This window comes from Cetorhinus maximus, chromosome 6 (genome assembly GCF_964194155.1).
Source record: "Cetorhinus maximus chromosome 6, sCetMax3.hap1.1, whole genome shotgun sequence".
NCBI lineage: Eukaryota > Metazoa > Chordata > Chondrichthyes > Lamniformes > Cetorhinidae > Cetorhinus > Cetorhinus maximus.
In genome coordinates, this window is record NC_135884.1 from 129,420,514 (window position 1) to 129,492,602 (window position 72,089).

Consider the following 72,089-nt stretch of genomic DNA (forward strand, 5'->3'; position numbering starts at 1 on the left):
CAGCTTCTGCCTTCTCCATTAAGCTGGACTCTTATCTATTCTTCCAGCTTTCCTGTGGGTTTACAAATGGAGATCTATTACCCCTAGCTGCCTATGTGATATATCATAGCCATCTGCAAGAACAACTGCTTCCTGTCCATTGATACCCTACGGTCTTCTAGGTGTGACCTAATATCTATTGGGATACTGTTTCAAAATTCTTCCAGTATCATTAGCTCCCTCGCATTTTCAAAATTTTGTTCTAACTTCAGTGATCAAAACCACCAGTCCCACAACATTTCTTTCTCCCGAGCAAATTGCACAAACGGTTCATTCAGTCTTTCCTTTAAAGTCCAAAATTTCAAAGATATGCTTCAGGGTCAAGCTCGTAAGCATTAAGTACCACAGTTTTAACTACCTCAATCTGAGGATTGTTCTTCCAAAAGGCTAGAATACACATTCATAGCCTTCCCAACAAAAACACTTTGCAAAATGAGAGTCTGTGTATCCTTTGGCCACTTTAGCTTTGTAGCCACCTTTTCAAGGGAGATAAAATATCTCTCAACTCTGTCTTCAGTGAATTTAGGCAATAGGCAAAGACTCTTTGTTATATCAAAGCTCAGAATGGGACTCGATTCCTCATCCACACTACTAGCCGCTCTTTCACCCCATAACCAAAGTTGGTCTGTAGCCAGGTGTCTGATTTCTTTCTGTCTTTGAAACTCGAGCTCAAGCTTTCGCATTTCCATTTCTTTTGCTCTTTTTCTCTCTACTCCCTTGCTAACTTCTCTCTCTGGAGTTCAAGTTCAAGCTTTATCATCTCTTTTTCTTTTTCAAGTTCAAGTTTCTACTTTTCCCTATCTCTTTCTACCTCAAGCTGCCTCATCTGCACCTGAATTCTAGCTAACTCAAGTTGTGTTATACCTGTATCAGGCTTTTCTTCTTCTAATCCCAAATGCTGTGCTATTACCTCAACTATTTCTGCTTTCTTAGCCCCTGCTTTTAACTCTAACGCTAACAGTTCTGCTAGTTCAATTAACCTAGCCTTGGTTAATTGTTGCAAATCGCTCAGGCATAAACCTTCCCTCTGCAGAAAAGACATAGCAATTGACAAAGCCATTCTGCTTTTCAATTAATATTTAAAAATTCGCCATGGAAATCTTATCAACCTTAACCTCAGCAAGTACCAGCACTCTTATTTGTCTGTGGATTTGAAATACACAAGAGCTCCCAAATTTATGTAATGATCCTAGACCAAACCCTCAAGCTTTTGGTAAGATTTGGTTAGGGATCAATAACATTTTTGAAGTAGACAAAGTTTGAGATTCAGCGCACTTGCTCAGAAGATAAAGCCACAAGATTTAGCAGGTTTTAAACAACAAAAATAAATTTTACTATACAAGGTCAGAAAGATAAAACAATTTACAATATCTATCTTATACTCTAACATTCAGGGTTAATATGAGGTACATGTGAATTAACAGACAAACTGTGATTGAACACCCACCGTGCACCCTAAATAGCAAATGCAATCAAGATAGAGTCCACAGATTTCTCAAAACCCCAGCCAGGCATCAGTAAACACTGTGAGCCAACCGATCAAACTGAAACTCTGTCTGTCTCAAGGAGGATTCCATATTCACCTTTGAAGATCTAACCTGGGAATTCTCTCCAAATGTCACTCCAACTCGGACGGCATCAACAATAGCACACCTCAGTGGGTTTCAATCTCGTCTCTTGAGATTCCCTTCCCTTGAATTCCCAAGTCTGCAACCAAGCACCACCTCACAAGCACAACTTCAGCTCCTCAGCCACGCCGAGCAGAATACTACTGCTCCAAAGGGGTACCTTCGCCCCAACAGTCCAGAGCATGGAGTCACCAACCTTTTGCTGCTTTCTTGGATCTTCTGGGCTTCTCCTGAGCCCTTGTCACTTAAAGTCTGCTAGAAGCAGCCCCTTTCCGACTTGGAGCCTTTTTCTTTGCATCTCTCATTTTAACTTATTTGTCCCTGTCTCCTGTCTGGGGCTCTTCTTTTGGGTCCTCTCCCTGTCCCCTCTCCCTTTGAGACCTCTCCCTGTCTCTGCCTGAGAGACTTGTCTTCAATGGCATTTCACTTCAGGCCACATGAGCTGGGTTTTCATTTTCCCTTTCAATGCAGGCGTGCCGGGCCCACCCTTGGCCCAAAAGAACTTAATGCTGAATTGTGTATGTGCAGCCCGCTCCTGGTCTGCGCATGCATGAAAACTCCGAGATCTGTCGGGACTTGGACTTCCCGACCTCTGCTCTCGACAAGAAGGTAAGTCTGACATTCATAACATTCTTTACGCACTTTGTCTTGGTACGCAGTCTTGCCAAGTTAAACAGCTTGCTGCTGGCTCTGGCATGCAGGTAGACACCCTCATCTGAGTCGCCAAAAGCGTACAATAGCGGTATGGAGAAAAATATGGCAAAGGGCATTGGCTCCAGGACGTGGCCCTGCTTTAACCAACTGCTGACCTTGAGCCTCCGATGATGTCCCGTTATAACTGACGAAACTGTGCATGTTATTGTGGAAAGAAGAAACGATGCTCAGGAGTCCAGGTGGGCAGCCTATCTGCTGCAGCCATTTAAAGAATCTGCCTCAGCTAACAAGGTCGAAGGCCTTGGTGAGGGCTATGAAGGCAATGTGGAACGGCCTGCGCTGTTCGCAGCACTTCTCCTGTAACTGCCAAAGTGAGGAAATCATGTCAACTGTTGATCTACCAGCTCTTTAGCCGCACTGAGACTCAGGGGAGATGTGTGATGCCAGGGTCTGCAATCTGGTCAGAGCAATGCAAGCAAAGATCATCCCCAGAATATTTAAACAGGAGCTATCTTGGTAATTCAAGAGCTGAACTCAAGAAGTAAGGTGAGAGTGACTGCTCTTGACATCCAGGCAATATTTGACCGAGTGTGGCATCAAGAAGTCCTAGTAAAATTGGAGTCAATGGGAATCAAGGGGGTAAACCCTTCACTGGTTGGAGTCATGCCTTAGCACAAAAGAAGATGGTTGTGGTTGTTGGAGGTCAATCATCTCAGTTCCAGTGTGGAAAAGTTTAAGTTAGTTAATTATTTACAATTCGTAGTTTAATTACGTGCAGTAAGTAAGTAATCTTAGTATATTAACCCAATTAGATATAATACTGAATTCTGGGACACTAGTACATCACATGACTTGGTCTTTGTTTTCAGCCTCACTCACACTTGACAAATGAGAATAACCACATGGCCCCAAAGCAGTGATGCAAGGATGTCAAGGTTGAACAGTTCTGGTCTGAGATCATCTAGCAATTAAAATTTATCAGTTCGCATTCCCTAAATTCAAAGGCCTATTGTGCAAAGAAAAACAGGTGTTACAACATGCAGCCTTGAGCCTTAGATTAATTTACAATGTTTAAAAAAAAGCAATCACTTTCCTTCACAGTATTTAACCATTTGATTCTGTAAGTTTAGAATTAAGTTCTGTAGATTGCCTTTGTCGCCATCTAGTTCTCTTGACTTATATTACTTAGGAATGTGGGATGTTATATTTTTAAATGAATCTTGTTGCCTTAACTTTAGCACACCAATCACTTTTAAGCACTGATTTTATATGTATTTTGGATAGATTTTGTGTAATTTCTGTAACTTTGTAATTTTTGTAAGGCTATTTTAAGGCTATGTACCACTCTGTATTTTTAATTGACTTGTACCAAGCACTGGAAGATACAACAAAAACATGCAATGGCAAAGCAGTTCTCTCAATCAAAACACCCTGGCCAGAATGTTGCCGTCAGCGTGCGGGGACGGGCCCGACACACCGACACGCAAAATGATGTAAGATGACGTCGGGCGGGCGTCCCGATGTCATCGCGCGTCATTCCGATATTGCGTTCGGCGGGTGCACACCAGAGGTGGCTGCGCGCCCGCCGAACTGTCGAAGGCCTATTAAGGCCATTAGGAAGGTAAGTAAGCTTATTAACAGCGCTGCTCGTCCAACCTTAAGATTGGCGGGCAGGTGAGGAGCCCAAGTGGCCTTTGCGTTTTTCAGGAAACCTCATCGACAGGTGGGATGAGGTTTCCTGAAGGTTTAATAAAATAATTAAATAAAATTTGCTAAATGTACAAATATGTCCCAGCTCATGTGACACTGTTGTTTTAATAATTTTTCCATTCATTCATTCAGAAGTTTTATTATGACCTCAATCTCCCTGAGGCAACTCCGTGCCCCAGAGCGCAGGCTCCGACTCTCCCTCCTCCCCCTCCTCGCCTCACCCGCACAGGTAGCGCTGAGGGCTACTAGCCGTACATTACGCTGGGCGGGCCTTAATTGGCCCGCCCACGTAAAATGGCGATTGGGTCCGTGCCTGCCCCTGCCCGCTCCTGCCAGGCTGCCCAACATAGATAAGATACTGCCCCCTGATAAGCACATGTCTTAATGAGAGTTCAACAGGCAAATGATACTGATACCTACAGATCAATTAGACATCTGGAATGATTAGCCAAGCGAACTAGACATCACATGCACACCTCAAATAAGCAGACACCACAACTATATTAAGGCCCCCGTTATCTGGGTAGAAAGTCCTAAAATTTAATGAAATGACAAGAAAAGCTAGAATGAGGGATGGTCCCATGAATAAGTGACACCTTAGAGGGCCAGTCAGGAGACAACAGGAAATGATATCAGTAGATGACCATCACCATTAAGAAACCATTCAGAAACTGATCATGCACCCCTAAAACCAATCAGGGCCTGATCATACACCACAGAGCTAATCAGGAATCAGTAACATCACTGATCATGCACAAGGGTTGTGGTTTGGAAGGAGTTAAAAAGCACCAGCTTTGAACTACCAGGCGCACGCTGAATTTGAAACTGAAGACAGCTTGTCGGCTGAAAGCGGAAGACCAGAGAGAGAGAAGACCCCGTGTTGCCACGCCCTAAGCTGAATCGGGAAGAAAGAACCGTATTGAGCCAGTCGTCGCTACCTAGCTTTGTTAAGTATAATTTTTTGTTGCTTAATAAACGTTTCCTGAGTCACAGCACTAAATTGTCTCATATTGCCTGAATGGTTAAAGTCTCAAAAGCACAAATTAATATTGAGTAAGTGGATTTGGAGGTTAAATACCCCCCAAAAAATATACACCAGGACATCACTGCAGGAGTTCCTCAGGGTAGTGTCCTAGGCCCAACCATCTTCAGCTACTTCACCAATGACCTTCCTTCTATCATAAGGTCAGAAGTGGGGGCGTTCACTGATGATTGCACAATGTTCAGCATTGTTCGCGACTCCTCAAATTCTGAAGCAGACCTTGCCCATATGCAGCAAGACCTGGACAAAATGTAAGCCTGGCCTGATAAGTGGCAAGCAACATTCACACCAAACCATTGCCAGGCAATGACCATCTCCAACAAGAAAGAATTCAACTATCCCTTTGATATTCAATAGCATTACCATTACTGTACTCCCCACAATGAACATCCTGGGGGTTACCATTGAGCAGAAACTTAACTCCACCAGGTAAATAAATACTGTGGCTACCAGACCAGGTCAAAGCCTGGGAATTCTGCATTGATAGCTCACCTCCCGATTCCCCAAAGCTTGTTCAACAGCTATACAGCACAAGTCAGGACTATGATGGAATACATTTGCCTGGATGAGGGCAGCTCCAACAACACCCAAGAATCTTGACACCATCTAGGGCAAAGCAGCCGACTTGATTGGGATCCCATCCACCACCTTCAACATTCACTTGCTCCATCACTGACGTACACTTAAAGCACTGTGTACCATATACAAGATGCACTGCAGCAACTCACCAAGGCTCCTTCAAAAGTGCATTCCAAATCCGTGACCTCTCCACCTCAGGACAAGAGCAGCAGATGCATGGGAACATTAGTACTTGCAAGTTCTCCTTCAAGCCACACACCATCTTGACTTGGAACTATGTTGCCATTCCTTCACTGTCGCTGGGTCAAAATCCGGGAACTCCCTTCCTAACAATACTGTGGGTGTACCTACACCACATGGACTGCAGCGGTTCAAGAAGGCAGCTCACCACCACCTTCTCAAGGGCAACTAGGGATGTGCAATAAATACCATGTAAAAATCCTATGGAAAAAAATTTGTTGCATTCACTGCAATTCCCTTTGTTTTTCTACAAACTGACTATTTTTGCATTACACATGTCTTGAGGCATAAACCTTTCCTGCCAGCAGAGACACAAAATATAAATAAGCATCTAGAAATGAACATTGAAGAATTGGTGTTTTGTTAAAAAGTACAAACTGAAACTGCATTTTAAATACATGGAAAAATCAAAGTATAGATTCTTTTTACCAAGCAGGATTATCATGTATTTTGTACAATGTCAGCTATAGGTTTACTAAGCAAGATGCATTGCCAGAATATTTTGGGATGCAAAAAACAAAATTAAGCGTCTTTTGTCTAATATAAAGCACCTCCATAGACTGAACAAAGATGAGAGAAAACAAATATTCCATTGTGCTGTTGGCTGGATTCCTGGAAGAAGTCTTATAAACAATGTCTTCAGAAATATGATCACTCCACAATTTATTGGAGCAAACAATATGCTATTTATATTTCAAATTTTAAAAAAATCTATAAGGCATAAACTGGCAAATTATTACACTTTCCATATCGTAGCATTTTAATATTGTAATTTTCATAAGTGCTATACTTTGTCACTTTGACATACTTGCATACATACATACAGCAAATCTAGCAGTAAGAATATTATTTACATGGACCTCACTGAGCTGTTGGCAATTTTGTATCACCAACTAGTAGGAAGTGGATTGAAGTTCATCAGACTCATTTTACTTAGGACATTTTTAGAGACACTTTTGCCCAATATTCTGTTGTATTCTAATTCCAGAGGTGAAGTTAGAATATGTCAAGTGATTGTATCATCCTATTTCCTATCCTGTTTCCAACCTTTATTCTTATTTTTAAACAATTTTTAATTCTATTTTCACCTTGAATGCAAATCTTCATTTTTATATCAATTACAGTTTCCCTATCCATGCAGGTTGTGGCTTGACATGCCAGCTGAATTCACAATGGAATACTGAGCCGAGAAGATAAATCTCACATGTGCATGAAAGCACAGTCCAAAAAGGACAGGCTAAACTGAGCATAACATATGGGAACTTCTCTGCTTACAGGAAATAACATGACTGCAGCAAAAGGATTCTCTGAGCTGAAAAGAAACCCATCTCCTTAGATATCGATAAATAACTGCAGATTTGGTCTTATATCATTTGTTACAATCTCTGTAGAAACTCTTCAAGAGAAATTCAAACTTCTAGTTATGAGCTGAAAGAATGACACGACAAGAATGACATGACATGATTTCACATTTTCAAAACTCTTACTGTATCAAATGACTAAGCAAACACTACTGACTATGCAAGTTTTCTTTAGAAGACAACGATGCTTTACACTATAGAAATAAATGTCTTTTTGTCACTTATCCCTCTGTCCATGGAGATAGAATTCTTAAGGCAAACAATTTACAGGTGTTCCAAGCTTCCAATAGGTTGCTTCCTTTTTACTTTCCTAGCCGGGTAACTCCTGATCCCAGAACTGCCTTTCACTGTGAGGGTTATGCTGTAAATCCCTTCCTCTAGCTCTAAGCTAGGTGAATCTTCCAGCCTCCTTTAACTCCTCAAGTCTTCAACCTGTGCACGAGCTCTGATCCATGTTCTGTGTGGTGAACGATAGCATCAGCATTTTCCCTTCTTAAGGTGTAGGCCTGGCTCATTCTATTTCTTGCTCTCTACATCTCAGCTGGTTGCAAATCACACAAGACAAAACTGCAAAGCTGTCAGTCTGTGATATACCTGGGTTTATAGGGAAACCTATAACCTGATCTCAAAATGGTTTCCTCTACCCTCTTCCTCATGACAATGGGAAACACATTACCTTTTTATATAAGTTGAAATGCTCATCTGTTATCTTTGATCCCAACTCTCTTTCACCTTAGAAGTAAAGGGATAGTTTACAGCACAAGTGTTTACAACTTAATGGCTATAACACCTTTCCAGGACTTTGAGAGACTAATTCATGGTATACTCAGTACCTACTGGCATTGTATACAGGTGTAAATACCTTGCACCTCCCTCTCAATAAAACAATTTGAGCCTTCCTCAGATCTCTAACAATAAAGCCACCTGGGTGTACTGTCAGGCAGATTCCAGCAACATCAGTTGACCCCTTTCATCTACCCTACATTTATAGCTGTAGTTCCAAGCTATAATAATCGTATAAACCAAAAGATACAACCTTAAACCATAATAATCTTATCAACCTCACAATTGTGACACATTGAGTTCAGTTCTATAGTTTATTAAGTTAGATAGAAATATATTACACTGAAGAGTGTGCACGTTCTAGTTACCTCACATCTAAACTGTTGATTCCAGTTGCAAAGACAAGACTCCTAGGGGGAGTTGCTCTGGCTATCTGCCTTTCTTCCATGGCAAGGTCCGTGCCCAGATGGCCCTGAAGAAGGAGTATGCAGTCTCACTTAATTCCTTCTACAAACAGTGGGCACCACAGGGTATAGATTACATCCTGGATGCTCACAATAGCATTACAATTCAATTATGATATTGTTTGCTTATTGTATTTATGGTGCTCTAGGGAAATGGCCTTAATGTATTTTCTTTACATTTGGTGACATCAGGGCAATCCAATGTCATCCTCACAGATGTACTAAAAAAGGCCCAATTCGAAAGCTTGGGAAGCTACTGAGGGAAACAATACACCTTTCTTTGGGGGTTGGGTGCACAATCAGAGGGAAAAAGTTGATGTAGAAGATCGGCCATGATCTTGATTGAATGGTAGAGCAGGCTTGAGGAACTATTTGTGTACTCCTGCTCCTATTTATTATGTTCCCCTATTGCTTTACTAGGTTGGTGCTGCTCCTGGTTTATACTTCTATACTGCCCATTGAACTAGCACTGTTTTTTGACCTGATGGAACTCAAAGGAGTGAAGGATGTGCTGGGCACAATATTACAGATTGTAGTTGTTTACACTTCTGAGAGTGATGGTACTCAGCATTTGGGCTGCTAGACCTGTCCTTATTCTGTCTCACTGTACAAATTGGTAGTATCACACTACATAATTGAAGATGTCCTCATTGTGGAGAAAGTGCCACACACATTCCAGCTCTACCCACTGGCTTTTACAGAAATAATAATCCACACTGTCCTGTTCCCCTAACTCAATGTTATGTTTAACACACAAGAATTTCCAATCTCTGCCTCTCTGCTCCTCCCCTGCCTTCATCCAGCCACTTCCATTGATCTCTACTATCTAGCCCCTAAACACAAGCTTTCAAAACATCATCTCATTTACAAATAGGACTTTCAATACTCACAGTCTTAGCTTGGTTATGTCCATCAATATTCTAAGCCTTTCCCCCTTAGTAAAGTCACCTTGCTTTAGTTCAAATGAAGATCTTGTAAAGTAGAGGATTCCCAGTAAGCTACGAGGCTTCTTGCAGTCAAATTTCAAGGAGGTTTGTTCTCAGGTGAACTCGAAATTGGAATAGGTTGGAGGAAATTGGACCCACTTTCAAGGTATTGCTGTTTATTACCTTGGCTGCTTGGATGACTTGCATGTGGTTTGATGGCTTTCTAATGGAACTCTGCCTGCAGAACAGCTTCTTGCAGTTTTAAAAACCAAACAGAAAGTATGGCCTCTCATCATGTGACCTTTTTGCAAGTCCAAAGTCCTTTTCCAAATAAGCTGGGTGGTTAGGTCGATTATACCTCCTGTGTTGTGGTTTTCACATCTTGAGAGTTTGAGACAGCCAGAAACTTTGTATCTGAATGACCCATTCAATTTGAAACTACCCTTTTGAATTAGTTGCTGGAAATCGCACTGAATCAACATCAGTCTGGAAGGATTCATTTGTCACCTCTCAAGGCTCTCAATCCGCATGAGAAGTCAGGTGATCCTCAGGCGGCCATATTTTTACACCTGTTTTTAGTCAGTTTAAAACATTAAAATTAGTTTGAAGTTCAGAATATTCTGGAACATGACACTTACTTGTCCTTGTCACTTGACAGATCTTGCTACATTTGAGATTTCTATCCTTGATAACCCCATTTTTGATTCCTTGATTTCCATAAAATTCATAATGTCTCAACTGTTTCAAACTCCTGTAACAACTATCCCCATCCCTAAAGAAAACTACCACCCTGATCTCTTTACAAAACCCTGTAAAACTTATAACCTCCACTCCTCCAGCCTTCCATCTGGCTCAACAAGTTCCCTATACTCAAATTGTTTAACAGATCTTGGCTTTTGGCTTTGGTGTTATTGTCCCCTCTTAAGCCCCTCACTTTCTTGCATCCCCATTGTTCCCTTGGCTAATTGTTGTGTTCTTTCCCTTAAAGAAATGGGCCACAAACTAGAGCACATATCTGCCCTAATGGTCCACCACCAGATGTGACGTGAACATTTAAAATAACATCATCTCTTTTTAATCAAAATTCTCCTTCCTCCTCTTCCAGGATTATCTAGAAGGATAAAAATATATATTGGCTTTTCTTCTCAATGAAAGAAAATCCTTCTCCAACCCATTGGTAGACGTGGAGTCAATTTTCTGGCAATGCTGTTTTAACATCTCTGCCACTACTTTTGCCTCCTTTGCAATGACCACCTCCTAAATTCATAACCATCTTTCCCAGAACACTATGTTTGAATCCCACCAATCAGGATTTCCTTCCTGCCACAGTACCAAAGCGGCTCTTATCAAAGTCACCAATGACATCCTATGTGACTGTGACAAAGGTAAACTATCCACCCCCTTCCTCCTCAACTTGTCTCCAGCCTTTGACATGACTGAATTGCACCATCCTCCTCCAAGTCTTTCCACCGTCAAACAGCTGAGTGGGATTGTACTCACCTGGTTCCATTTTTACCTATCTACCTATCTATGGGAGGCGATGGCGTAGTGGTATTGTCACTGGACTAGTAATCCAGAGACCCAGGGTAATGCCCTGGGGACCCAGATTTGAATCCTGCCATGGCAGATGGTAGGATTTGAATTCAATAAAAATCTGGAATTAAAATTCTAATGATGGCAATGGTTTCATGGTGAAACCATTGTCGATTGTTGTAAAAATCCATCTGGTTCACTAATGTCCTTTAGGGAAGGTAATCTGTCGTCCTTACCTGGTCTGGCCTACATGTGACTCCAGACACCCACATCAATGTGGTTGACTCTTAAGTGCCCTCTGAAATGGCCTAGCAAGCCACTCAGTTGTAACAAACCGCTACAAAGTCACAAAAAAGGAATGAAACTGGATGGGACACCCAGCACCGACCTAGGCACCGGAAACGACAACAGCAATCTCAGCCCTGTCGACCCTGCAAAGTCCTCCTTACTAATATCTGGGGGCTAGTGCCAAAATTGGGAGAGCTGTTTCACAGACTAGCTAAGCAACAGCCTGACATAGTCATCCTCATGGAATCATACCTTACAGATAATGTCCCAGACTCCACCATCATCATCCTGTCCCACCGGCAGGACAGACCCAGCAGAGGTGGCGGCACAGTGGTATACAGTCAGGAGGGAGTCCTCAACATCGAGTCCAGACCCCATGAAGTCTCATGGCATCAGGTCAAACATGGGCAAGGGAACTTCCTGCTGATTACCAAGTACCACCCCCACTCAGCTGATGAATCAGTGCTCCTCCATGTTGAACACCACTTGGAGGAAGCACTGAGGGTGGCAAGGGCGCAGAATGTACTCTGAACAGGGGACTTCAATGTCCATCACCAAGAGTGGCTCGGTAGCACCACAGACCAAGCTGGCCGAGTCCTAAATGACATAGCTGCTAGACCGGGTCTGTGGCAGGTCGTGAGGGAACCAACAAGAGGGAAAAACATACTTGACCTCATCCTTACAAAAGTGTCTGCCGCAGATATATCTGTCCATGACAGTATCGGTAGGAGTGACCACCGCACAGTCATTGCGGAGGTGAAGTCCCACCTTCACATTGAGGATACTCTCCATCGTGTTGTGTGGCACTACCACCATGCTAAATGGGATAGATTTTGAACAGATCTAGCAACTCAAGACTGGGCATCTCTGAGGCGCTGTGGGCCATCAGCAGCAGCAGGATTGTACTCAAACACAATCTGTAACCTCATGGCTTGGCATATCCCCCACTCTACCATTACCATCAAGTCAAGGGATCAACGCTGGTTCAATGAAGGGTGCAGGAGGACATGCCAGGAGCAGCACCTGGCATACCTAAAAATGAGACGTCAGCCTGGTGAAGCTATAACACAGGATTACTCGGGTGCCAGACAGCATAAGCAGCAAGCGATCCCACAAACAATGGATCAGATCTAAGCTCTGCAGTCCTGCCACATCCAGTCATGAATGGTGGTGGACAATTAAATAACTCACTGGAGGAGGAGGCTCCACAAATATCCCCATCCTCAATAATGGAGGAGCCCAGCACATCAGTGCAAAAGATAAGGCTGGAGCATTCGCAACAATCTTCAGCCAGAAGGGCAGAGTGGATGATCCATCTCGGCCTCCTCTGGAGATACCCAGCATCACAGATGCCAGTCTTCAGCCAATTTGATTCACTCCACATGATATAAAGAAATGGCTGAAGGCCCTGGATACTGCAAAGGCTATGAGCCCTGACAATATTCCGGCAATAGTACTGAAGACTTGTGCGACAGAACTTGCCACCATTCACGATTCCTCAGATACTGAAGCAGTCCATGTCCAAATGCAACAAGACCTGAACAATGTCCAGGCTTGGATGACAAGTGGCAAATAACATTCATGCCACACAAGTGTCAGGCAATCACTATCTCCAACAAGAGAAAACCTTACCACCACCCTTGATGTTCAATGGCATTAGATCACTGGCCCCATCCTGGGCGTTACCATTGACCAGAAACTGAACTGGACTAGCCATATAAATACTGTGGCTATAAGAGCAAGTCAGAGGCTAGGAACCGTGCAATGAGTAACTCACCTCCTGACTCCCCAAAGCCTGTCCACCATCTACAAGGCACAAGTCAGGAGTGTGATGGAATACTCTCCATTTGCCTGGATGAGTGCAGCTCCCACAACACTCAAGAAGCTGGACACCATCCGGGACAAAGCAGTCCGCTTGATTGGCACCACATCCACAAACAATCAGTCCCTCCACCACCGATGCACAGTAGCAGCAGTGTGTACCATCTACAAGATGCGCTGCAGGTATTGACCAAGGCTCCTTTGGCAGCACCTTCCAAACACGACCACTACCACCTAGAAGGACAAGGGCAGCAGATAGATGGGAACACCACCACATGGAAGTTCCTCTTCAAGTCACTCACCATCCTGACTTGGAAATATATTACCGTTCCTTCACTGTCACTGAGTCAAAATCCTGGAACTCCCTTCCTAACAGGTGTGCCTACACTACATGGACTGCAGCGGTTCAAGAAGGCAGCTCACCACCACCTTCTCAAGGGCAACTAGTGATGGGCAATAAATGGTGGCTCAGCCAGCGAAGCTCACATCCCATAAATGAATTAAAAAAATCCATGGCCAAATAAACACCGTCAATGGTTTCTCTTCCCCTTCTCCCACAGTTACCTTGGTGGCCCAAAAGCATCTATCTTTGGTCCCCTCCAATTTGTCATCAACATGCTTCCACTTTGCAACATTGTCCAAAATACATCAATTTCCACACCTAGCTCTGCTTCAACATCATCTCTTGAGACCATACTAGTGTCTCTAAATTATCAGACTGCTTAACTGACATCCATACAGGATGACCAAAACCTTCCTCCATTTATATATTGGGAAGATCAAAGCCAGTGTCTTCGGTCCCTACCACAAACTCCATTCTCTAGACACAGATTCCACCACTCTCCTTGTTAACTGTCTGAGGTTAGGGCTAGTCGCAATCTTGGCATTATACTTGACCTAGAGATGAGCTTTCAACGATATATCAAGGCATCACTAAGACCATTTATTTCCATCTCCTTAACCACACCACCAGCTGTGGTGCTTGCACTTTCACTTAGTCTGGAACCTATGTTGGAAAAGGAAAAAATAGATGTGTCAAAATATTTCCTCTTTAAAGTTATAAGTGATGTAATTTGATGGCTGAACTAATCTTTCGAAACAAACCACAGCATTGTGAGGGATACATCAAAACTCTGTAATTATTTGTATAAACCAAAAATCGATCACTTGGAACAGTTATTCAGTAATACAAACCAGAGGCTATGGTGGAAAATACTCTCGTAGATTAAAGTATTTTCTCAACTCTCCTGCTTCTGAAACCTTCATCTATGTCTTTGTTACCTCCAGACTTGACTATTCTCACGCACTCTTGGCTGGCCTCCATGTGCTACCCTCTGTAAACTTGAGGTCATCCAAACTCTGCCTTCCGTGATCTAGCTCACAGTAAATGCAGTTCACCCATCACCCCTGTGCTCACTGACCTACACTGACTTCTGGTTAAATGATGCCTCAATTTTAAAATGCTCATCATTGTTTTCAAATCCCTTTGCAGCCTGGCCCTTTCCGGTCCTCCAGCCCTACAACCCTCTGAGATATCTGCGCACCTCTAATTCCAGCCTCTTCAACATTCCAAATCTTAATCGCTTCATCATTAGTGACTATATCTGCGGCTGCCTGGGGCTTAAACTCTGGAATTCCCTCCCTAAACTTTCTCAGCCTCTCTCCCTTGCTTTCATCCTTTAAGCGAAGAGAAGTGCAAGAGGAGTCGGGAGTTGAAGAGGAGCCAAGGAGGAGTGGGGAGTTGAAAAGGAGCGCGAGAGGAGCCGTGAGCTGAAGAGGAGCGCGAGAGGAGCTGGGAGCTGAAGAGGAGCGCAAGAGGAGCTGGGAGTTGAAGAGGAGTACCAGAGGAGTCAGGAGTTGAAAAAGAGCTGGGAGAGCAGGGGTGACTGAGGGAGTTCGGTGAGGAGGGGACAAGGTGACCCTTTGCGTACTGTGAGTACGGTCGGGTAAGTATTTACAACTTTTATCGCTTATCGTTTTTAAGGTCTTATTTTGTGGTTCATCGTTTGTAAGGGCTATATTCTGTAACAACGAGGAGCAGGGAAGAAGGACCCTAGAGTAATTGATATTATTTAATATTAAGTATCTTCCAAAAGGTTTAATTTAATTTAAAGGGGTAAGTCATGGCAGGAGAGCTCAAAGCTGTGGTGTGCTCATCCTGCTCTATGTGGGAAGCCCAGAACATATCCAGTGCCCAGGGCCAACATGTGTGCAGGAAGTGTCTTCAGCTGCAGCTCCTGGAAGCCCGGGTTATGGAGCTGAATCAGCGGCAGAGGACACTGTGGAGCAACCGTGAGGTGGAGAGTATCGTGGATAGCACGTATTGAGAGGTGGTCACACCGCAGGCTAAGAGTCCACAGGCAGGAAGGGAATGGGTGGCCACCAGGTAGAGCAAGAGGACTAGGGAGGCAGTGCAGGAACCTCCTGTGGCTATTCCCCTGAAAAACAGATATACTGCTTTGCATACTGTTGGGGGGAAATGACCTCTCAGGGGGAAGCAGCAACAGCCAAATTTGTTGCACCACGGTTGGCTCTGCTGCACAGGGGAGGAGTTAAAAGTGTGGGAATGCAATAGTTATAGAGGATTTAATTGTAAAAGGACTAGATAGGTGTTTCTGTGGCCGCAAATGAGACTCCAGGATGGTATGTTGCCTCCCTGGTGCTTGGGTCAAGGATGTCTCAGAGCGGCTACAGGACATTCTGAAGGGGGAGGGTGAACAGCCAGTGGTCGTGGTATACATTGGTACAAACGATATAGGTAAAAAAAAGGGGATGAGGTCCTAAAAGCAGAATATAGGGAGTCAGGAAGTAAGTTAAAACGTAGGGCCTCAAAGGTAATGATCTCAGGGTTCCTACCAGTGCTACGTGCTTGTCAGAGCAGAAATAGCAGGATATATCGATGAATACATGGCTGAAGAGATGGTGTGAGAGGGAGGGTTTCAGATTCCTGGGATATTGGGACTGGTTCTGGGGGAGGTGGGACTAGTACAAATTGGACGGGTTACACCTGGGCAGGACAGGGACTGATGTCCTAGGGGGAATATTTGTTAGAGTGGTTGGGGAGGGTTTAAACTAAAATGTCAGGGGGATGGGAACCTATGCAAGGAGTCAGAGGAGGGGGAATCAAGGACAAGAACAAAAGACAGAAAGGGGAATAAGAAAAGTGATAGACAGAGAAATCAAGGGCAAGAATCAAACAGGGCCTCAGTGAAAAATAGTGGGACCGGGAGAAGTAATGTTAAAAAGACAAGCCTTAAGGCTTTGTGCCTTAACACGAGGAGCATTCGCAATAATGTCCGTCCTTGGCCTGCTGCATTGTTCCAGTGAAGCTCAACGCAAACTGGAGGAACAGCACCTCATCTTCAGACTAGGCACTCTACAGCCTTCAGGACTGAATATTGAGTTCAACAACTTTAGATCATGAACTCTCTCCTCCATCCTCACCCCCTTTCCGATCCCCTTTTTTTTCCAATAATTTATATATATTTTTCTTTTCCCACCTATTTCCATTATTTTTAAATGTATTTCCATCCATTGTTTTATCTCTACCTTTTAGCCTATTTTGATCCCTTCCCCCCATCCCCACTAGGGCTATCTGTACCTTGCTCGTCCTGCTTTCTACCCTTAATGTCCCCATAAGCACATTTCTTAGCTAATATCAGCACCGTCAACACCTCTTTGTCCTTTTGTCTATGACATCTTTTGGCAATCTCCACCTATCACTGGCCCTCTATCCAGCTCTACCTGTCCCACCCCCCCCCGCTTAAACCAGCTTATATTTCATCTCTTTTCTATGTTTCCTTAGTTCTGATGAAGAGTCATTTGGACTCAAAACGTTAACTGTATTCCTCTCTGTAGATGCTGTCAGACCTGCTGAGTTTTTCCAGGTATTTTTGTTTTTGTTTTGGAATTCCAGCATCAGCAGTTTTTTGCTTTTAGCATTTGCAATAAAGTGGATGAATTAACCACGCAAATAGATGTAAACAGGTATGATATAGTCGGGATTATGGAGACATGGCTGAAGAATGACCAGGGATGGGAACTGAACATCCAGGGATATTCAGTATTTAGGAAGGACAGACAAAAAGGAAAAGGCGATGAAGTTGCATTGCTGGTTAAAGAGGAAATTAACGCAATAATGAGGAAAGATATTAGCTCTGACGATGTGGAATCTGTATGGGTAGGGCTAAGAAACACCAAGTGGCAAAAAACGTTAGTGGGGGTTGTCTATAGACCCCCAAACTGTAGTGGTGATGTTGTGAATGGCATTAAACAGGAAATTAGAGACGCATGCAATAAAGGAACATCTGTAATTATGGGTGACTTTAATCTGCATATATTTGGGCAAATCAAATTAGTAACAATACCAGAGAGGAGGAATTCCTGGAGTGCATATGGGATTGTTTTCTGGACCAATACGTTGAGGAACCAACCAGAGAACAGGCCATCCTAAACTGGGTATTGTGTAATGAGAAAGGAATAATTGGCAATCTCGTTGTGCGAGGCTCCTTGGAGATGAGTGACCATAATATGATAGAATTCTTCATCAAGATGGAGAGTGACCTAGTTGATTCTGAATCTTAATAAAGGAAACTACGATGGTATGATACGCAAGTTGGTTATGATAGATTGGGAAATGTTACTTAAAGGGATGACAGTGGATAGGCAATGGCAAACATTCAAAGAGCGCATGGGTGAACTGCAACAATTGTTTATTCCCTGTCTGGCGCAAAAGTAAAATAGGAAAGGTGGCCAAACCATGGCTTACAACGGAAATTAGAGATAGTATTAGATGCAAGGAAGAGGCATACAAATTGGCCAGAAAAAACAAGACCTGAGGATTGGGAGCACTTTAGAATTCAGCAAAGGAGGACCAAGGGATTGATTAAGAATGGGAAAATAGAGTACGAGAGTAAGCTTGCAGGGAATATAAAAACTGACTGTAAAAGTTTCTATAGGTATGTGAAGAGAAAAAGATTGGTGAAGACAAACATAGGTCCCTTACAGTCAGAAACAGCGGAATTTATAATGGGGAACAAAGAAATGGCTGACCAACTAAATACATACTTTGGTTCTGTCTTCACAAAGGAGGACACAAATAACATACCAGAAATGTTGGGGAACACAGGGCTTAGTGAGAGGGAGGAACTGAAAGAAACCAGTATTAGTAGGGAAATGGTGTTGGAGAAATTGATGGGATTGAAGGCCAATAAATCCCCAGGGCCAAATAATCTACATCCCAGAGTACTTAAGGAAGTGGCCCTAGAAATAGTGGATGTATTGGTGGTCACCTTCCGAGATTCTATAGACTCTGGAACAGTTCCTACAGATTGGAGGGTAGCTAATGTAACCCCGCTATTTAAAAAGGGAGGTAGGGAGAAAACAGGGAATTATAGACCAGTCAGCCTGACGTCGGTAGTGGGGAAAATCCTAGACTCCATTATAAAAGATTTAATAGCTGAGCACTTGGAAAACAGTGGCAGAATCAGACAGAGTCAGCATGGGTTTACGAAAGGGAAATCATGCTTGACAAATCTACTGGAATTTTTCGAGGATGTAACTAGTAGAGTTGATGAGGGGGAGCCAGTGGATGTGGTTTATTTGGACTTTCAGAAGGCTTTTGACAAAGTCCCACATAAGAGATTAGCATGTAAAATTAAAGACCATGGGATTGGGGGTAACATATTGAGATGGATAGAAAACTGGTTGCAGACAGGAAACAAAGAGCAGGAATAAACGGGTATTTTTTTGAATGGCAGGCAGTGACTAGTGGGGTACTGCAGGGATCAGTGCTGGGACCCCAGCTATTCATAATATATATTAATGATTTAGATGAGGGAGCTAAATGTAATATCTCCAAATTTGTAGATGACACAAAGCTGGGTGGGAGGGTGAGCTGTGAGGAGGATGCAGAGATGCTTCAGGGTGATTTGGACAAGCTGAGTGAGTGCGCAAATGCATGGCAGATGCAATATAATGTGGATAAATGTGAGGTTATCCACTGTGGTAGCAAAAACAGGAAGGCAGATTATTATCTGAATAGCTATAAATTGCGAGAGGGGAATGTGCAACGAGACCTGGGTGTCCTCGTACACCAGTCGCTGAAGGTAAGAATGCATTTGCAGCAGGCAGTAAAGAAGGCAAATGATATGTTGGCCTTCATAGCGAGAGGATTCAAGTATAGGAGCAGGGATGTCTTGCTGAAATTATACAGGGCCTTGGTGAGACCACACTTGGAATATTGTGTGCAGCTTTGGTCTCCTTATCTGAGGAAGGATGTTCTTGCTATATAGCTCTTGGGGCGAAAGGGATCAAAGGATATGAGGAGAAAGCGGGAGCAGGCTATTGAGTTGGATGATCAGCTATGATCATAATGAGTGGAGGAGCAGTCTCGAAAGGCCGAATGGCCTACTCCTGCTCCTATTTTCTATGTTTCTGTGTTTCTAAGTCACTCCTTTAAAAATACCTCTTTAACCAAGCCTTTGGTCATCTGTCTAATATCTCCCTTTATGGCTCAGTGTCACGTTTTGCTTTATAATGCCTCTGCAAAGCACATTGGGATGTTAAAGGCACCATGTAAATATAAGCTGTTGTTGATCTTACCCACCCTGGCGTATATGTGACTCCAATACCGCACAAAAGTGATTGACTCCTAATTGCCCTGAGGAATGGCCCAGCAGGCCACTCAAGTGCATCACACCGCTACAAAGAACAAGGACTGCAGTGGTTCAAGAAGATGGATCATCATCACTTTCTCAGGGCAACTGCATGGGGATGGGTAATTAATGTCAGCTCCAACAATGTACACAAGGGGCAGTTGCTAACTTGTACCCTTCCAGCTGTGGTGCTTACACTTTCACTCAATCTGGAACCTATTTTGGAAAAGGAAAAAACAGAAAATGTGTCAAAATATTTGTTCTTTAAAGTCATAGGTGATGCAATTTGATGGCTGAACTAATCTTCCGGAACAAACCATAGCATTATGAGGGATGCATCAAAGCTCTGTCATTATTCGTATTAAACAAAAATGGATTACTTAGAAAGGTCATTCAATAATATAAACAAGAGATTACGGGTGAAAATACTTTAATCTGCAAATTGCATTCTGGCTGTCAGAAATCTCATGGCATTCTTGCCTGAGGCATTGTTCTTCCTTGACCCCCCTCTTTCAATGAGGAATAGTTGAGTCCGACAGGACATTCCCTGAGCTTGACACAGTGCAGTGCTCAGAGTTACGTTGTAGCAGCGTTTTGTTTCTTTTTAGTAAATAGATACTTTTATACAGCGGGCAACATGAAATGGATGTTTAAAGAAGACCATTCATTAGGTGAGATCGGTTTGGCGTCTCGGTTACATGTAGCAGTTGTAATGAATCCAGTCTGCTGGGCTGCTTTAGATGTCTAAGGGCCTAGTCCTGACCTGCGCAGTTTGTCTCTCTGGCCTTCTGTTTGTTTTTATTTAGGGTGTGTAAATTGTTGCGTCTATTTGAGTTTTTTTTTTAGAATTCGAGGAATGATTTGCTCATTTCTCGAATATTGCATCCCATCTACCCATATAACCAGTAAAACAGTAACACATTAAAACCTGTTTTGCACTGTAATTTCTATATTTAGATATCACAATACAGTACATTATTTATTTATTTATTTATCCATATAAATCGAGACCAGCTTGCCTAACCCCTTTTAATATCGACACCCCTCATTCTCATTGGTTTACTCATACATGTAAGTAGCACACAACTCTGAGAAACAAGCCAGACATCACGTCAACTTCAAGCTGCATATAGTAATTCATATGATGACTTCCATCACCTAAGAATGTTGCAAAAAGCTTATGAAGTATTTTTGAAGAGTAGTAATTGTTGTCATATAGAGAACAGATTTGCAAACAGCAGTTGGGCCCTACAAAAATGCAAATTGATAAATAACGATTTAATTTGGTTTTGGCGACTTTCATTAATTGGGTTTTGGTAAGTGTTGGCATGTACATGGGGTAACTTTCTTGTTCTCGCAAACCAGATCACCTTGGATCCTTGTTTAAGCTCAGTTCAAACTTAGGGTCCTTTAGGGCCCTGAGTTGAGTTTCAGATTCCAAATCCTATCCATTGCCAAGATTGCAACAACAACTTTTACTTATATAGCATCTTTAATATAACAAAATGTCCCAGAAGCATTATGAAACAAAATATGTCACTGAGACACATAAGGAGATATTAGGACAGATGAACACTGGCTTGGTCAAAGAGGTAGGTTTTAAGGCGTATCTTAAAGGAGGAAAGCAAGGTGGAGAATTGTAGAAAGGGTATTTCAGAGCTTGGGGACTAGACAGCTGATGGAATGACCACCAATGATGGAGCAATTAAGGAAAGGGATGCACGGGAAGCCAGAATTAAATGAATGCAGGTATCTCAGAGGATTTTGGGGCTGATACGTTGATAGGATAGGGAGGGTCCAGGTAATGGAAGAATTTAAAAGCAAGGATAAGTCAGTTCCAGACTTGATTTCTCTAATAGTTCCCTTGTTAACTCCTAACTCCTAACCATACAAGAACATTTTGTGCTGGAGAAGCCATTGACCTGAAACGTTAACTTTGTTTCTCCCTCCACAGATGCTGCCTGATCTACTGAATATTTAAAGCATTTTCTGTTTTTATTTCAGGCTTCCAAAGTTCACAGTATTTTGCTTTCGGCATATTCACATTAAGTTGTGCGCTCATGACCTTGCTGCCTTCTGCTGACTCCCTGTTCCCCAACACATTGTAAACAAATGTCAGAAATTTGAATTCAATTTTCCCAACAGTCAACCTAACACTGCTATTCATGAAGCAAGGATGAGAGAAAATAGGAAACTACAGGCCAGTTAGCCTGACATTATTCATCGGAAAACGTTGCAATTTATTATTAAGAAAATCTTAAAAGTGCACTCAGAAAATAATTGTATGATCAGTCAAAGTCAACATGATTTTATGAAAGGGAAATGGTTTTTGATTAATTTATCAGGGTTTTTTGAGGATGTAACTCGTAGAGTAGATAAAAAGGAGCCAGTCGAAGTAGTCTATTTGGATTTCCAAAAGACATTCAGTAAGGTGCCACATAAAAGGTTAATGCGCAAGATAAGAGCTCATGGTGTTGAAAGTAATATATTGGCATGGATGGATGATTGGTTAATGGACAGGAAGCCAAGTGATAATTGGGACATTTTCAAGTTGGCAGGCTGTAACTAGTGGAGTGCTGTAAGGATCAATGCTGGGGCTTTAGCTATTTACAATCTATGTTAATGTCTTAGACAAAGAGACCAAGAGTAAAGTATCAAAGTTTGCTAACAATATTAAGCTAGGTAGAAATGTAAACTGTGAGGAGGGCACAAAGAGGTTGCAAAGAGATATAGACAGGTTGAGTGAGTGGGCAACAAGGTGGCATTTGGAGTACAATATAGGGAAGTGTGAGGTTATTCACTTTGGTAGTCAGAACAGAAAAGCAGAATATATTTTAAAATGCGTGAAACTTCTAAATGCCGATGTTCACTTTGGGTGTGCATATGCAAAGAACACAAAGTTAACATGCAGGTCCAGCAAGCAATTAGTAAGGCAAAAGGCATGTTGGCCCTTATTATAAGGGATTAGCATACAAGAATAAAGAAGTCTTGCTACAATTGTACAGGGTTTGGTGAGATCATTGTGCATGGTTTTGGTCAGCATATTTGGGGAGGCAGTACAGAAAAGGTTCCTATCATGTTTCTTGGAATGAGAGGGTTGTCCTAGGATGAAAGGCGGAATAAATCAGGCCTATTCTCTTTGGAATTTAGAAAAATAAGGGGTGATCTCATTGGAACATACAAGACTCTGAAGGAGCTTGACAGGGTATACACATTGTTTCCTCTGGCTGGGGAATCTACATGTGGGTATGATCTCAGGATAAGGGGTTGATCATCTAGGACTGAGATGAGGAGAAATTTCTTCACTCAGAGAGTTGTGAATCTTTGAAATTGCCCTTCCTAGAGGGTTATAGATGCTCCATCATTGAGTATAATGAAGGCTGTGAAAGATAGACTTTTGGTCTCTTAGGAATATGGGGAGCAGGCAGCAAAGTGGAGTTGAGGCAGAAGATCTCCCATGATCATATTGAATGGTGGAGCCGGCTCAAGGGGCCACACGGACCACTTCTGCTCCTATTTCTTATGTTATTTTCTCACCCTTCCCCACTACTGCAATCTCCTCCACTGGTATGAACTTATATGTACAATTCTGGTTTCCTTTACATCCCCATTCTCCCCACTCCATCTTTGGTGGGAGAGCTTTCAATATCTTGACCCTTGACTTTGCCACGCTTTCCCTCAATCTCTCTACCTTTTTTCCTTTCTCCCCACATTCAAAATTCTCCACAAAACCTTTGACTACATCTTCAATTACATCTCCTAATTCTTCAACTATATCTTGAAGTCCATTCCTTCATTCTGTTAAAAGCCATGAACTGTGTGCTACATTTAGGCCACAATATAAACACAAGTTCTCAGATCTTTCTGTATCACTTTATTGAGCCTTGAAATTACTTGTGACAGTATTAGCATAAGAACAACTAACAGTTATGATAATCTCTAGTTGTTTATTTCAACATGAGTATTAAGATGTTTATTTTTAGAGAGAGTGCTGTTGTGTAGCAGAGAGAGGAAAGTCATGAGAATGTGTTATATGCTCATCTGCTAACAGTGCCACAGTAATTTTCAGCTAGACAATATAAAAGTGCATAACATAAAAATATTTCTCCATTCCACTGACTGCCATAAAGCCTTGTGAATTTCATCAGAAGATGGCTGCCTGCACTGCCTTGATCTTGTATCATTCGCTGTCTTGTGCTTTTGGAGAGAGTATCTGACATCCAATGAAGAAGTGTTCCATTGAAGCTTGCAACTAGAGATTTATCATGTTTGAGAACTGGGAGTACTGTTTAATTTGCCATTTCTCTTTATCCTTTGTATTACCACAATTATTTCACACCATCATTAACGCGTAGATCAAAGCAGCAATATTAATGTGAGAACATCTGAATTTAGACTTTGCCTTTCAATGAGCTCTGGACCTAAATTAGATGATGAGTTTAGGCAATAGATGAGAATAAATCAATTTATAGGCCCAAATCATTCATAGTTACCTATAATTAGTAATAGTTGGTTGGTGCTTTCTCATTAGCCTGCATTCATAATTAGTTATATTTCTGCAGGGTCAAGAATATTACTTGAAAATATTAATATGAGGATTAAGATAGAAAGTAATTTTCTTTTATTCGTTCATGGGATGTGGGCATTGCTGGCTAGGCCAGTATTTATTGCCCATCCCCAATTGCCCTTGAGAAGGTGATGGTGAGCTGCTTTGAACAGCTGCAGTCATTTTGATGTATGTACCCCAACAGTGCCACTGGGGAGAGAATTCCAGGATTTTGACCCAGGAACATTGAAAGTACAGCAATATAGTTTCAAGTAGGGAATGTACATGAATGTCAATTCTATACAGTGTATACTATAATAAGGGTAATATTCGCAGATTAAACATGGAGTCTGTATGTATGTTGTTTAATTCTCATTCATACTTTAGCCATCAAAAATGAAAAGTGAGTATATTCAGTATACCTTCCACAACATGCTGCCAAAAAATGAGCATATTAACCTCTTTTTGAAAAAAAGGTGGGTTCCCTTATACAAAACAAATGTCTGCTAAGGATTGTAACAGCAGCATAATTATATCTGGTAATGTATTTATAATATATGGAAAGCCTTTTTATTGTAACTTATTTCTTTAATTCATGGATCCAAAGATGTCACCATTCTTTTGTTGCACTTTACTGTGTTAAGTGAATCGTAATTGGTCTGCTTTGTCATGTTGCTCTGTATTATTCATGGTCTGCTCAAGCACTTTGCTGGGATGCCAGATGAGAGTCAAAGAGAAAGGATTTTTTTTGCATTATTCTTCCATGGCCTTGCCCTTACTTATCTCTGTAACTTCCTGCAGCCTTCTGAAAGCTCTGCACTCTCTCCCAAATCTGGCCTCTTGCGTATCCCTGATCTTTAATCGCTTCACCATTCCTTCAGCTGCTCAGGCCCTAAGCTCTGGAATTTCCTCCCTTTACTTCCCCACCTCTCTTGCCTTCTTTCAGATAAACTTACCTCTCTCACCAAGCTTTTGGCCATCTGTTCCAATATCTTCTTATGTGGCTCAGTGTCAAATTTTATTTGCTAATGCTCTCTTGAAGTGCCCTGGGACATTTCATTACATCAAAGGCATTATATAAATGTGAGCAGTTGTTGTCTAGGGGTCAGTTAACTCAGTTGGCTTGATGGCTAGTGTAAGGTTTAAGAAAATGCCAACTGTGCGGGTTCGATGTCTCTTCTGGCTAAGGTAAACTTAGGATCTGCTGCCTTGCTCTGCCCCTGAGAATGGAAGGCAATGGCAAACTACCATTGATAAAAACTGCCAAAGAAACAGCTCAGGTTGAACCATAAGCAGACAATAGGCCAAGGACCTGCCTTCAGGCAGAGCACACATGACATGAGTTGTTGATCCATTACTCAAACTGTCATGGTGAAGAAACACATTACTGTTGCATCTGAGGTTCCTTATTGTTTTGAGGCACAATTTAGTTTGTTAGATACCTATATATCAAGACAAAGCATGAAACCTTTTTAAACGTCAACACTGTTTTTGTACCAGATGCAATTAGTTTGAACTCCAACCAGTATGAGACTACCACCTCAATGCAGTTTCATTGTTTCCCAAAATTTGGACACTCCAAGTGATAATTGTAAACTCGTGATACCATACTTCGCATCAGGCCAACATAAAATTGCATCATTTAACACAGAAACTCCAATGTAACTAGTCTGTTAATATAAGTATGGAGTATTACACATCATTGTGGTCTGTTTGAGCTCTTCTTTAAAGCAAGAGAATCCCATGTCAAAATATCAAAACTAAACAGAGCCATCCCTATATTTTCACAAAAGAATGAGCTCCATAATTTGCTTTGCTATTTGTAAACATAAGGCAAGAGTTATTATGAGTACACAAATGATGTGCAAAGCTCAATGTATGATTGCTAAATTAAAGTTTTCAGCATAGAAGTGGATTTGTAGTGTCCTCATGCATCAATAAGTTGCATTTATATAGCATCTTTAAAATACTTGACAGAAGAAAAATGTACTCTACTTATTGTTATCTTGTGTGTTCTTTGTTTTAGATACGCTTTAAATAATATAGAAAGGAAGAAAACCAAGCATTGGGGTTCATTTCTAGGATTGAGTTGGAAAGCAGAGAATTTATGTTAAACTTGTATCGAACTTTGCTTAGATCACATTTGGAATACCATGAACAATTCTGGTCTCTGTATGCTAAAAAGGTGCAAAAAGATTCACAAGGATGGTAACAGAAATGAGAGGATATACTTAATCAGGAAAAGCTAAACAAGTTGGAACTGAACTGGAGAAGGATGAAGGGTGACCTGATAGGCATTTTAAAAATTATGCAAGGGTTTGATATGGTGGATGTAAATAAAATGTTTCCATTTGTGGGGTATCCAAAGCTAAAGGTCTTAAATATGAGAGAGTCACTAATAAATCCAAAAGTGTGATAAGAATGGGGAACACATTACCACAAGGAGTAGCTGAGGTGAATAGCATAGATGCATTTAAAGAGAAGCTAAGTAAGCACATAAGGGGAAAGGAGTAGAAGAATATAGTGATTGGGTTAGATGAGGGAGGGTAGCAGGAGGCTAATGTGCAGCATAAATACTAGCATGGACTGAAAGACCTGTAACAGTTGCTCCACTTAAGACAAGGCAATGATCCATCTCCAACAAAAGAGTCTAAGTACCTCCCCATAATATTCAGGGCATTACCATCATCAAAACCACCATCATTAAAATCCTAGTGATTATCCTTGACCAAAAACTTAATTAGATGAGTCACATAAATACTATCACTAGAAAAACAGTTCAGAGGCTGTGTAAATAGGGGTGAGTGACTTGTCTCCTGATTCCCTAATGCCTTTCAACCACCTACAAGACATAAAGACAGAAGTGTGATGGGATAATATCTACTTGACAACACAAATGCAGCTCCACCAACACACAAAAAGCTCAACATCGTCCCAGCAAAGCAACCTGCTTGATCAGCGCCCAATCCATCACCTTAAATATCACTCCCTCCACCAGTAGTGCAATGTAGCTGCAGTATGTACCACCCACAGGATGCACTGCAGTGACATGCAAAGCTCCTTTGACAGCACCTCGCAAACCCGGGGCCTCTATTGCCAAGCAGAGAAAGGGCAGTGTGCGCATAGGAATACCACTACCTCGCCCCCCAAGTGGTTTGGAAAAGTATTGCCATTTCATCATCACTGGGTCATTATCCTGGCACTCCTGCTTTTATCTCTCTTGCTTAACCCCATCTATCTTTCTCAATCTTTATGTTGCTTTCTGTACCTAACTTATTCATTTTATATTTCCTGATTTGGACTTGGCCTGTTCTGTTGAGGATTCTTCAATCTGGTTGAAGAGCCTCACTGTTTCTTGCCCTGATTACAGACACCACAGATCCCCTGCAGAGAGCATTACACTGAATAAGATGCTGGATTAGAGCAAGTCTCTACTCAAGAACCCAAGAAAACTTTTGGGGCAATTGTCAGTGAGGTGAACAGCAAGTGCTGTTCCTCCGCCACCGAACTTAAAATCTGAGCCAATATTTCAACAGACCAATGGGCTGTGCCATGAAATTACCAGCTTCAATACTCTCTAACCTCTAGTCAAGGAATATAAATAGTATTTCGCTATAAATTATAATATAGACACTTGTAAGAATTAAAGATATTCTGCTGCTTAGATACTTAAAAACATAACTACATATGTACACACTTAAAAACATAAGTTGAGGATTATCAGATCGGCCATGATCTCATTGAAAGGTGGCACAGACTCGATGGGCCGAATGGCCTACTTCTGCTCCAACGTCTTATGGTCTTACACATATGTGACTGGTTGAATGATTTACAACTTGGAGCAGGTTATCATGATTTTATTATCAGAACAGCTTGTACATATCATAGCTGTATTAGTGACTCCAAGGTGTCGGCATTCATTCTTTCATTCAAAGCAATGGTATAATTCAGCATGAATAACATTTGTCAATTACAGTTTATTGATTTGAAAGAAAAATTGAGGTATTAGTCCGTGAGCAAATTGCTGAGCAAATGGGATCTATTTTCTCTGGAGTTTATAAGAATGAGAGGCAATTTACAACATACAAAATTCTGAAGGGGCTTGATAGGGTAGATGTTGAGAGATTGTTTCCGCTGGTCTGGGAATCTGAAATGTGGGGCACAGTCTCAGGATAAGGGGCTGATCATTTATGACTAATATGAAGGGAAACTACTTCACTCAAAGGGTTGTGAATCTTCATAATTCTTTGTCCCCGAGGATTGTGGATGCTCCATCATTGAATATGTTTGAGGCTGGGATAGACAGATTTTTGGTCTCTCAGGGAATCAAGGGATATGAGGAACGGGCAGGAAAATGGAGTTGAAGCCTAAGATCAGCCAGGATCATACTAAATGGCGGAGTAGGCTCGTTGGGCCATATGGTGTACACCTGCTCCTGTTTATTGTGTTCTTGTGTCCTCTTTCTATTGATTTGGAGTTTTTACAGAGAGAAAATTATCATTAATTACTCATTATCTAAAATATATTCTTATTTGTCTATCCTACATATTGAGCTACTGAAAGAGAGAAATTATGTAAATTATGTCTTGTGTATATAGTTTGAGCAAATGTTCTCCACCTTTCTAAGACAACCAGTAGGCAAATAATGCCAAGGCCTCCAGTGATGAGTCTACGGTAAACACAGTATATCTATGCCACGTGAACAGGAAAGTCACAGGTTCAAATTGTTAAGTTAGCTGCTATTATTTAGGGGAGCAGTAGGAATAATTACGGCACCCTTTCTGTTATTGTTGGTGGTCTTGAAAGACATTGAGTGTCTAGTAAGAGATCTGGCAGGAGGCAAAGATATTTCCTTAAAAGTACTTTTATTTACATAACTATATAAAAGATTACAGAACATCAGGGCAGAGCAACTGCCCCTCTCTTAGGTTAATCTCACTCATCTCTCTCTGAGTGGCATCATTATGACATCGGCCAGAATTTTATGCTCCTTCAGAGAGTTCTGAGGCAGAAGGAATGTGGAATTGCATGGACGGGATTCCCTCTAGGTTCCTGCCTGCCCCGACCTGGTAGCGATTTTACACTGAGGTGGGCAGGGCCTCGGACGGGAAGCCCACCCTTGCCCCAATTAGATCTTTAAATGGACACTGAATGGCCATTTAAGGGCCTTTTCCCGCCCAGCCTCAATTTTTAGGCTGGCAGGCGGATGACAGTTCCCTTTTGACTGGGGATGGCCTTAAGACCCAGTGACCTCCTGACCTCCCGCCCTCCCCGCACCCCTTCCTCCCCCAGCCTATCCTGTGAGACCCCGATTGCACCCCCGCCCCTTCACAACCCCCCAGGCCTTCCCTACCCTCCCCGCCCTGGGACCTCTGATACTTACCTGTCCTCTGGTTCCTGAGACTTAGTTCCAGGTAGCTCCCTGCAGTGCCTCTTCCGGCCACTGCAGCACTGTGCGTGGAGGAAATGGAGAGCTGTCAGCCTATCTGATTGGCCGGCAGCTCTCCAAGGCAGGAGTTCTTTCCGAGTAAGGGGTGCAAGTCCCACCTTATGCCAATCAATGTTTATTAGAGTGTAATATGGCATCGGGACTGCTGGAATCAACAGGGATGTTCCTCGCTGACACTTCGGATGGCAGGGGCCGAAACCCTGCCATCCTGAAAACTCAGCCCGTAGCTCCTTATGTACATGCTCAGTAGTTGTTATTATAGTGTTAGAGTTTACCCTTTGCTCTACATCTCCCCCCAAGTCTTTATCCCTACATTATTATATACATATCCTCCTACACTCTTGAATTAGGGAAAGGAATATTGGTCTGTCTTCCCACTATTGATCAATATTAAGAACTCTTGCTGGATAGTTACATAGTTGTCAGGTGCAGACAAGGTCTGGTTTAACAAAAAGGTAGCCTGTTAAAGGTCACATATGAATAATTGTTACTTGAGCAAGGTACTGGAGTCAACAGCTGTATGTGGAATCTTAACCCAGCAAAGGAGTCAGCAGTATTGGACAGGAGCTAAGAAAATGTGAGAAGAAATGTATATTGTTAGGTAAATGTGTATGTGAAATTTCTCACTATTCATACTGACCTTTATTTTGCAGAACACAGGTGTGTCGAATCTGCCAAAATCAGAGCCAAATATCCAGACAGAGTACCAGTGAGTATCATTTCAGTAAAATGGCATAAAAAGGTTTTCATAAGAATTATTTTGGCATTATGTTTTGACAAAAAAGAGGAATTATTTAAACTGCTTACAAGAATTCTTTCAAACTTAGCATTCAAAATAGAGGTCCTCCTGTGTTTTGTACACTTGATAAGATCATGGTCAAAGCTTCAAACTACAACAAAATAGTGGCAGGAGTTGATGATAGCTTCTAAAAGGAAAATGGATAAATATTTGATAAAGAAGAATTGAAAACGTTACATGGGAAGAACAGCAAAATGGTAGAGCTATGGTGGGCTGAATGGGTGACTTCAATTAAATCTGTATAAAATTATTGAGTTTTACGTAAGTCACTTATTTGGAGCACCAATGTTTCAAACTTACATTTTTTTAGTTTGAACTTTGAAAAAATCACAACCTGTTACACTAAAAGTTTAAATTGGTTGAATTTGAACAAAGAGCAGAGGGTTGGGTTTACAATAAGCAGCTGTGACAGTGTATGTACTTGGATCCAGGCTAAGGTTGTAACACGCATGGATTAAGTTAGCCCCTGAAGGGGAATGTTATAAATGATTACACCAGAAAGAAATAATTGCAGTGTTCTTTATAGATCTGGGTCTACTAGGAAAATTGATTGATGAAGCAAATGACTTTTCCTTTAACCTATATATTTTGTAATATTATCTGATTTATTGTGCACTAACTAACAAACAGGGTATTTACATGTAAACATACACAGAACATCCATTATGACCTTTATTATTGACAGAAAATACATACTTTGTCAGAAATATTACATTACTTACATTGTTTTATTAACTATCTGAACTGTATTAAGCAAACTTACTCAAATTTAACCTTTTAACATTTTATGATCACTTTTAAAATATGTACATGATTTCAACAATTTACCATAAAGAAATTTCTCAGGATTCTATTAAAGCAGTGGGAATGTCAAGGAGTATGTTTTGTGATCATTAAGTACCTGCCCAACATCTGCTCCAGTTAAAAATAGAAAATGCTGGTAACACTCAGCAGATCAGGCAACATCTGTGGAGAGAGGAAGATAGGGTTAACAATCCAACTAAAAGACCTCTCTTTATAGTGCTTTAAATGAGCGACTCGCAGCAATATTTATGGGGCTTTTCTCCAAGTGCCTGTAGCCACCCATTTCATAAGATCAGAGTAAGTGCAGTCCCTGTAGTGTGCCTGCCACATAACATGATAATCCATGTTGGTGCTGTGTTGTTCCTATTTAAAACATTTATAAATTGGAAGTATCTGCAAAACATTTATAAGTTTCATCTAAAATCTATTCATAATGTCAATATTACATTTATTTATGAGTTTTGGTTCCAATAGGTGATAGTGGAGAAGGTATCTGGCTCACAGATAGTGGATATAGACAAAAGAAAGTACCTGGTGCCCTCTGATATCACAGTGGCACAGTTCATGTGGATTATAAGGAAACGGATCCAGCTGCCATCTGAGAAAGCCATCTTCTTATTTGTAGATAAAACAGTCCCTCAATCCAGGTCAGTGGTTTAATGATTTGCAATTGGCTTGTTTAGCCGGATTTTTGAGAGAGAAATCTGCACTGATGGTATAAATGAAAAGCTTTATATGCATGAGGTAAATATTAAAATAACTTTTATTCATTGAAGTGAGAAATGAAATATTTAAAATGGGATTATTCTTTGTATAAAGCAGACGTCTTCAATTTTTATTTAACTTTTCATTCACAGAAATATAAGTTATGTATCTGGCGAGGAATGTGAATTTATATCTGTATCTGTAGCATCGTTATGGCATTTAAACATTGTAGTGAGGATTATGAGTACAATTAATGGAATAAAAAGGCCACTTAACAACAGTAGAAAGTCCCAATTACCTTCATAATTCCTTTGGGATTTGTCACCCAAGCCATTTAAAATAATCTGTATTCTACTTTTACTCATTATATATCTTCTACATTTGGTGATAGCCTTTCTGAATTTAGTTGTATCTTTTTGTATGGTGTGCACACCATTTGTACTTTCACTGCAAATGTAAAATGGATTTGTTCAGAAAACCTCTGCAAGAGAGCATGGTATATTATCTGTGTCAGATAGGTTAGTGTAATGCTTGTGGTACAAACCCAACAGTTGAGTGATCATTGCTGAAAAAAGAGACATGCTGCCAAAGCTTTTTGTCTTGCACTCATCAGGACAAACCCAAGAATGCCAAATTTCAAATGATCACAACAATTTATACTACAGGAAAAAAGGGTGCTAATTGGTTGGCAAGTCGATTCTGATTGGCCAAGGCATTGCCACGGAGAAAGCAACAGGGAACTATAGGGTCCCCAAGCTCCTGGGTAATTCAAAAAAAGATGCAAGGCTTGAACATATTCCTTTTTGCAGAGAATGGGTCCCTGTATATAAATGTATGTCGCTTCTAGCAAGCATAAATGAGCCACCTTATGAGCTTACCTTAAATTGATTGTTAGTGTGGCTTTTAGGATTGTTCAGCAAGTGCTGCTGTATCGCGAAATCACATCTAACAGTAAACATTTTGTATTTGGATTAGCAAGCACAGACTGGTTGAGTACAGTCTGTACACTACCTTTTATGAACAACTGAAGGAACATGCTGTTCGATTCAATCAGCCAGTCACTGGGATGTACAGTCTATGTACCTGGCATCGCACTAGCACTGAAATTCATACAGGATTCCATGCCCCTGCCATACCACCTGTTCTCACTGACCTGCAATGGCTTCCTGTTTCTTGATCCTGGTATTTCTCCATGGATTTTCTTCATCTCATCTCTGCAACTTCCTCCAGCTCTATGTTCCCCTCCCAAAATTTCCATTCCTCTTATTTTGACCTTCTGGGCACCTCTACCTCCCTTTGCCCCACCTTTTATGGCAAAACTTTGCACATCCCTCTCTCACAATCTCACAACCCATGATTAAGCCCCTCCTAACCACTCCCATCTTGAAGTATGTTTTACTTATGCCAATTTGCGAAGCACCTTGGGATGTTTCTTTATATTAAAGGGACTATATGGTTTAATTCATTTACCACATTTATAGCTCAGCAGTTCTATCAACCGTCAAAACTGTTAAAAGTACATTGCTTTATTATTATGCTCACTGTTTGTTTCTCGTTATAGTTTGACCATGGGCCAACTGTATGAGAAGGAAAAAGATGAAGATGGATTTTTGTATGTGGCTTATAGTGGAGAAAACACATTTGGCTTCTAAATGTCTGTGCTTTAGCTCACAGCCACAGTTAATGCTCACCAGTGGAAAGCCTACTTGTACTGTAGATACACTCTCTTTTTGGAATATGATCTTGTGCGGAACATTAATCATTATGAATGCATTTATTACATGTTTCACACTATATTCAGTTTATTGTGTTTAAGTTAATAAATTATATAAACAGATTAGTTTTCTTTGCAGCTAAGTATTGTGACATGCCTGCTGTTTGAGATTTTTAATTAGTTTAGACCCGTATTTAAGAAATGTTGTGTAAATATTGAATGATAAGGTGGCTGGAACAACCTAACAAACAATAAAAGACATCAGAATTTAGAAATCAGTGTTTGTGTTTAAATTAATAATAGATGTTTCTTTATTTTGAACATTTAAGTAAAATGTTAGATATCGAAAATATCTTACTCTCTGTCAATAAAAAAGGAAGAGGAAACCTACATTGTATCTTAAATACACAGTAATGATTATTCAATAATGCTATGATAGATTACAAGAGTAAGGATGCTTGGGAATAGAAGGGAGATTGTATTCCAGAGGATTAGCACATTGCTCCTTCATTCAAATTTATATCTATTTCATGTTCATTAGATGGAAGTCTCTTTTCTTTGAATGTTGTAAGTTTTTTATATGTAGAGTATTTTAATTTAACTTAATTCTTAATTACGCAATTATCTGACTTCACATTAACCCAGTAAAATCCAGTAAATGTCGTGGTTCGAACAAGACATAACCATAATGCAAGATGGACTCCCGAATAGCAAATTAAAAGAAAGTATTTTTAAAAAGAGAAAGTATACTTATCAACACAAAATAAACTTTACAGCTTCAAACAAGTGATCAGGTTGCTGAAGAGTAAGGTTGTCCCTCAGATCCTTCGTTGATGGCAATTCTTTCAAATTCTGCTTTGGGAGCATCCGGTATGTGACTAGCTAGAAAAGATGACTTTTATCCCTTAAATTATCAAAGGTTCATCTCAGACCATGTCTGTGTAATTTCATAATTGGTAATTTAATTATTGGTTTGTTTTAATTGGAGTTTGAAACGACAATGTACATAGATGGTCAAAGGGACAATGTTTCTTTTGCAGTGTCTTTTGTTATCTGACATTGTACAATTCTCTAGTGTCCATTTTGGTTAAGGCTTATGCTGAGCTTAGTACAAAGTATTTGATTTGATGCTTATCAAAAGCAGAATCTCACAGCAGCTTTTTAGTACTGTTTCAGCTTATAAGCTTTTAAATCCAGCCTTAACATATCTACATGACTAATTACTATTTCTTCAAAAACAATTTAATTGAGGTACACTATTTGGTCAATGATCTGTTTCTGGTTGGTTCCCAGTTATGTAATAACTCCTAATACATGTGAATAATTATAAAGTACAGAACATAAGATGGCTTCTTTAGCACAAAATAGCGTTTTGACATTGTTAGCTTATTACAATGAATATAACATGAAATCAATCTAAAAAATGGTCAAGTTACACTAAAATCTACTACCCAGGCTTGTTTACACTGTAACCATGTTAAGTGAAATGTGTCTGACTAGTGTGATTTCAGTTTGTAGATAGACTGAGAACTCAAAACTACCTCAGTTCAGCAGAAATGGGCAGCCTTGTTCAGGAAGCATGTGGGGATGGCTGGTGTGAGAAATGAAAAAAACCACATCAGTGCAATATGGGATACTGGCCTGAGATAAAGACCATTGTTGTGGTAGAATAAAGGGATCCTTTCTCTGCATCTGGCCATGCTGTACATGATTGGGAATGCCAAGTGCTTTTTGGTAAGGTACAAATTTTACATGGCAGGGAAAGAGAAGAGTTGGGATTGGCCCAAATGCTGTAGAAATTTAACTACATGATGTGCATGTGATGACAGTTTTCGGTTACCTGTCCAGAAGCCAGTCTGATTGATAGGCTTGGCTTCCAATCAAGCGAGGAACAGATCAGTGAAGGCTGCAGGACAAGGTAGTTCTGCGTGCTGGTGATGGGGGAGGGTCTAGCCTGGGCAGGTGGATTTTGATCTGGGGAAGGAGAATTGAACAGGGGGCAGGGGATAGGAGGGAAATCTCAGCAGAAGGGTGGAGGTTCTGCCGATCCAGGCTTCAGGGAGGTTGATGCCTCTGGGAAGGAACCAGAATCTTGGGGGCTAATCAGAGGACTGGGAAAGGGGTCCAAGCCCTGAAGGTGGGTGAAGGGTCGATGACCTCATGGGGGTAGTTAAGGGGACAGGTGCCCGATTGTGGAGTTTGCCCAGGCAGGCATGCAAATAGGTGTAAAGACACTCTCCTCCTGGATCCAGCAGCCCTCACCTGAGTTAGCTGCCAGTTTTCCCAAAGCTGGCATAGTTAAATAGATAGTTAAAGTTGAAAAGCAGTGAGACTCGTAGCCTCATTATTTGGGTTGGTCACCCACCCACTTTCCCACCTCTATTAAAGCCAGAAGTGAGCCGGATGAAGGCTTTAACTCCCTACTGATGCAAACCCAGTATTTTTTGGTTAAAATTCTCCAATAAGTGACAGATGCGGACAAGATCATCCATCCCCCATTTTAATGAATGCAATCATTTGTCAAAATACTTACAAAAAATGTTAAAATATTTACTTACAACAAACTGTTGAAAGATTCCCACATATACCCATAATTCCTGAAAATTCTGCAAACACCAGGTCAACAAATTAGTAAAGCAAAATACTGTGGAAATTGGAAATAAAAACAGAAAGTGCTAACTGTAAGTTGTCACAGAGCTTGTCAGACATTCAGTACTCGATGAGTAGAAATTTCCTTTCACTAAATGTTAGGAAGACCAAAGCCATTCTCCTTGGCATCCATCACAAATGGCATTCCATTGCTACTGACTCCAACCCTCACCTGTCTGAGACTGAACCAGAATGTTTGCAACCTTAGTGTCTTATTTGACCGTGAGATGAGATTCCAACCATACATCCACAGCATCACTGAGATGGTCAATTTCTCAATAACATCACCCGACTCTGCCCCTGCTTCAGCTCATCCCTACGTTTGTTACCTATAGACTTGACTATTCTAATGCACTCCTGGCTTGCCTTCCACCTTCCGCCGTCTGTAAACTTGAGATTATCCAAACTCTGCTGCCCATGTCCTAACCCACAGGTCGGGATTTTCCCGTGCCCGATCAGGATGGGCATGTTTAGTGGCGAGATTGGAAGATCTTGCAACAAGCCCCTAGGCACATTTCCCAACAACAACCAGGAAGCAATTGTTCCCTCCCCCCGTCAATGCCGGGCTATGTTTCCCACCATTGGATGTTGGGAAATTAAGTTGAATATATTTGCATATAATTATTGTGCCTACATGCTGGAACCACACCCCCACATCAAATTTAAATCCCACGTCAGCACAATTTTAGAATGGCATGATTTACAACTGCCTTTAAAAGGTGTGCACCTGACGACCTGAACGTCGAGGGAAACTCAGAATTGAGTGTACACACAGTAGCGTGGGGATCCCAATGCAACGATGCAGCTCCGTGGATACAGAGGAGGGGTCACAGGTAAGTCTCCACAGCGGCTTCTTTGTGGCTGGCTTGTGATGCCACAGCCAGGGCAACAGTGTCAGAGAGAAAGGAACCCTGGGGCTAGGGCAACAGTACACTTGGAGGTTTATGGCAGCATAGACTGAAGGGTGCACACTAACATATGCCGGGGCGGGGCGGGGTTAGGAAATGGCCAGGCAAACTGAAAAACATGTCATAGATGAGCACTCTTCCACAGCTGAGACCATCTAGCTTGAGCTCAATTGACATGCTTCAAATCAGACTAGTCAAGCAATTGTGCCCACTCAAGCAGCATTAATCCCTGAGAGTGCCAATGATTGCTCCTCTACTTTTAACCCCCTGCACGCAGACTTCAAAATTGAATGAGTGCTATGGTGCTGCAGAACCATTGGGCGACTGGGCAAGCTTGAGCATTCCCTTGGGAAAGGTGGCCATGGAACACTGATGGAGGGGCTGCACTCCTCATCCCTTGCATTATGTTTAAGTTGACATTGAAAAGTCACCCTCATGGTCCAAGCAAACTGTGAAGCCTTGGAGTGCAGGTTAGGACAATGCCTGTGTCTGAGATAAGAGTTCAGGTTGCAGTCGAGCAGCCAAAGCTGTCGCCACTCGGTCATGTGGTGTGGGGCAGTGCTGGGTAGGGTTTTGCTCATCTAACATGTGCATTAAATGCTGGGGATCGATGTGGTGGCCAGGATTCTCCAGCATGTGTAAAGGGGCCTTAAGAGACAGCTGCAAACAATGACTTGACCAAGAATGATCCTTAAGAGACAATTGTTGATGTTCGCATCTGTCTCTTTGATACAGCAGTGAGGAGATCATCAGAAAGATGGAGCCTGGTGACCTCGCTGTCTGCCTCATAGCTTATAGGCAGGAGAGAAGATGGAGAAGAATGTGATGCAGGCACCTGGCTTAACAAAGGGAGGAGCACAGCCCTGAAAACCAAGGGGCAGCATGACCTCCTCCGCACGTAGAGGATGAACCCCAGAGAGCTGTCGTTCGTAGGTGTCTCACTAGACCCAGGGCCTATAGTTGGCGCATAGAGCGAGAACCAGTGTTGCTGATGAATGCACATGTCAAGAGAACTGATCCCTCACATATGCCACCTCCTGCAGGATTTGGTGCCACGGGGATTCGGAGGGTCTCCACTGCCAGTGGCAGTGAAGGTGATCACCTTGCTCAATTTCTACAGCAGCGGTTCCTTTCAGGGCTTCACTGGGGACCTCTGCGGGATCTTGCAAGCCTCTACCCATAAATGTATCCAGGAGGTCGCAGGTACCATTTTGCCAAGGCAACTTTATCTGACAGAGATCAGGCGAGCCAGGAGGCCTGAGCACTGGGATTTGCCAAGATTTCTGGATTCCCACAGGTGTAGGGTGCCATTGACTGCACTCACGTGGCTCTTAAATCTCCCTGGCAACAGGCAGCTCAGTATGTGAACCACAAAGGCTTCCACTCTCTCAATGTTCAGCTGGTCTGTGACCATAACAAATGGATCATGCAGGTTTCTGTAAGATGCCCCAGAAGCGTCCACGACTCGTACATTCTCAGCAGGTCTCAGATGCCTAACATTTTCCAGAGCATCAATCAAAATCCACCCATCTAATGCCATACTCCGAATTGGTGCTATTGAACTGTTTTATCTCACCCTTAAAATCCATGTTTTGTATGTCTTGTATGTGTTTGTGCTTAGGGGTTAAGAGGGGGTAGAGTTTAAGTTATAGAGTTAAAAGTTAGCAGTTCATATTTCTTTCATTTGCCACTGGTTAAGGTCAATTTGTTTAATAAACATTTATTTACTTGTTAAGTTTACAAACCTGGTGCTCATATTCTGCTAACCTAAATTAAACGGTTAGGTAGAATTGGGAAATTTAGTGGTCTAGTCAAACTTTTCACATTTGGGTCGGCTTGGGAGCAGTAGGGCTTGATATCACAGCGCACTATCCCCGGTGAGTCATGACATATCATTCTGGAGACAGCAGCTATCCTCTTCACTATCAACTACGTGGCCAATTTTTGTGTCATCTGAAAATTTCCCAATCATGCCTCCCACACTTAAGACCAAATCATTAAGATATATGACAAACAGCAAGGGCCCCAACACTGAGCCCTGTGGAACGCCCTGGAAACTGCTTTCCACTCGCAAAAACATCCATCGACCATTACCCTTTGTTTCTTGTCACTGAATGTAAAACCCATGCCTCTGCTTTTGTTAGCAATGTTCAACACAGTTTGGGATGAAATTCTGCCATTGCTGCTGGCGGGTCAAATGCCAATTTCCCGGCCTGATATCAGATTTTGCCGATTTCAGAGAAAATCAAGTCCCATTAATACATTATCCCTTTGCACATTGACTTACATTGGCTCCTGGTTAAACAAAAACATATTAAAATTTTCACCCTTATTTCCAAATCCCTCGACAACCTCACCCTTTCTCCTCTAGCCCTTAGATAGTTCCTCCAATTCTGGCCTTATGAGCATCCTTGATTTTAAACACTCCACCATGGGCAGCTGCATCTTTGGCTGCCTAAGCTCTAACATTCCATCCCTAAACTTCTCTGCCTTGCTACCTCTCCCTACTCTTTCAAGACACTTCTTAAAACCTCTCTATTTGATAAAGCTTTTGTCAAATGCCCTAATATCTCATGTGGCTTGGTATCAGATGTTTTTTGACAATGCTCCTGTAAAGTGCCTTGGGATGTTTTACTGCGCTAACTGCACCTTATAGATATGAGTTCAAAGGCAAAATGCTGCTTGCAGAGGGAGAAGGAGGCGGACTCTTAGCAGGAGGCCTTACCCATTTAGGGTGTTCAGGAAGCACTTCTCCTACCTGTATCTAAGAAAGGAGGAATGTGTGTGGCGACTACACTTATCCAAGGAGATGGTCACAGAACTGTTCTACCTCTTGGAACCCGGCCTGCAGGCTCAGTGCAGGGTGACGACGGTGCCTCCAGTGGCCATCAAGCTGATCGTGGCCCTGAATTATTTTGCAAATTAATTTTTCCAAGCTGAAACAGGTGACATAGCAAACATGTTGCAGTTCACCATCCAGCACTGAAACTGGAATGTCACAGAAGTTGTAAACATCAAGAGAGGGGGCTTCATTGTTTCGGCTCTAAATAGAGAGAAGCAGAAGGAGCGGGATGTGGCTTTGTCACATGTGGCTTTGACTTCCCCATGCTGCAGGGAACTGTCGGCTGCACACATGTTGCCTTGCAGGTGTCACATCTCAATGGGAGAATATGCCAAAACCACAAGGTTCACGTGCAGTTGGCTTGTGTGACCACACCCAGACAATGCTGGTTAATTCCCACTATCTGGTAGCAGTCATGATGCATTCATCCTGTGCCAGTCTGTCATGCCAACAATCGTTGAGCCACCATGCTGAACCCAAAGGTGGCTGCTCGGTGGCCAGGACAATCCACTGTACACCTGGCAGATGAATCCCCTCTGCAGACCCAACACACATGGCCAGGTCTCTTGCAGGGAGAGCCATAGTGTAATGAGAAATGATCATCGGAGAGCTGAAGCAACAATAGCATTGCCTGGATCATTCAAGAGGAGCTCTCCAGTAATAGAGTCCCAATACATGGTGGTCTGTTGTATCCTCCAAAACTTGGCCCTAATGCTGCTGCAGTCCTTGACACCACAGGTTTAGCAACCACATTAGGAGGAGGAGGAGCAGAAAAAAGGGATGAGGCAGCTGGTACCTCTGCACAGGATGTCTGTAAGCCCATCATCACACTCCAGTTCCCCTGAATGAAACCCAAGGTCCCTGTTAGTAAACAGTTCCACATCTTACCATCCCTCCTTGACAGACCAGCACAGCTTTCTCTTGGCCATAATCCTGAAAAAAACAAGACACCACAAAACAGGAATTCCATACCAACTTCATCCAAGAACACATCCAATATTCCATATAATACTCAACTAATCACTCTTATGCATTCCCTTAGTACCAGTCTTGCCAATGCCTTTGCTTGTCCTATGACTCCTACTGACAAAATGGCAGTGGTGGGAGCAAGAATGCTGCTGCCTGAGAGAGGACAGCAGCTTCAAGCTCCATGAATCCATTGTCACTCCCCCAGATGGTGCCTCAGTAATACTAGTAATCTGCTGGAGCACAGAGTGCTGGACTACAGTGAGAGCCTCCTTTGAGCACTGGTATCTGCAGCCATGATGGCAATAGTCTGAGCCTACATGGCAGAAAGCTGAGATTTCATCACCTCAGTCTCAGCTTCTACTGCAGCACTCAATAGTTGGGTGGCTTTTGCTTGTGCTACAATGGAAGCTAAGACATCAGCCAGCAGATGATGCCGCATAATCGGATTTGCAAATGTTGTCATGGAGTTGGCCACCGCTTCCACACTGTAAAGGTTGGGCTCCAAGCTCAGTTGCAAAGCCTGTGCCAAGTTGGAGCCAGACTCTGCCATGCTATTTGACAGTAATAGGAGGCTTTCTGGCAGGCCTGTCAACACAACAAGCATTTCAGTGAGCCTTTTGCTGTAAGCAGCCCCACTGAAGCTCTCAGGTGAGTCCTCTGCAGCAACCTCACCCTCCATTGAACTGGCACACACACTACCCTTTCCCCTTATCTGGCTGAAGCACATTCATGTTAGGTGACTCACCACTTGCAGATCTTGCCTTTATACTATCCTCTAAAGTACGCACAGTGCTAGTATCTGAGCTGGTGGCTGCAAGTAGCAGATCAAGTGACAGTGTTTCTTCCTCCTCAGTCTGCTATCTGTCTAAGCCTTCAGCCTCAGACACAATTGGCTGACCAGACAGCAGTCCTTGAGTATCTGAAAGCATCTGAAGGGTTTAACATTGACCAGGAGGAGGTATTGGATAGGTTGTCTGTACTTAAAGTTGACGCAGCACCAGAACCTTATCAGATACATCCAAGGATGCTGAGGGAAGTGAGTGGAAATTGAAGAGGCACTGGCTATAATTTCCCAATCTTTCTTAGACTCAGGGATAGTACCAGAGGACTAGAGAATTGCAAATGTTATACCCTTGTTCAAAAAAGGGTGTAAAGACAAGCCCAGCAGGCCAGTTTGACTTAGGTCATGGGGAAGCTTCTAGAAATGATCATTCAGAACAAAATTAACAATTACTTGAGCAAATGCAGGTTAATTGAGGAAAGCCAGTGTAGATTAGTTAAGGGCAAAATGTGTTTAACTAACTTGCTTGTGATTTTGATAAGGTAACATTTTTTTTATTCATTCATGGGATGTGGGCATCACTGGTTAGGCCAGCATTTATTGCCCATCCCTAATTGCCCTTGAGAATGTGGTAATGAGCTGCTTTCTTGACCACTTCAGACCATGTGGTGTAGGCACATCCACAATGTTGTTAGGGAGAGAGTTCCAGGATTTTGACCCAGCGACAGTGAAAGAATGGCAATATATTTCCAAGTCAGGGTGGTGGGTGGCTGGGAGGGGATCTTCCAGGTGGTGCTCTTCCCATGTATCTGCTGTCCTTATCCTTCCAGATGGTAGCGATTGTAGGTTTGGAAGGTGTTGTCTGAGGAGACTTTGTGAGTTCCTGCAGTGCATTTTGTAGATGGTACACATTGCTGCCACTGTGCGTCGGTGGTAGTGGGAGTGAATGTTTGTGGATGGGGTGCCAATCCAATCAAGCGGGCTGCTTTGTCCTGGATGGTGTCAAGCTTCTTGAGTGTTGTTGGAGCTGCACTCATCCAGGCAAGTAGAGAGTATTCCTTCACACACCTGACTTGTGCCTTGTAGATTGTGGACAGGTTTGGGGGAGTCAGGAGGTGAGCTACTCTCTGCGGAATTCCCAGCCTCTGACCTGCTCTTGTATCCATAGTATTTATATGGCTAGTCCAGTTCAGTTTCTGGTCAATGGTAACCTCCAGGATGTTGATAATGGGGGATTCAGTGATGGTAATGCCACTGAATGTCATGAGGCAATGGTTAGACTCTCTCTTGTTAGAGATGGACATTGCCTGGCACTTGTGTGGTGCAAATGCTACTTGCCACTTGTCAGCCCAAGTCCAGATATTGTCCAGGTCTTGCTGCATTTGGACAGACTGCTTCAGTATCTGAGGAGTCATGAATGGTGCTGAACATTGTGCAATCATCAGTGAACAACCCCACTTCTGACCTTATGAAGGAGGATGGTCATTGATTGAGCAGCTGAAAATGGTTGGGCCAAGGACCAGCGGAGAGTTTTCCCCTGATTCCCATTGTCTTCAGGGCTAGGGCTCCTAGATGCCACACTCAGTCAAATGCTGCCTTGGTGTCAAGGGTAGTCACTCTCACCTCTCTTCTGGGGTTCAGCTCTTTTGTCCAGTTTGAACCAAGGTTGTAATGAGGTCAGGGGCTGAGTGACCATGGCAGAACCCAAACTAAGCATCAGTGAGCAGGTTATTTCTAAACAGGTGCCGCTTGATAGCACTGTTGATGACCCCTTCCAATACTTTACTGATGGTCATGAGTAGACTGATGGGGCGGTAATTGGCCAAGTTGGATTTGTCCTGCATTTTGTGTATAGGGCATCCTTAGGCAATTTTCCACATAGCCAGGTAGATGCCAGTGTTGTAGCTGTACTGGAACAGTATTGCTAGGGGTGCAGCAAGTTCTGGAGCATAAGTCTTCAGTACTACTGCCGGGATGTTGTCAGGGCCCTTAGCCTTTACAGTATTCAGTGCCTCCAGCTGTTTCTTGGTATCACGTTGTAGGGAAAATGATGTTTAATGCTTAGTTTTAGTTTATATCGCACAAAGTATATTCATCAGTTAACCTTGTAGTATACTATCCTTTTAAACTGTAACCAATAGAGGACACCAGCAGTTAATATCATGTTACTCTACTTGGCTTCATTTGACAGAGAAAGGCACCATGGGATTTTAGACACAATTAGGTAACATACTAGTGAGCTAATTACAGAACAACTGATGAAGCGGCCCTTGTTGCACTTATCTCCATATTACAGAGCACCTTGAGATGCCGCCTTCAAGGTTGAATGGGCAAGCTTATGTTCCCCCACATTGTAGAACCTGATCAGAATCATGTGTTATCAGGAAAGGGAAGGTGGGAGGGAAAAAATAACAGCAGCTGTGTGGTACATTTAAGCTAATTTTACTTTGTATTGTTTTAGGAGAAAGCAATATTTGACTCAATGTAATCTTTTATATTAAGCCTACATAGTTTTAAAGTTATAAGCAACTTCTCCAAATCATCCTTTTGTTTTAAAGGTAAAGTGTCTCATTCCAATTATCAACAACCACTGAGAGAAAACCATCACCCAGCAGATGGCCTCCAGTTATTGATAAGGGTTCTGAGACAATGAGCTCAGGGTATCATTCATGAGGACATGACAGCATGCCTCTCCTTTCCTAAACAGATGGGAATCATAGGAAGATATCATAAAGCACCCTTTTTCTTAGCAAGAAGTTCTTAAAATAACAGAAATAAACTCTAGTGAGAAATAATATCAATTGATGATCATCACCCTTGGGGGCCAATCACATACTGGTCACGCACCCCTTAGGCCAATCAGAATACAATAACATCATTGATCATGCTGTGGGTGTGGCTTGGAGAGAATTAATAAGCAACAGCTTTCACTGATCAAGGTGCGCTGAATTTGAAACTGAGCACTGCTTGTCAGCTGAAAGCAGAATGGCAGGAGAGACAGAGAGGGAGGCAAAGAGGGAGGCAGAGAGAGAGAGACACAGAGAAAGACAGAGACGACTGAGTGCGCCTAAAGCTGAACCAGGAAGCAAGAACCGTAGCACGCCCATAAAGTTGCTGCCCTGCTATGATAAGTATTAACTTGCGACTTTTTTAAGTTTCCTGAGTTACTTCACCAAACTGTCTCCTATTGCCCGAATGGTTAAAGTCTCAAAATTAGAATTTATGTTCAAAAGGACTTGCAAATTGGTGACCCCAGGTTGCACAGTTAGTTGCGCTGCTAAAAACTCAGATCATTACAGGTAAAGAACAGACAGTGTCTATGGTCACTGGGGTCGGCGCACCTCCACTGAAAGGACATTTAGGAGTTCTGGACAGAAGTAGAGTTCCGTGATGATGATGGTGGGAGGCCAGTAATTCCTGTTGTTTTACTGGGACCGACAGCAGATTATGTTAATAGATACTGGTTCCACCGTCACCATCATTCATACCTCACACCCTGAATGCTATGCTGCAACAGGCAAGGGTTCTTTATCGCTTAGAGGATTTGATGGAAACTCTGTTGCGGGAGTTACAGGAAAGCCTTCTGAACTTTGGGTGGAATGCCTCGCCTGTAGAGTGCCATCACCTATGCATATGACCATGTCTGGAAAGTTGGGAATATTGGGAACAGATACCCTAGATCAATATGGTGCTATTGTAGATTATAACCAGGATTGCATGTACTTAGGATCAGGGATTGGGAATATTGTAGAAGTTTCCGATGCGCATTCTGTGTTTGCTATTAAAAAAGCTTGTGCTCATGAGCCTCCTGAGCATGATAATGTGCAAGTAAAGCAACTTACCCAGAAGCACCTTGCCACGTTTGCTACTAGTAAGCATGATTGCAGACAGATGAAGGAAGAGGAGTCCATAAACAGACCTCCTCACCCCTTTGTCAAACAGTATCCGATCCTGAGAGAGAGTCACCCCTCCACTAAAGATGTAATCCAGTCTTTATTTGAGCAGGGCGTTATAAGGCAAGGCACTTTCACAACCAATTCACCAATCTGGCCTGTAAGAAAATCTGATGGTACGTGGAGACTGACAACTCGCTATCGTAAATTAAACTCTGTGACTCCAGCTTGTTCCCCTGTTGTGCGAGAAACCCCCACTCTGTTAGCGCAAGTGCCAGTTACCTCAAAGTATTTTGGAGCATTCCTATTAAGAAAGAAGATCAGTATAAATTTGCCTTTACATTTGAGGATCAGAATTACACTTGCACAGAGTTACAGAGTTGTCTGCCACAGGAATTCCACAATGCCCCAACTATTTTCCATAAACGCATGGCTGCAGGCCTGAAAGAATTTTCGAAACCCAACTGTCTGTTGCAGTATGTGGAAGATTTATTGCTGGCAAGATGATCATAGAGGAACATTTGACTCTGTTAGACAAGCTGCTAACAATTCTGACTCAAGCAAACCTCAAAGTTAACCCATGAAAAGCTCAGCTACTCCAGAAGCAGGTTACCTTTTTGGGAGTTTTAATCTCTCTAGAGGGAACAAGCCCAGATGTTCATAAAGTTGAAATCATTCAGAGGTTGCCCCTTCCCACCTCCAAGACCACATTGCGATCCGTCGTAGGCTTGGTTGGTTATCAATGTAATTTTATTCCAGGTTTCACCAAGGTAGCAAAGCCACTTTTGAAAGATCCTGGTGATAACATTCAGCCAGACTGGACAGAACGCCACACTGAAGCTGTAACAAAGCTTAAAATGGCAGTCATGCAAGCTACTAGCTTAGTTATGCCTGAACCCACAAAACCATTTCATCTAGAGGTAGGCTCTACAGAACAAAGTCTAACTGCTGTGTTTTACCAGGAACACGTTGGAAGACTACAGCCGATTGCATACACATCACGGATCCTGCAAAGGGCAGAGAATACGTATATTCAAATGTCACCTGCTCGCTACGTTTTGGGTGTTATAACGTTTTACATACCTCACAGGTCTGCAGCAAATCATTTTACATTCACCACATACACCACTGAATCTACTGATGAAGCCAGGAGATTCACTGGTCTCATCCCAGCAGCTCAGCAAGTGGACTTTAGAGTTATTATACAGAGACATTGACATCATGCCGAAGGCAACGACATTACTACCCCAATTGTTGCTATTTGAGGGCGATCCTCGTAATTGCCCACTACCTCTCATTGACTTTGATTCACACCCTGTACTGAAAGAAATATTAAGGTCACTCCAGATGTGTATGTAGATGGATCTTCCTATCACTTGCAAGGATCACCCCTTACAGGTGATGCCATGTTACTGGGGAGGGTTATTAAAAGACGCTGCTGAATGCTGAAATACTTGCATGACTAGCTGCTGTCAGAAAGACATCTGATCTACCAGTAAACATTTGGTCTGACAGTGCCTATGCTATCAATGCTGTACTAGCCCTTCCGCTTGTTAGGGGAAATTAAAAATGCTAAAAGAGAATACAGTAAGAATTTACTGAAAAACCCTTAAAATCTCCAGGCAGACATGGCTGCTAAACATATTAAGAGTTGAAGATTACTAGATGAACATTGCACAGCCTTGAGAGTCAGACTGGAGACACAAGTAGGACATAAATTAGATTAAGTGTACTCCCCTCTCACTTAGGGAAGGGGCAGATGGTTTTATCTAAGATATGGGAAGGCATACAATAGACAAAGAGGGGGCTTTGATGAAACACAAACAGTCTTGAGCTGTGAGAACCAAGGTCTTTGCGTACATGTTTTAATTTTGATTGGATAATATAATTATGTATGCATCCTTTAGAATAATTGGTTATCAAAATCACATGTTTATGTACTCACTAGGATAGAGTTAGCATGGGACCGGTGTGTCAGTTACCGATTGGATGTATTCAAATGTACTCATATGTATTATGATAAGAAAAAGTACAAAAGTAACGAAATGTAATTAATCTGGCAGCTGGGTCTTCATTCTTAGGAATGATTGTGGCTCCCTTTCATATGCTTGAATAAAACAAGTTAAAAGGAAGCCAGAGTCTCTGTTGGCGCTGTGGGATCGGAGAGTGTAACTTCTCCTCTTCAACTGGCCTATGTGGTAGTTGCAGGATTGGAGGGTGTACCTTCTTCACCCTCTATCACAAGAATTTCTATTTCACTATTGAGGGTAAACCCCTAACCCATGGTTCATGGCTGATATGTTGTGGACAGCGTCAAATAATCGCACCCAACATATTGGAAAGGTAGCTGCGCACAAGAAAGAACAGCCTCACACCGAGGGTAATGCAGAAGCCGACAGGGCAGCCAAAGAGGCCACGTATTGGGAGAGTGGGAATACTGAGTTTTGCCCCATCGTGTCAGCAGTAAGCATTAGTGATCCCATAGATTTAGGCACCCTCCAGCAACAGTATCAACCGTATGCTGTTGTTATTAAGAGGCACAAACAAGGTAATCCTCTTCCCCAGCCAATATCCTGGGCCTCAGACATGGCTATGTCTAAGACTCATGATTCAGATACCCAATTACTGATGCACCACTCTGTGGGCAGATGTCCCATTGTCTATGTACCCTCTGAAGTGGGAGAGGAATTGCTACACTTGTTCTGTTCTCATCCTGTAGGCAGCCATTATTCAGCAGAAGTCACTTACCAGAAAATTGCAAATATAGGCTGGTGGCCTGATATGCAGGATGCTATCGAGCAGTATGTATCACGATGTTTACCATGTCTTCAGCAGAATCCCTCCCCATCCAATAACAGGGCTCTATTACAGAGTGCGTCACCTCCAGATGGGCCATGGACCCATCTGCAGATAGACTTTATTGGACCCCTGCCAGCCACCCCCAGTAATTACACCTAGTCATTGGTTGTAATTGACCAGTTCACAAGGTGGATTGAAGCCTTTCCCTACAGATCTAACACCACACTCGTCACCACTAAGATTCTATTGAGTGAGGTAATCTGTAGGTAGGGATTGCCCTTGCAAATGGACAGTGACCAGGGATCACATTTCACAGGGAAAGCTTTTACTCAGTTGCAAGAATTGATGGGAATAAGATACAAATTACACACCTCCCATCACCCTCAGTCGTCTGGCATAGTCAAAAGGGGAAAAAGAACCTTAAAAACGATGCTTAAAAAGTTACGTATAGATTACCCCACTCAATGGGCTAATATGTTACCTTGGTGCCTCATGGCCATAAGGTCAACACCCCACAAAACGACAGGGATTTCCCCATTTCAGGCAATGACAGGGAGAATCATGAAAACCCCAGGCCACCTAACATTAACTGCAATTAGTCCAATGATGCAGGAACCTTGCAGCTCCAAGTGACTAGAACGGATAGTGGAATATACAGCTGAAGTAAACCACCAGGCGGCAAGAAGTTTGGGCAAGTCAAAGAAACAGGTCAAGAAATATTTTGACAGGAAAATGAGACCTTTTGAAGTCCAGGTAGGGGTCATGGTTATAGTACTTAACTACAGTAAGAAGGAAATATATATTTGAACCAAAATGGAAAGGACCATTTTTCATAATAGACAAATTGAATCCAGCTGTATACCTAGTACAGTTCCATGGAAAAAGGAATTTGAAAGGTAAAGACAGGAAGTGGTACCATTTCAATCAGTTGAAAGCTGTGAAAGAATAAATACTTCGCTTTTTTCAGTATCAGGCCAATTGAAAGGATGCTTGTACTCGTATAGCTGCTGATACTCGTCAATGCCATCCCGGCAACAAGTCTCTCGATATGGGGATCAGGACGTATACAGATAAGAATGATGAACGTGACCACAGAAGATAGACACCGGGACTCTATAGATTACTTGACATGACTGTTTACTGTGAACATTGCAAATGGGATCCATCCCATGTCAATGATGGGAATGAAGTATTATGGGTGTGGAAAGGTGAAGGTTTGAAGGTCAAGTGTGATTGCTTCCGGAGAAGTGTGAAGATAACACCCAGATTCAAGTTGGGAAAGGGAACATGGAAGGGTGTAGATTATCACCACATACATTTTGTCGAGATCTCTCCAAATAATGTAGGAATCCCATACTTAGGATCAGATTTGAATACTTTAAACTGGCCTAAAATGATGAAAAAATATCAAGGAATAATATCATGTCTTAGCAGGAAGTTTGAATTATCTGAGCATAATGTGAGAGCACTCATGCAGATTCATGTAGTAGAGAAGGCTAAGGACAACAAAAACAAATTTAAAAGCAATGAAAACAATGCCATCCCACCAGAAAAATGCCCAAGTTTAGGCGACGGACCAGAAAATGAATTAATAGTTACCCACACGTATCAACAGTTGTACAATAATGTGAGGTATGAGATAGTACCCATTATATTGCATTTTGGAGATATCCCACTTCCCCCAGCAGAATATCAAAAATACTATGACCAACTGGTGGAGATGGTTGTAAGAAATTTCATGCCAAGAAATCGAGCACAGGATAATTGGGGAGGATGGGATGAGAAGGGTAAACCAGAGAATGTGAAACTGAATGTGAAACAGGGGAATTAAAGAATTAGAAGCCCGACACTGGTGGGAAACTGTTATGAATGTAGGTCAACACCTTTGGTTAAAAACTCTATCCACAGTATTTGTCTTAATTCATGTAGTGACAATTATTAGGATAATATTGATACACTGCTACATGATACACCTCACCCGGAAACTCCAGAGGCACACCATTGATATGAGGTGGGCTGCTCTGAAAAACAATGATAGAATTGTTATGTGAGGCATCAAATGCCAAGCATTTTGGCCTCAAGGTGGGGAATATGTAGGGAAAATGATGTTTACTGCTAAGTTTTAGTTTTGATCACACAATCAAAGTATATTGATCAGTTAACCTTGTTGTATACTACCCTTTTAAACTGCAACCAATAGAGGACACCAGCAGTTAATATCACGTGACTCTGCTTGGCTTCATTTGACAGAAAAAGGCACCAAAGGATTTTAGACACAGTGAGGTAACATACTGGTGAGTTAATTACAGAACAACTGATGAAGAGGCCCTTGTTGCACTTATCTCCAATGTTGAATGGGCAAGCTTATGCTCCATCACCCCCTACACCTCAACCCCCTCCCACGGCACCTTCCCATGCAATCACAGAAGGTGCAACACCTGCCCCTTTACTTCCCCTCTCCTCACCGTCCAAGGGCCCAAACACTCCTTTCAAGTGAAGCAGCATTTCACTTGCACTTCCCTCAATTTAGTCTATTGCATTTGTTGCTCCCAATGCAGTTTCCTCTACATTGGAAAGACCAAACGCAGACTGGGTGACGGCTTTGCAGAACACCTTCGGTCTGTCTGCATGATCCTGACCTCCCTGTAGCTTGTCATTTCAACACTCCACCCTGCTCTCATGCCCACATGTCCGTCCTTGGGATGCTGCATTGTTCCAGTGAAGCTCAACGCAAACTGGAGGAACAGCACCTCATCTTCCGACTAGGCACTTTACAGCCTTCCGGACTGAATATTGAGTTCAACAATTTTAGATCATGAGCTCTCTCCTCCATCTCCACCTCCTTTCCGATCCCTCCCCCTTTTTTCCCAATAATTTATATATATTTTTCTTTTCCCACCTATTTCCATTATTTTTAAATGTGTTTCCATCCTTTGTTTTATCTCTACCTTTTAGCCTATTTCGATCCCTTCCCTTCACCTCACCCCACCCCCACTAGGGCTATCTGTACCTTGCTTGTCCTGATTTCTACCCTTAATTAGCACATTCCTTAGATAATACCACCACCTTCAACACCTCTTTGTCTATGACATCTTTTGGCTATCTCTACCTATCACTGGCCCTCTATCCAGCTCTACCACCACCCACCCCCCCAACCCCACCTTAAACCAGCTTATATTTCACCTCTTTTCTATTTTTACTTAGTTCTGTTGAAGAGTCATACGGACTCGAAACATCAACTGTGTTCCTCTCCGCAGATGCTGCCAGACCTGTTGAGTTTTTCCAGGTATTTTTATTTATTTATTTATTTAATGTTCCTCCATATCATAGAACCTTATCTGAACCGGGTGTTATCAGGAAAGGGAAGGTAGGAGGGAAAAAATAACAGCAGCTGTGTCCTACATTTAAGCTAGTTTTACTTTGTAGTGTTTTAGAAGAAAGCAATTATATTTGACTCAATGTAATCTTTTATATTAGGCCTACATAGTTTTAAGTTATAAGCAACTTTTCTAAATCATCCTTTTGCTTTAAAGGTAAAGTAACTCACTCTAATTACCAACAACCACCGAGAGAAAAACATCACCCAGCAGATGGCCTCTAGAGACAGTTATTGATAAGGGTTCTGAGATGACGAGCTTAAGGTATCATTCATGAGGGCATGATGATAGCATGCTTCCCCTATCCTAAACAGATGGTCAAAGGAAGGTATCATAAAGCACCCTTTTATCAGAACAGAACTGAAATAAACTCTAGTGAGAAGTAATACCAATTGATGATCATCACCCTTGGGTCAATCACAGACTGATCACGCACCCATTAGGCCAATCAGAATACCATAACATCACTGATCACGCTGTGGGTTGTGGCTTGGAAGAGTTAATAATCAACAGCTTTCACTGACCAAGGCACGCTGAATCTGAAACTGTGCACTGCTTGTCAGCTGAAAGCAGAAGAGCAGAATCCAGAGAGAGAGAGCAAGAGAGAGAAGACTTGAGTGTCAACCTGCGCCCAAAGCAGAACCAAGAAGCAAGGACCATAGTACGCCTGTAAATTTGCTGCCCTGCTGTGATAAGTATTAACTTATGACTTATTAAAGTTTCCTGATTTACTTCACCAAAATGTCTCCTGTTGCCTGAATGGTTAAAGTCTCAAATGAACAAAATTGGAATTTAAGTTCAAAAGAACTTACAACGTGGAATGAATCTAATTGGCTGAAGATTGGTATCTGTGATGCTGGGGACCTCCGCTGGAGGCCAAGATGGATCATCCACCTGGCACTTTGGCTGAAAATTGTTGCAAATACTCCAGGCTTAACTTTTGCACTGATATGCTGGGCTCCTCCATCATTGAGGATGGGGACATTTGTGGAGCCTCCTCCTCCAGTGAGTTGTTTAATTGTCCACCAGCATTCACGACTGAATGTGGCAGAACTGCAGAGCTTAGGTCTGATCCGTTGCTTGTGGAATCGCTTAGCTCTATCACTTGCTGCTTATGCTGTTTGGCATGCAACAAGTCCTGTGTTGTAGCTTCACCAGGTTGATACCATTTTTAGGTATGCCTGGTGCTGCTCCTGGCATGCCCTCCTGCACTCTTCATTGAACCAGGGTTGATCCCCTGGCTTAGTGGTAATGGTAGAGTGGGGGAGATGTCAGGCCATGAGATCACAGATTGTGGAAAAGTACAATTTTGCTGCTGCTGATGGTCCACAGCACCTCATGGTTGCCCAGTCTTGAGTTGCCAGATCTGCTTAAAATCTATCCCTTCTAGCATGGTGGCAGTGCGACACAACACGATGGAGGGTATCTTCAATGAAGACGGGCTTTGTGCTCTGCAAGGACTGTACGGTGGTCGCTCCTAGCGATACTGTCATGGACAGATGCATCTGTGGCAGGCAGGTTGGTGAGGATGAGGTCATATGTTTTTCCCTCTTGTTTGTTCCCTCACCACCTGCCGCAGACCCAAACTAGCAGCTATGTCATTTAGGACTCGACCAGCTTGGTCAGTAGGGGCACTACAGAGCCACTCTTGGTGATGGACATTGAAGTTCCACAACCGGAGTACATTTTGTGTCCTTGCAAACCCTCAGTGATTCCTCCAAATGGAGAAGCACTGATTCATCAGCTGGGGGAGGGGGGGTGGTGTTGGCAGGGCGGTACGTGGTAATCAGCAGGAGGTTTCCTTGCCCGTGTTTTAACTGATGCTATGAAACTTCATGAGGGCTGATGAGGGTAATGTTGTTGTCATGGTGTATGTGGAGGTCCAAAAGGCATTTGATAAAGTGCCACATAACAGACTTGTATGCAAAGTTAGATCTCATGGGATAAAAGGGACAGTAACAATGGTAGAAAAGAATTTGGCTGAGTGACAGGAAACAGAGTCCTGGTTAATAGTTGTTTTTTGGACTGGAGGAAGTTTTATAGTGGAGGTCCCTGGGGGTCAGTCTTAGGACGAAAGGAAAATACTGCAGATGCTGGAAATCTGAAACAAAAATAGAAAATGCTAGAAAAACTCAGCAGGTCTTACAGCATCTGTGGAGAGAGAAACAAAGTTAATGTTTCGAGTCTGTAAGACCCTTCTTCACACTCTTCTTCATTATTAGGATACCTGCTCTACCAGATATATATTAATAACCTAGACCTTGGCGTACAGGGCACAATTTCAAAATCTGCGGACGTTACAAAACTTGGATACATTGTGAATCATGAGGAGGATTGTATAGAACTTCAAACATAGACAGATTGGTGGAATGGATGACAACTGGAAGATGAAATTTAACGAAGAGAATTGTGAAGTGATTCAATTTGGTTGAAAGAATGCAGGGAGACATTGGTCCGTAACTTCCAAGCTCCCCCCAGCGTTGGATTGGGGGGGCACCCAAAGGTGCGCTGGGGAATCTTTCTGGGAAGCTCCCAGGTAAGCGTTTGCAAGGCAATTGCCCAGAAGTGCATGCTTCGTCTGGGCAATTGCGTTGCACTGAGAACCATCCAAAAATGCGATTTAAAACACAAATGTTTCCGACGGGGTTACACCAATAGTTACCCAGAAAATGAGAGACATCCCAGCACCCCACCCCACCTGAATGTCCGACCCTCTCAACCCCTCCTGATGCCCAACACCCCAGCCTCCCACCACCCCCCCTGAATGTCCAACACCCCCCACCCCCTTCTGAATGACTGAACCCCCCACCCTCTCCCAAATGTCCGACCCTTCCCCCAATGTCTGACCCCCCCCTACCCTGTCCCAATGTCTGACCCCCCAGCCCCCAACCCCCCACAAATGTCCAATCCCCCACCCTTTTCCAATATCCAACACCCTCAGCCCCTCACACCCCCGGATGTCTGATGCCCCCACCCCCTCTCTAATGTCCGACACCCCCAGCACCCCCCTCCAAATGTCCGACCCAGCCACCCCTCCCAAATGTCCAACCCCCTCCCGATGTCTAAAACCCTACCCATCCGCCCCTGACCTCCGAACACCCCCACCCCCCAAATCCTCTCTGCTTATCTTCTCCCTGGCCTGTCAATTTCAAATGAACCTTTTAAGCTTACCTGCTTTAGCGCAGCTAGTGCTGTAAAAAAATGGGGCATGTCTTCCTTCGATTCGATGGTGCTGGACTTCGGAGACAGCAGCGCTGCCTGGATCTTACCCAGCCTGAGTCAGAAGGTCAGGCGAGACAGGCAAGGAAGAAATTTGGTGTGGGTAAGTGGACATGGAGTGGCAATCCAATGCATGGTCACACCGTCTACAGCTGGTACCTCATAACAGATTATGGGATGAGGGTGAAGCGGAATTTGAGAAGGTAGGAACATATTGTTCTCTTCGACGGCTTCCGTGTCATCGCTAGTCATGGCTTCAGTGACGCCCACTCCAATTATTCACAGCACTGCCTCCTCAATGGGGGTAAGCACATGCAGCCATGACTGACCCTGTCAGTGTGCTGCTGCCGCCACCTTTTATTGGACACCATGTCCTGCAAATGTGTCAATAGGTGTGCTGCAATATGTTTGGGTGATGTTTCTACCATAGTTAAATTGCTGGCAGCGTGCGCAAGTTGTGAGATGTTATTGTACAGCTTCTCAAGTGTGTGAGGGTGAGGGGAGGATATAAATGTGAGGTTTGAGTCGTGGGTGAAATAGACTGTTGGTAGGCAAGTGAAATCGGCAGAATCAGACAGAGTCAGCATGGATTTATGAAAAGGAAATCATGCTTGACAAATCTACTGGAATTTTTCGAGGATGTAACTAGTAGAGTTGATGAGGGGGAGCCAGTGGATGTGGCTTACTTGGACTTTCAGAAGGCTTTCGACAAAGTCCCACATAAGAGATTAGCGTGTAAAATTAAAGCCCATGGGATTGGGGGTAGTGTATTGAGATGGGTAGAAAACTGGTTGGCAGACAGGAAACAAAGAGTAGGAATAAACGGGTCTTTTTCCAAATGACAGGCAGTGACTAGTGGGGTACCGCAGGATTCACAATATATATTAATGATTTAGATGAGGGAACTAAATGTAATATCTCCACATTTATAGATGACACAAAGCTGGGTGGGAGAGTGAGCTGTGAGGAGGATGCAGAGATGCTTCAGGGTGATTTGGACAAGCTGAGTGAGTGAGCAAATGCATGGCAGATGCAATATAATGTGGATAAATGTGAGGTTATCCACTTTGTATCAAAAACAGGAAGGCAGATTATTATCTGAATGGCTATAAATTGAGAGAGGGGAATGTGCAACGAGACCTGGGTGTCGTCGTACACCAGTCGCTGAAGGTAAGAATGCAGGTGCAGCAGGCAGTAAAGAAGGCAAATGGTAAGTTGGCCTTCAAAGCCAGAGGATTCGAATACAGGAGCAGGGAAGTCTTGCTGAAATTATACAGGGCCTTGGTGAGACCACACTTGGAATATTGTGTACAACTTTGGTCTCCTTATCTGAGGAAGGATGTTCTTGCTATAGAGGGAGTGCAGCAAAGGTTTACCAGACTGATTCCTGGGATGGCGGAACTGACATATGAGGATAGATTGAGTCGGTTAGGATTATATTCGCTGGAGTTCAGAAGAATGAGGGGGGATCTCATAGAAAGCTATAAAATTCTAACAGGACTAGACAGGGTAGATGCAGGAAGGATGTTCCCGATGGTGGAGGAGTCCAGAACCAGGGGTCACAGTCTGACGATACAGGGTAGACCATTTAGGTCTGAGAGGAGGAGAAATTTCATCACTCAGCGAGTGGTGAGCTTGTTGAATTTGCTGCCACAGAAAGTAGTTGAGGCCCAAACATTGTATTTTTTCAAGGAGTTAGATATAGGTCTAAGGGCAAAAGGTATCAAAGGATATGGGGAGAAAGCGGGTGCAGGCTATTGAGTTGGATGATCAGCCATGATCATGATGAATGGCGGAGCAAGCTTGAAGGGCCGAATGGCCTACTCCTGCTCCTATTTTCTATGTTTCTATGAAAGTGTTGTGGTTATTGTGGCATTATGTGAATCTCGTGATAGGATTTGGTATGTAAAGACGCATTCACATACCTTGACCACTCGTGTGTGGTCATTAAGCTTCTTGCAGCACAGCATCCATGTCCTCAGCATTGATGGCTTATTGCAAGACAACCTGCTCTCAGTGCCTTCTGAACACTTTTCTGGAGGGCCTCCTGACCTGCAAGGGAAGAGAGCCTCTTTCCTCTGGTCAACCTCCTTTGCCAACAACTCCAGCACAGCATCCGAAAACCTGAGAGCATACTCTGTAGTCTGTTGCACTATTTTGGCTCCTTCCTCCAGGTCTTTAAATCTTGTCCACACAATTTCAGCCCCTGCTTCAGCTAGAATGCATTGTGCCTTTAAAAGGTGAGTCAGGCTTTAAGTACTGCAGTCTAGCTTTAAGTGGTGCTAGTCTCACAGGAATTTGGGCCCCTGCTGAGGCATGCAGCCACTCAGCAGCAAATTCAGCACAATCATGGATATGAGGAGAGGCAGTTTGTGTGCTACCTGCATCACTTTCAACGAGCAAGGTTAATCGCACATCACCATCCAGCCGCTTGATTTTGGGTACATTCCAACTTGGATCAGTATTTAGTATTTAGAGCTAGTGTTCAATGGAGTCCTCCAATAAAAGTCTATTATTGTAGACAAGATTACAAAATACATTCAGAAGAAATTTCTTAAATACAGAGTAGTTATTTATACCTGTCAATTAATCTTTGGATTATTTTACTTAATATGTTATCATAAAGTTGACATGGTTTTACTATAATATCATTTCAAACTGTTATAATATTTGGATGGACAAGCACAAGGCACTATTAAATGGGAGTAAGGCTAGACTTACCAAACTTTCTCTAGCATTTGGTCTATTTACGCAAAACAATTCAACAGCTGAATTGTTTAAATGACCTGTCATCTTGCCTGTACAATCTGTGCTTAATACTTTACCCTGAACAAACATATTTACATTCCAGTTTTTCTCATTTAAGTGTTTATGTGATGCTGGCAGCTAAAATTCCTAGGAGATGGTGAGGAGCTTGACCTTACAGAGATGTGTGACATTGTTCTCTGTATAATCACCCCAAAGCAATATTGGTACCTCTATCTTTGTGGACTAGCATGTTTCTGTTGATATTTCACAAGAACACTAAGGAAGAATTGCTTGAAATAGCATCGTGCAGCTAATAAAAGGGAACATGGACAGATAGAATTCAGAAGATAATTACTGGTTAGAAAGGTTTTTTAGCCCATCCTAATTCATCCAGTATGACCTATGGTATTGCAGAATCCAAACTGGTTCTTACATGATTCCAGATTTTGAAGCTCCACTACCTTATCTATGAATTTATTTGTTGTTGACTCTTAGAACGTAAAAAGAACTAGGAGCAGGAGTAGGCAATTCAGCCCCTCGAGCCTGCCCCGCCATTCAATACGATCATGGCTGATCTCATTTCAGCCTCAACTCCAATTTCCCGCCCTCTCCCCATAACCTTTCAACCCATTACTAATTAAAAATCTGCCTATCCCCTCCTTAAATTTATTCAGCGTCCCGGCATCCACTGCACTCTGAGGTAATGAATTCCACAGATTCACAACCCTTTGAGAAAAGTAATTCCTCCTCATCTCTGTTTTAAATCTACCACCCCTTAGCTTAAAACTATGGCCTCTCGTTCTAGAATGTCCCAGAAGGGGAAACATCTGCTCCACGTCTACTTTGTCTATCCCCTTTAGCAGCTTATATACCTCAATTAGATCTCCTCTCATCCTTCTAAACTCTAGCAAGTATAGGCCTAAACTGCTCAATCTCTCCTCTTGTACTAGTTTGAAACTGAGGCCCCTAGTCCTATTGTTGCATTTTAATTTAAAGCAATTTTCAAGACTGGGGGTCAATCTAGGGGTCATCCAATGGATCTGCTTTGCACAACCTCTAAATACATGCCTCTCCTTATATGTTGATATTGAGAACTAAAGTCAGAACTCCACTAAGCCATTTAACCATGGCACTGTCTCACATTTTCTACAGTTGATTATACAGCTAAATTATGGGGCAGATGGTGGAATAGTGGTAATATCACTGGACCTAGTAATCCAGAGGCCCAAGTTAATGCTCTGGGGACATGGGTTCAAATCCTGCTACAGCAGCTGCTGGAATTTAAATTCAATGAATAAATATAAAGCTAGTCTCTGTGATGGTGACCATGAAAACTATTGCTGATTGTCATAAAAATCTATCTGGTTTACCAATATCTTTTAGGGAAAGAAATCTGTCGTCTTTACCAGGTCTGGTCTGCATGTGACTCCAGGCCCACAGCAATGTGGTTCACTCTTAACTGCCCTCAGCAAGCCACCCAGTTCAAGGGAAATTAGGGATGGGAAACAAATGCTAGCCTTGCCAACAACTCCCACATTCCATGGAAGAATGAAAAAAGGGCTTTGCTGACTGCTGCTCTGCACAGGTTGGATATATTAAACATTGAGTCTACTAATACTCCTAGGCCTTTATTCAGCTTTATGCTCACTATTTCAATACCATTAGTGGAGCATATGTTATGCCATTTTTCCATGCCTATGTGCATTACTTTACATTTTTATATTAAATTTTATCACTGTTTGGCCACTTAAATATTTTGTTCAATCCGTTCTGTAATTAACTGGGGCAGTGGTAATGTAAAGGATGGAGAGGGGCAAAAGTTCCTAGATCGTGTTCAGGAGAATTTTCTACAGCAGTATGTGTCCAATCCAACAAGAAAAGACACTGTTGGACCTGGTTCTTGGAAATGAGGTGGACCAAGCAGATCAAGTGTCAGTGGCGGAACATTTAGGAGACAGTGATCATTGTATTGTACGTTTTAGGATGATAGAAAAAGGATGATAGGCAATCCAGAGTAATAATAATTAACTGGACAAGAGCCGACTTCAATGGGGCAAGAACGGAACTGGGCCAGATAGACTGGAACGAAAGATTGGCAGGAAAAACTGTAGCTAAACAATGGGCTACCTTCAAAAAAGAATTGGTTCGGCAAGAATCAAGGTATATTCCATCCAAAGGAAAAGGTAGGGCAAACAAATACAGAGCTCCCTGGATTAAAAAGGAGATTGAAATTAAGATAAAAAGTGCACTTATGACAGGTGTCAGGTAGAAAATACAATTGAGAACCAAGAGGAATACAGAAAGAGGGGTGAAAAAGCTTATTAGAGAAGCAAAGAGGGGTTATGAGAAAAGGCTGGCAGCCAACACAAAGTCTTATATAGGCATATAAATAGTAAAAAGGCGGTAAAAGGAGGGGTAGGGCCGATTAGGGACCTAAAAGGGAATTTACACATGGGCGAAGGGGCCATGGCTGAGGTATTAAATGAATACTTTGCATCTGTCTTTACCAAGGAGGTAGATGCTACCCAGGGCATGGTGACAGATGAGGAAACTCTGTCACTTGAAGGGTTCAAAATTGACAAGGAAGAAGTGTTGAATAGACTGTCGGTAGTTAAAGTTGACAAGGCACTGGGACCAGTTGAGGTGCATCCAAGGATATTGAACAAAGTGAGAGTAGAAATTGCAGGGGCACTGGCCATAATCTTTCAGTCTTCCCTAGACTCAGGTGTCAGAGGACTGGAGAATTGCAAACTTTATGCCCTTGTTCAAACATGGTTGTAAGGATAAGCCCAGCAATTACAGACCAGTCGGTTTAACTTCAGTGGTGGGCAAGATTCTAGAAACAATTATCCGGGATAGAATTAGTAGTCCCATGGAAAAAATGGGTTGATAAGGAAGAGCCAGCATGGATTTCTAAAGGGGAAATCGTGTTTAACTAACTTGGAGTTTTTGAAGAGGTAACAGAAAAGGTCGATGAGGGTAATGCTGTTGATGTGGTGTACATGGACTTTCAAAAGTCATTTGATACAGTGCCACACAACAGACTTGTGAGAAAATTCATTGCTCATGGAATAAAAAGGACAGCAGCAATGTGGATACAAAATTGGCTGAAAAATAGGAAGCAGAGAGCAATGATCAATGGATATTTTTCAGGCTGGAGGAAGGTTTGTGGTGGAGTTCCCCAGGGGTCGGTATTGGGACCCTTGCTTTTCCTGATATATATTAATGATCTAGGTCTTGGTGTGCAGTGGACAATTTCAAAGTTTGCGGATGATATGAAGCTTGGCAGTGTTGTGAACTGTGAGGAGGATGGTGTGGAACTTCAAGAGGACATAGACAAGTTGGTGGAGTGGGCAGATAGGTGGCAGATGAAGTTCAATGAGGAGATGTGCGAGGTGATGCATTTTGGTAGGAAGAACATGGACAGAATGTAAAATAAGGGGTGGCATTTTGAAGGGGGTGCAGGAACAGAAAGACTTGGGTGCATGTGTGCATAGATCATTGAAGGTGGCATGACAGGTGGAGAGAGCAGTTAATAAAGCATATAGTATTCTGACCTTTATTAATAGGGGCATAGAGTGCAAGAGCAAGGAGGTTATGCTGAATTTATATAAGACGCTGTTAGACCTCAGCTGGAATATTGTGTACAGTTCTGGGTGCCACATTATAGGAAGGATGTGAACACATTGGAGAGTGCACAGGTTTACAAGAATGGTTCCAGGGATGAGAAACTTCAGCTATGACGATAGATTGGAGAGGTTGGGACTGTTCTCTTTGGAGAGAAGAAGGCTAAGAGGAGATTTGATAGAGATGTTAAAAATCATGAAGGGGACGGACAGAGTAGATAGGGAGAAGCTGTTCCTGCTCGTAAAAGGGTCAGGAATGACAGGGCACAGATTTAAAGTGATTTGCAAAAGAAGCAAAAGTGACGTGAGAAAAAAACATTTCACATGAGTGGTTCGGGTCTGGAATGCATTGCCTGGAAGTGTGGTGGAGGCAGGTTCGATCAAGGCTTTCAAGAGGGCATTAGATGATTATTTGAATAGAAACAATGTGCAAGGGTACGGGAAAAGGCAGGGCAATGGCACTAGATCAGGATGCTCATTTGGAGAGCCACTGTAGACACGATGGGCTGAATGGCCTCCCTTCTGTGCCGTTAAAATTCTGTGATTCTGTGAATTAATATTATCACTAAGAGGGTGAGAGGAGAGATTACAAGATTCTTTTACGGAAGAAGTCATACACTTTTTACTGAATACCAGATCACAATGTAAAGTTAAACATTAAGCAAATGAACGGTTGATAGGTATAAACAGACATATTCAGGGTCACCTAGCAGTTTGCATAGCAATGAATTAGTGAGCGGAGTTATGTAACGAATGAGTAGTCGAGAATGAAAAGGCATTTCAGTAGTATCACATACAGAACTAAGATTTACAGAAGAGGATTAGAGAAACTAGAGAATCCTCCTCCAACTGCAAAGCAAAACTATGTCTGATGGAAACTAAGAGAATAAAGGCAAAAAAGAACAAAGGCAAAAAAAAAATTGCTTGGATGAAAGAGAATAAGCTCTCCTCTTCATATCTTAACTTCAAAGAAAAGTTTCTTGCAATCAATTAACCAATCAGAAATACACCAATTTTGTTGTTAATCGTTTCTAATTTGTCTTGGTACTTTTAGAAAATGAAGCATAACTTTCTAAGGTTGTGAGACTATTGTCTCCAATTTACATCCCCATTACTTTACTTGATTTGCATAGCTTTTACAGCATAGACACAGGCCATTGGGTCCAACCAGTCCCTGCCGGCATTTATGCTCCACACAAGCTTTCTCCCATCCTTCCTCATCTAACATTTATCAGTGTAACCCTCTATTCCCTTCTCCTTCTTATGCTCATCTAGCATCCCTTTAAATGCACCTATGATATTTGCCACAACCACTCCATGTGGTTAAGTTTCACATTTTCAGCACTTTCTGGGTAAATCATTTTTTTCTGAATTCCCTGTTTGATTTCTTGGTGACTAATTTACATTGATGTTCTCTAGTAGGCTTTGATTTTTAGAGGCATTGCATTTTCCATGACAACGCTTCTAGCAGAGTCCACTTGCCAACCAACCAGCACTCTCTCCTCATAGAGTATAAGTTGTTATTTTCCCCTTATATTAATATTCTTGCGAAATCTCCTGATGAGTGCAAGGCAAAAAACTTTGACATGTCTCTTTTTCAGCAATGCTCAAGTTCATTAATATTTTCTTGTAATTTCTTGCATTCTTCTCAGTATTAGCTATTTCTGCCAATTTGGAATCATCTGTAAATTCAGAAATTTTTTTAAGTGCCAAAGTCTAAATCATTAATATGAACAACAGTGGTCCAAGCGCTGATCCTTTTGGGACCTCACTTTCCACATTCTGCCACTCTAAATTGCCGTTAGTATCTGCTTTCTGTATTGCAGTCAGCTATCTATCCATTGTTTACTTGTCCCCTGACTCTGCATGCTCTGACTTTATTTATTACTCTATTATATAGCACCTAATCAGAGGCCTTTTGGAAATCTCGATAAATCATATCCACTTCTTTATCCTTCTCTACTCTCTCTGTTATCCCTTCAAAGACTTCACTAATGTTGGTCAGGCAACACCTTACATTTTGAAAACAATGCTGACTTATTATATTTTTGGTTTCTAGAAGTTTCAAATTGGCCAGAAAATGGTGAATCTGTTTGGTATGGGAGCAGGTGGGGAAGGAAAATAATGCAGAATACAAGTTTGCTGTATCTGATGCACTTTAGGATATTTTGAGATAATCAAAGGCACTTTATCAATGCAAATTCTCATGCAGTCTGCTCCAGCAGGAACAGTGGGTGACAGGGCCACAAATCAAATGCAGTGGAGAGCAGATATATGAATCAACATTCCCAAATTTAAATCCCAGGCCTTGGTGTAAAATGTCAAGTAAAATGGTGTTAGTTGAGATTGACATGAAGCTTTTTCAGAGAGTCCCCCAGTAGAGATTGAGGGTACATTAAACACTGGTTCACTTGATTCAAAAAACACCCAATCCTTCAACTTGTTGTGGGGGAAGGGGGGGAGGGAGGGAGGTGGGGAAGTGTGACTGGATGACCCAAGGCTGGCACCCTAGTGTTAGGACTACAGATTCTTGGCTAACTAGCATGTGATCTCATATGGGGCCATTACATGGCACTGGTATGCCCACAAAATGTGATACCATGTAATAAGAAAGGACTTGTATTTCTAATGTGCCTCTCATGATCACAAGACATCCCAAACCACCTCACAGTCAATGTCATGTGTAGGCATTGCTGCAATACAGGAAACATGACAGCCAACATGCACACAGCAAGCTCTGACCATATTAACAAATGACCAGGCCATACACTTCTAGGGATGTTGGTTAAGAGACAAACACCAGCCCCAGAACATCGGGAGAACTCCTCCCTGCTCCCCTTCCAATAATGGCCATGAATCCTCCACATCCGCCCAAGAGAACAGATAGAGGCCTCAGGTTGAATAGTCTCATTCAAAAGATGGTGTTCTTTCAGCACTGATACCAGGTTACGGCACAGATTATGGAGCCCAAGTCTCTGGAGTGAGAGTTCAAATCCATGAGCTTCTGATTCAACTTGTTGTTGGGGGGGTGGGTGGAGGTAGGGAAGTGTGATTGGATGACCCAAGGCTGGTACCCTAGTGTTAGAGCTACAGGCTCTTGGCTAACTAGCACGTGATCTCATATGGGGCCATCACATGGCAGTCCTCCACGGAAAGCCTGAAAAAGGTTGCACAGTCAGGGAACAATGTATTGCAGGGCATCAGTGACACATTTTTTACTCTTAATCATTGCTATAATGGCCACCGGACTCCAAGAGAAATTCATTGTCTGAAGCATCTGGTATCAGGGTGATAAGGAGCTATATAAAATCCTATATTGGCAAAACACAGAGCAGAGAAGATTTCCCTGGTGTCCTAGGCCGGTATTTATCACTCAACTAACTTATTAGTCTTTCCATCAAGATGTCCAACATAAAAATGAGGGGTGTGATATAGTTATATCTCACTAAGTGCTATTTGTGGGCCTGTGCCTTTTTTTTTTACACAGGGCCAGATAAAGCATAACATGTTTAAATTCGCCCAGAATCATTTCCTAGATCTAAGTTTTCCTTTAGCTGTGTGCCTATCTGTCATGTTAAGACTCAATGAACAAGTATGAAATTAGCCATAGCTCACAAGACACTGTAGGCATCTCTCTTGATTGCAGAGAACCAATTGGTTATATAGTCTAAGGGGCACCACTCTGCATCAAGCATGGGACAGGTGTGGAGACAAGTCCCAAGTCTACCTCAGCCGGAAGGGGAATTGAACCCATGTTTTTGGCATTATTCTTAATTACGCACCAGACATCTGAGCTAACCGGCCCCACTAACTGAATAATTGTGCCTGGGATACACAAGATGGCAGGTCCACGTTATGGCAACCTATCAACAAATGAGCAAATTAGACGTTCCAGACGCACCGCTGATAATTCACATTGGCATATCCTCTTGTGTGCAGGAGTGCAGACAATGTCCACAAATGTATTCTTTCTAAATTAAATATTTTGCTGGAAAACAATAATGAGGCCAAGACCAACTTATTGAGAAGTGCTTTCTAGTTAATGTCTCCAAATTTCCTCAGGGCCTAGAGTGTAGTCAGTGTAAAACAACTAGTAGAGAGTAATGGGTGAGGGGCAGGGTGGAAAAGAAGTACGATCCAGAAACACCAGGTCTTTGCCCTCAAGCTCAATAAAGCTATTTATAATCTTATGAAAAATAATATCTAAATTCTAATAGTTTTTCCGTGCTAGTGACAAAGGACACAAAGAACAGTACATTTACTGTCCTGAAGCTTCTTTTCAGAACTGATGAATCATTCCGTCATTGCCAGATTTCACTACAATATCTATCAACAAAAGGTGCATTTACAAAATACTGTAGATATTCTGGTGTCTGTTACACAGAAACTCTTCAAACATTTTGAAAGCTGTGGAATAACAATATTAGTTTCCTAAAGCTATTTTTGTTAACTTGGAAGACACGAGAAAAGATATAAATGTATGTTTTGTTGCGCAGTGACTAAATCACAAAGCTTCAATATAATCCCCTCGGGTGCTTTTAGCTTTTGGTTGATTGTTATGTAAAAATATTACTGTTGCAACGACCTTCATGCATCTATTGCCTGTGTGCAGATTCTTGATTAGGGACTTCCAGGTTCACAGTCCTATCCTTGTCACCAATCCTTTATCACCACAGGACATGCCAGGTGGACCCTGGAAGAAGCCTGTGTGTGACTTTAACATAGGGACCTTGGGCGCTCTCATTGTCCACACGATCTTGACAGGTGGTGGTCAGATTTTGATAACCGGGACCATGCCATTGCAGCCTCCTTCCATCTTTGCAACCAGTGAGAGACGCAGTCTTCCTTCACCTGTTCTGCTGCTGAAGACTTTTTGGACCACACATTGTCTGGCACTTCCCCCTGACTTTGCTGCCGAGGGTGGCCCTACCAGGAGTAAGGAGCTCCAGATGGTATCGCTCATGGAATCATCAGGACGCATAAGCCTCTTCATCAAGGTGGTGATCCATAGAGGAATAATGAGATGACTGGGACAGCAGTGTGGTGCAGTATGTCAAGTCCAAAGCACTGTGCCACAAGAATGCTCTGATGTAATTTTACACCTATTAATGACCTAAACGCCAAGTCACCAATTTAAGCCATTTTTGTCTCAGGAGGGACACAAGACAGGGCACTGCACTACAAGGCAAGATCATCTCCAGGTCACTGTAATCTCAGCAACAATTTAAGAGCTTTGTTTTGGTTTCTCAGAGCATTGTATTTATTTTAGAAACTTGGCAGTTCTCAAGCTTGTTTGTTATTTATATCTGCCATATAAAACATGCCATCATATACTTCCTGCAAGACCCTCTTGGATTGAGTTTTATGAGGGGGGTCAGGATCCTGACATTGGGGTAAAAAGCAGGTCCTGAGCCTGCGTTTGACTACAGCAGGACCTGTTCAGCAATTTTACCACAGGTAGCCTCCTAATTGCTGCCTGGGGGTCTGCCGTCCAATTAAGGACATTCGCAGGCTCCTGATGCTGCTGGTCCGGTCAGAGGCTGGCAGCTCTGAAGACTCAGCAGGACGACCAAGAGAGGTGGTGACTGTTGAGAAATACATGAGGCCTGGGCTTAGAAGAGGTATTGTAGATCATGGCACATAAATCTACCTAGCATGTAAGGCAATCCTGTTTTTACAGCACCAAAACTCATGCTTTTGCATATACTTGGTATATAAGTCGACCCCCCTTTTCAGCCACAGCATACTATGCTCACCTTAGTAGTATGCCTCAATTTTTCACTCACAAGTGGATGTTTTCCTTACCGGTATGTTATAACTGGCTACAGGGGATCAACAAGTGATACGGGTTGTGTTTCAAAGATGTGCATGAATTTAAGACGTGCATACAGAGCAGACCCTGCATGGTGAACGACAAAGGTGGCTACCACCAAAACCCACACTGGCAGTTCACTTTTATACTTGGCGTATTAAGCCAACTCCCATTTTTGGAGGGATTTCTCAAGGCATCAAAGGGTGAATTATACACTGACATCTGAGGTGATTAAAGAAAGAAAAAACATGGAGCCCAGTGTTAAAGGGGAAATCCCTTCAGGAAAATAGTTGGGGGCCACAGGGACTGCCTTCCCTACTCCCAGTCCTCTTCTTTTTCCCTAAAGCCTTCACCCCTGACTGCCTTGGTATGTTGCCTCCATTTAGCTGGCAGACTCCCCATGCGGTGGTGGGGGAGGGCTGCCCCACTGTCAACAAAATGTCAACAGCTACCAAAAAATGGCCCCTATTCTGACTTTTAATTATGAAAATTGGCTGCCACCTCCTTGGACCGGACACCATCTCCACTTCCAGTGCCGCCATCAGTAAAATGCCGGTCAGCGAGATGGCATCAAGGAGCTGATCAAAATCTTCTGCGGGCCGGTAAAATCCTGGCCATTACATTATTTTTCTTGCGTTTAGTAGGATACTGCCAGTTGAGTCATAAACTGACACACAACTATTTGAAAACAATCTGAATGAATCTAAGCTAGTTTCGTGTTATCAACTGTTAAATTTTACCTTTGGAGGCTGCGTATGTTAGGGACAAACAATCACTGAGTCAGAGAAGGAGAAGAAAAGACAGAGATAAAGGGTCCAGTTTTAACTCCTAGTAAATTAATGGGTTAAAATTAGATTCCAATTTCCACCCATATTGGGTCTTTTTCTCCTTTTTCCAGGTCACTAAGAAATCCAGGGATAAACTGCACCAGATTACAAGGACAAGCCTCTAAGAAAATGTACCATCACTTCGGTTCACCCTTGCAAACCTGACTGCACCACTAATACTCGAGAGTCAACTTTTTTGTTGACAACTTTATTTTGCATCAAGGTTACAGTCACTGTAGCTTCAAAAGTATGAGTTGTTAGTAATGGATTCTGAGGGGTCAGGTTTAATTACCATAAGTGCTCAAATTGCTGAGATGCCAAGTGCTATTTCTAAAGTTTTAAGCTCATGCATAATGTCAAAGCACAATTCTTGTAATAGCAGTGAGAGAACAACAACAAATTGGATCGAATTACAGTGTATCACAGGTATTTCTGCAATGGTATTGAACTGAAGTCTCTCTTTTATGGATTCTCTGGTCATTAGAGGAGATTGTTGCATTGTTTCCTAATTTTTATATCAGGAAAGAGGTGAAAGAAATATTCGTCATATGTATCTTTCTTTGTATAGTAAGTTTAAAGAAAAGTTCAAGAGCATAATAACAATCATGCTGCTCCTCTGGCCAGTCAGAGCAGAGGAGCAATAGGTGACTTAGCTTTATTGTGAACAGAAGTTCAAGATAAATGAAAAATGTAAGAAAAGATGAGAATGAACATCGCTCATTCTTCTCAAAATGGAAGCTTGCCTAATATTTTGTAGACTGTAACAGGAAACCTATGTGCTTTCTTTGTTATGGCAGCCTATTGCAATTCAAATCCTCAAGTCTGCAATTTTATTTCAGCACTGGTCATGAGCACATTTCCAGGGGTTTGAAAAGACCTTGAAAAGTCAGTTTGAAAAAAGAAAATTTTCAGTTAATTTGTCAAACAAGCTAAGACTGTAACTCTAGTTTCAAATTAAAATTCATGCAATATTTTCTGTGCAATGCCATGTCATATGTAGAATGTGGCATCCTAGATTTAAGTAATGATTTTGAATCACGCTTGTATTCAGACATCCAAAGATGTGGATATTTTTGTACATTTAAGTCTCACATCAGGTGAGTATCTGATGTTCATCATTCAGCAGTTAGTGCCGGTGTGTCCACCGAAGGCAAGCTTCTCCATCAAGGAAAGTTTGAAGTCTATACTTCAGAAAACTAATCTCATGAAAGACCAAAACAAAAAGCTAAAAGCTACTGCGGATGCTGGAAATCCAAAACAAAACAAAAACAGAATTACCTGGAAAAACTCAGCAAGTCTGGCAGCATCGGCGGAGAAGAAATCAGTCAACGTTTCGAGCCTCCATGGCCCTTTGGCAGAACTGCAGCATAGTTTCAACAAGGGAGAAATATAAATTGGTTTAAGGTGGGTGGGGGGCGGGGGGGAAGAGACACATTGAGGGTGTGGTGTGAGCAGATAATAATCAAAAGATGTCAGAGACAAAAGGGTCAAAGAGGTGTTGAAGGTGGTGGTCTTTGTCTGAGAAAAGTGCTAATTAAGAATGGAAACGCAAACTGGAGGAACAGCACCTCATCTTCCGACAAATCCAACCTCGGACGGCCCGCTTCTACCTCCTACCCAAAATCCACAAACAGAACTGTCCTGGCAGACCGATCGTGTCAGCCTGTTCCTGCCCCACGGAACTCATTTCTCGTTATCTTGACTCCCTTCTCTCTCCCCTTGTCCAGTCCCTTCCCACCTACATCCGTGATTCCTCTGACACCTTACGTCACATCAACAATTTCCAGTTCCCTGGCCCCAACCGCTTCCTCTTCACCATGGATGTCCAATCCCTCTACACCTCCATCCCCCACCAGGATGGTCTGAGGGTCCTTAGCTTCTTACTTGAACAGAGGCCCCAACAATCCCCATCCACCACTACACTCCTCCGTCTGGCTGAACTTGTTCTCACACTGAACAATTTCTCCTTTAACTCCTCTCACTTCCTCCAAATAAAAGGTGTGGCTATGGGTACCCGCATGGGCCCCAGCTATGCCTGTCTCTTTATGGGGTATGTGGAACATTCCTTGTTCCAGTCCTACTCCGGCCCCCTCCCACAACTCTTTCTCCGGTACATCGATGATTACTTCGGTGCTGCTTCATGCTCTCGTCGGGACCTGGAAAAATTTATTAATTTTGCTTCCAATCTCCACCCCTCCATCATCTTCACATGGTCCATCTCTGACACTTCTCTTCCCTTCCTTGACCTCTCTGTCTCAATTTCTGATGATAGACTGTCCACCAATATCCATTACAAGCCTACCGACTCCCACAGCTACCTCGACTACAGCTCCTCACACCCCGCTTCCTGTAAAGACTCCATCCCATTCTCTCAGTTCCTTCGCCTCCGTCGCATCTGTTCTGATGACGCTACCTTCAAAAACAGCTCCTCTGACATGTCCTCCTTCTTCCTTAACCGAGGTTTTCCATCCACGGTCGTTGACAGGGCCCTCAACCGTGTCCGGTCCATATCCCGCGCATCCTCCCTCACGCCTTCTCCTCCTTCCCAGAAACATGATAGGGTCCCCCCTGCCCTCACTTATCACCCCACCAGCCTCCGCATTCAAAGGACCATCCTCCGCCATTTCCGCCAACTCCAGCATGATGCCACCACCAAACACATCTTCCCTTCACCCCCCTTGACGGCATTCCGTAGGGATCGTTCCCTCCGGGACACCCTGGTCCACTCCTCCATCACCCCCTACTCCTCAACCCCCACTTATGGCACCTCCCCATGCCCACGCAGAAGATGCAACACCTGCCCCTTCACTTCCTCTCTCCTCACCGTCCAAGGGCCCAAACACTTCTTTCAAGTGAAGCAGCATTTCACTTGCATTTCCCCTAACTTAGTCTACTGCATTCGTTGCTCCCAATGCGGTCTCCTCTACATTGGAGAGACCAAACGCAAACTGGGCGACCGTTTTGCGGAACACCTGTGGTCTGTCCGCAAGAAAGACCCAAACCTCCCTGTCGCTTGCCATTTTAACACTCCACCCTGTTCTCTTGCCCACATGTCTGTCCTTGGCTTGCTGCATTGTTCCAGTGAAGCCCAACGCAAACTGGAGGAACAGCACCTCATCTTCCGACTAGGCACTTTACAGCCCTCTGGGCTGAATATTGAATTCAACAACTTTAGATCTTAAACTCCCCCTCCCCCCATCCCCACCCCGTTTCTTTTCCCCCCCCACCCGCTTTTTTTTCAATAATTTATATAGATTCTTCTTTCCCCACCTATTTCCATTATTTTTAAATCTAAAACTAAAACCTTTAGTCTTTCCACCCCACCCCCACTAGAGCTGTACTTTGAATATCCTGTTTTCCATTCTTAATTAGCACTTTTCTCAGACAAAGACCACCACCTTCAACACCTCTTTGACCCTTTTGTCTCTGACATCTTTTGATTATTATCTGCTCACACCACACCCTCAATGTGTCTCTTCCCCCCCGCCCCCACCCACCTTAAACCAATTTATATTTCTCCCTTGTTGAAACTATGCTGCAGTTCTGCCAAAGGGCCATGGAGGCTCGAAACGTTGACTGATTTCTTCTCCGCCGATGCTGCCAGACTTGCTGAGTTTTTCCAGGTAATTCTGTTTTTGTTTTCTCATGAAAGACCATTGACTTGAAACATTAATTTTTGTTCTCTCTCCACTGACGCTGACAGACTTGTTGAATATTCCCAGCATTTTCTGTTTTTAGTTCAGAAAGCTAAGTTATCTTTATGCAACCAATGCCAACAACAGTCCTTTCATTTCTAAAGTACTTTGTTAGCTGTAAAGCAATTTGGAATATCCTGAGGACGTGAAGGGCTAGATTTTGCCAATCTTGGCAGCATCCTAATGCCGGGACCATTTCCGGG

At 42.6% G+C, this 72,089-nt stretch overlaps 1 protein-coding gene and 2 long non-coding RNA genes across 3 annotated transcripts; 2 read left to right on the forward strand and 1 right to left on the reverse strand.

The window, feature by feature from the left end:
- The first annotated feature begins 20,235 nt into the window (after positions 1 to 20,235).
- Positions 20,236 to 34,019, forward strand: gabarapl2 (GABA(A) receptor-associated protein like 2). The gene is made up of 4 exons (XM_078544490.1): positions 20,236 to 20,395; positions 30,373 to 30,428; positions 31,797 to 31,969; positions 33,589 to 34,019. Exons 1-4 carry the CDS (start codon positions 20,362 to 20,364, stop codon positions 33,677 to 33,679), a joined length of 354 nt encoding a protein of 117 aa, XP_078400616.1. The 5' UTR covers positions 20,236 to 20,361; the 3' UTR covers positions 33,680 to 34,019.
- On the reverse strand, positions 31,942 to 41,937 carry LOC144682139 (uncharacterized). The gene is made up of 4 exons (XR_013576949.1): positions 41,855 to 41,937; positions 41,029 to 41,073; positions 36,300 to 36,347; positions 31,942 to 32,031 (listed from the first exon to the last, which is right to left on the reverse strand). It is a non-coding gene; the product is annotated as an uncharacterized LOC144682139 (long non-coding RNA).
- Positions 41,938 to 44,688: 2,751 nt separating this feature from the next.
- On the forward strand, positions 44,689 to 52,701 carry LOC144682140 (uncharacterized). Its single transcript, XR_013576950.1, has 2 exons — positions 44,689 to 49,790; positions 52,116 to 52,701. It is a non-coding gene; the product is annotated as an uncharacterized LOC144682140 (long non-coding RNA).
- Positions 52,702 to 72,089: the final 19,388 nt, after the last annotated feature.

Bases quoted from the DNA above. Each gene is read 5' to 3' on its own strand.
- gabarapl2 (XM_078544490.1), top strand. From the start codon at position 20,362: ATGAAATGGATGTTTAAAGAAGACCATTCATTAG. The intron at 20,396-30,372 runs GTGAGATCGGTT...TTTATTTTGCAG, and splicing joins TAAAGAAGACCATTCATTAG to AACACAGGTGTGTCGAATCT. The intron at 31,970-33,588 runs GTCAGTGGTTTA...TTCTCGTTATAG, and splicing joins AAAACAGTCCCTCAATCCAG to TTTGACCATGGGCCAACTGT.